Source organism: Cynocephalus volans, chromosome 9 (genome assembly GCF_027409185.1).
Source record: "Cynocephalus volans isolate mCynVol1 chromosome 9, mCynVol1.pri, whole genome shotgun sequence".
NCBI classification, from domain to species: domain Eukaryota; kingdom Metazoa; phylum Chordata; class Mammalia; order Dermoptera; family Cynocephalidae; genus Cynocephalus; species Cynocephalus volans.
In genome coordinates, this window is record NC_084468.1 from 136,901,574 (window position 1) to 136,973,662 (window position 72,089).

A 72,089-nucleotide genomic window follows, 5' to 3' on the forward strand; every position below is an offset into this window, starting at 1 on the left:
TTTCTTGTGTAGAAGGAGAGTGCAGTGAACATTTGATGAGCACAAGGATGGACTGTGGTAGAGCCTGACTAGTCATTCACTAAGCCTATTTCTTCTTCCTGGGAATACAGCTAGATTGTACCTCCTGGCCTCCTGCTGTGTACTGAATTATACCTTCTCCAAATTCCTATGTTGATGCTCTAACCTCCAGTGCGACTGGACCTGGAGATAGGGTCTTTAAGAGGAAATTAAGGTTAAATGAAGATGTAAGGGTAGAGCCCTAATCTGACAGGGATGTGGCCTAATAATAAGAAGAAAGAGAGACCCACGTCATCTTTTTCTCCTCCGTGTAAGGACACAGCAAGAAGGAGGTCATCTGCATGCTGAGCAGACAGCCCTCACCTGGAATCAACTCAACTGGTACCTTGATCTTGGACTTCCCAGCCTTCAGAGCTGTGAGATATAAACTCCTGTTGTTTACGCCACCCAGTGAATGCTATTTTGTTATGGTATCCCAAGAAGATCCACACACCTTTCTTAGGCGTGGTCATGTGAATGAGTAGTAGTTGATGGAATGCAAACAGAAGTGATATGTGTCATTTTCAGTACTGGCCAAAAAATCACTTTTGCCTAATTATATATGCTCTTTTTCCTTCTAATGGCTCAATGAAGACATGCTCAATGACCTTGAAAGCCAAGTGTTAACGACAGAAAGTAATAATATGACAGATGCTGAGTCTGAATCACTGCTGGCAGAGAGTGCGCCAATGATCAGAAACCATATTTTGGACTAAATACGTGCAAGCAATAACTTTCATTGTGCCAAGCGCTGAGATTTTTTTTTTTTTTTTTTTTTTTTTTTTTTTGCATTCATTCATATTTTATTGATATTTAATTTACATAAAATAAAATGCGTAGATCTTTAAGTGTTCAATTCAATGAATTTTGACAATTGCACACCCTTGTGTAATTGCCTCTAAAAACTCGAAACATTTTCATCATTCCAGAAACTTCTCTCATTCTCTCTTCCAGTCATGTCTTTTCTTTTTTTTTTTTTTTTTTTTTTTAAATTTTATTTTGTCGATATACATTGTAGCTGATTAATGCTCCCCATCACCAAAACCTCCCTCCCTTCTCCCTCCCCCCCTCCCCCCGAACCATGTCCTTTCTGTTTGTTTGTTGTATCAACTTCAAATAATTGTGGTTGTTATATCTTCTCCCCCCCCCCCGGTTTTGTGTGTGTGTGTGTGTGTGTGTGTCTGTGTGTGTGAATTTATATATTAATTTTTAGCTCCCACCAATAAGTGAGAACATGTGGTATTTCTCTTTCTGTGCCTGACTTGTTTCACTTAATATAATTCTCTCGAGGTCCATCCATGTTGTTGCAAATGGCAGTATTTCATTCGTTTTTATAGCTGAGTAGTATTCCATTGTGTAGATGTACCACATTTTCCGTATCCACTCATCTGATGATGGGCATTTGGGCTGGTTCCAACTCTTGGCTATTGTAAAGAGTGCTGCGATGAACATTGGGGAACAGGTATACCTTCGACTTGATGATTTCCATTCCTCTGGGTATATTCCCAACAGTGGGATGGCTGGGTCGTATGGTAGATCTATCTGCAATTGTTTGAGGAACCTCCATACCATTTTCCATAGAGGCTGCACCATTTTGCAGTCCCACCAACAATGTATGAGAGTTCCTTTTTCTCCGCAGCCTCGCCAGCATTTATCGTTCATAGTCTTTTGGATTTTAGCCATCCTAACTGGGGTTAGATGGTATCTCAATGTGGTTTTGATTTGCATTTCCCGGATGCTGAGTGATGTTGAGCATTTTTTCATATGTCTGTTGGCCATTTGGATATCTTCCTTAGAGAAATGCCTACTTAGCTCTTTTGCCCATTTTTTAATTGGGTTGCTTGTTTTCTTCTTGTAAAGTTGTTTGAGTTCCTTATATATTCTGGATATTAATCCTTTGTCAGATGTATATTTTGCAAATATTTTCTCCCACTCTGTTGGTTGTCTTTTAACTCTTTTAATTGTTTCTTTTGCTGTGCAGAAGCTTTTTAGTTTGATATAATCCCATTTGTTTATTTTTCCTTTGGTTGCCCGTGCTTTTGGGGTCGTATTCATGAAGTCTGTGCCCAGTCCTATTTCCTGAAGTGTTTCCCCTATATTTTCTTTAAGAAGTTTTATTGTCTCAGGGTGTATATTTAAATCCTTAATCCATTTTGAGTTGATTTTAGTATATGGCGAGAGGTATGGATCTAGTTTCATTCTCCTGCATATCGATATCCAGTTATCCCAGCACCACTTGCTGAAGAGGCAGTCCCTTCCCCAGTGAATAGGCTTGGTGCCTTTGTCAAAGATCAGATGGCAGTAAGTGTGAGGGTTGATTTCTGGATTCTCTATTCTATTCCATTGGTCAGTGTGTCTGTTTTTATGCCAGTACCATACTGTTTTGGTTATTATAGCTTTGTAGTATAGCTTAAAGTCAGGTAGTGTTATGCCTCCAGCTTTATTTTTTTTGCTGAGCATTGCTTTGGCTATTCGTGGTCTTTTATTGTTCCATATAAATGTCTGAATAGTTTTTTCCATTTCTGAGAAAAATGTCTTTGGAATTTTGATGGGGATTGCATTGAATTTGTATATCACTTTGGGTAGTATGGACATTTTCACTATGTTGATTCTTCCAATCCAAGAGCATGGAATATCTTTCCATCTTCTTGTATCCTCTCTAATTTCTCTCAGCAGTGGTTTGTAGTTCTCATTATAGAGATTTTTCACCTCCTTGGTTAACTCAATTCCTAAGTATTTTATTTTTTTGGTGGCTATTGTAAATGGGCAGGCTTTCTTGATTTCTCCTTCTGCATGTTCACTATTGGAGAAAAGAAATGCTACTGATTTCTGTGTGTTGATTTTGTATCCTGCTACTGTGCTGAAATCATTTATCAATTCCAACAGTTTTTTTGTAGAGGTTTTAGGCTGTTCGATGTATAGGATCATGTCATCTGCAAACAGGGACAGTTTGACTTCATCTTTTCCAATCTGGATGCCCTTTATTTCCTTCTCTTCTCTGATTGCTCTGGCTAGTACTTCCAACACTATGTTGAATAGGAGTGGTGAGAGTGGGCATCCTTGTCTAGTGCCTGTTCTTAAAGGAAAAGCTTTCAGCTTTTCCCCATTCAGGATGATATTGGCAGTGGGTTTGGCATATATGGCTTTAATTATGTTGAGATACTTTCCCTCTATACCTAACTTATAGAGGGTCTTTGTCATGAATGAGTGCTGAACTTTATCAAATGCTTTTTCAGCATCTATAGAGATGATCATATGGTCCTTGTGTTTGAGTTTATTAATATGGTGTATCACATTTATTGATTTGCGTATGTTGAACCAACCTTGCATCCCTGGGATGAATCCCACTTGATCGTGATGAATAATTTTTCGTATGTGTTGCTGTATTCTGTTTGCTAGTATTTTAGTGAGGATTTTTGCATCTATATTCATCAAGGATATCGGCCTGTAGTTTTCTTTTTTGGTTATATCTTTACCTGGTTTTGGTATCAGGATGATGTTTGCTTCATAGAATGAGTTTGGGAGATTTGCGTCCGTTTCAATCTTTTGGAATAGTTTGTAAAGAATCGGTGTCAATTCCTCTTTGAATGTTTGGTAAAATTCTGCTGTGAATCCATCTGGTCCTGGGCTTTTCTTTGTTGGGAGCCTTCTGATAACAGCTTCAATCTCCTTTATTGTTATTGGTCTGTTCAAATTTTCTACGTCTTCACGGTTCAGTTTTGGGAGCTTGTGTGTGTCCAGAAATTTATCCATTTCCTCCAGATTTTCAAATTTGTTGGCGTATAGTTGTTTATAGTAGTCTCGAACGATTCCTTGTATTTCAGATGAATCAGTTGTAATATCGCCTTTTTCATTTCTAATTTTGGTTATTTGAGTCTTCTCTCTTCTTTTTTTTGTTAGCCATGCTAATGGTTTGTCAATTTTATTTATCTTTTCAAAAAACCAACTTTTTGATTCGTTGATCTTTTGAATTGTTTTTTGGTTTTCAATTTCATTCAGTTCTGCTCTGATCTTAATGATTTCTTTCCGTCTGCTAACTTTAGGATTGGATTGTTCTTGTTTTTCTAGTTCTTTAAGGTGAAGTGTTAGGTTGTTCACTTGCCATCTTTCCATTCTTCTGAAGTGAGCGTTTAATGCAATAAATTTTCCCCTCAATACTGCTTTTGCAGTATCCCACAGGTTTTGGTATGATGTATCATTGTTTTCATTAGTTTCAATAAATTTTTTGATTTCCTGCTTGATTTCTTCTTGGACCCATATGTCATTAAGTAGAATGCTGTTTAATTTCCATGTGTTTGTATAGTTTCCAGAGTTTTGTTTGTTATTAATTTCTAGTTTTAATCCATTGTGGTCTGAGAAGATACATGGGATAATTCCAATTTTTTTGAATTTATTGAGACTTGATTTGTGACCTAATATGTGATCTATCTTGGAGAATGATCCATGTGCTGATGAGAAGAATGAATATTCTGAGGTTGTTGGGTGGAATGTTCTGTAGATATCTGCCAATTCCAATTGGTCTAGAGTCTTGTTTAGATCTTGTGTTTCTCTACTGATTCTTTGCCTAGATGATCTGTCTAATATTGACAGTGGAGTGTTCAGGTCCCCTGCTATTATGGTATTAGTGTCTATTTCCTTCTTTAGGTCTAATAGAGTTTGTTTTATAAATCTGGCTGCTCCAACATTGGGTGCGTACATATTTATGATTGTTATGTCTTCTTGATGGATCAGTCCTTTTATCATTAAGTAGTGTCCCTCATTGTCTCTTTTTATGGTTTTTAGTTTAAAGTCTATTTTGTCAGATATAAGAATAGCCACTCCAGCTCGTTTTTCTTTTCTGTTTGCATGGTAAATCTTTTTCCATCCTTTCACTCTTAGTCTGTGTGAATCTTTATGGGTGAGGTGGGTCTCTTGTAGGCAGCATATAGTTGGGTCCTGCTTTTTGATCCAGTCAGCCAGTCTGTGTCTTTTAATTGGGGAATTTAAGCCTTTAACATTAAGAGTTGTTATTGAAAGGTGTTGATTTATTCCTAGCATTTTATTGGTTGTTTGGTTGTCTTAGGTGTCTTTTGTTCCTTGCTTTCTGATTTACTGTTTGGTTTCTTTGTTTGTTGGTTCCTTAGGTTGTAGATAGTGTTTTTGTTAGCTTGTTTTCTCTTCATGAATGCCATTTTTATTGTACTAGCGGGTTTAGATTTTTCTTAGGTTTTTATGGCAGTGGTAGTTATTTTTCAGGAACCAAACCCAGTACTCCCTTGAGGATTTCTTGTAAGGGTGGTCTTGTGGTAGTGAACTCCCGCAGTTTTTGTTTGTCTGAGAAATATACTATTTGCCCCTCATTTCGGAAGGATAGCCTTGCAGGGTAGAGTATTCTTGGCTGGCAATCTTTGTCTTTTAGTATTTTGAAAATATCATCCCATTCCTTTCTAGCTTTTAGGGTTTGTGATGAAAAGTCTGATGTTAACCTGATTGGGGCTCCCTTATAGGTGATTTGACGCTTCTCTCTTGCAGCTTTTAAGATTCTCTCTTTGTCTCTGAGTTTTGCCAATTTGACTATGACATGTCTTGGAGAAGGCCTTTTTGGGTTGAATACGTTTGGAGATCGTTGAGCTTCCTGGATCTGAAGATCTGTGATTTTTCCTATACCTGGGAAGTTTTCTGCCACTATTTTGTTGAATATGTTTTCAATGGAATCTCCATTTTCCTCCCCTTCTGGAATACCCATGACTCGGATATTTGAGCGCTTGAGGTTGTCTGATATCTCTCTCAGATTTTCTTCCATGTCCTTGATTCTTTTTTCTTTCTTTTTGTCTGCTTGTGTTATTTCAAACAGCCCATCTTCAAGTTCAGAGGTTCTCTCTTCAACTTCGACAAGCCTGCTGGTTAAACTCTCCGTTGTGTTTTTTATTTCGCTGAATAACTTCTTCAGTTCAGCAAGTTCTGCTACATTTTTTTTCAGGACATTGATTTCCTTGTATATTTCCTCTTTCAGATCCTGTATACTTTTCCTCATTTCATCATGATGTCTAGCTGAGTTTTCTTGTATCTCATTCAGTTTCCTTAGAATTATCACTCGAAATTCCTTGTCAGTTATTTCAAGGGCTTCTTGTTCTATAGGATCTAGAGTATGAGATTTATTAACTTTTGGTGGTGTACTTTCTTGATTTTTTGTATTTCTGGTGTCTTTTTTTTGGTGTTTATTCATTGTGGCAGGGGGTTTCACAGTCCACCGGTTTAAGACTAATGACTAACTAGGATGTTGCTGTGGTTGCCAATTTGGTATGGCTCCCGCCGTGACAGCTCAGTTGGCCTCTAGTGTCTTGTGTGTGTGGTTGCCTCGGGTCTTGGGCTTCTCCGGGGATCCACCTTTCTGGTCAGCTTGTACTCTGCTGGGCTGGTGGATCACGTACCACAGGGTGTGTGATCTCTGTTGAGCTTTCACTTTCTGTACAGGACTTCTCCCCGTTCCGTGTGCTCTGGCCCAGGCTGTTAGATCGTGCAGTGGCGACCCCACCGGGTGTGTGGTTTCTGTCGAGTCTCCGCCTCCCTGGCCACACGTCTCCCCCCTCTGTGCACACTGTGCTGGGTTGGGGCGTGTCTTCTGCACCCCTCGTCTATCAGCTGGGCCTTCAAGACCCTGCTCAGCACCGCCTCGCCCAGGAAGTCTACCAGGTTTCTGCTAGGCACAGATGACCGGTCTCTCTGGGTGCCTTTGTAGCACTGTGTAGATCTTTCTCGGGTCTTGTTCACCTTTGTATTCCCCCGGTATAAACCGAGTCTAGTGCCCGCCTGCAGCCTGCTCTCCGGCAGGTTCAAGCGGACCTGGGAACTCTCCTACCACACTATTCCCAACCAGAAATTCGTTAGGCTTTTTTCCAAACTGGTGGTCGCAGAGATGGTATCTGCCTCCCAGTAACAGGAAGTTTACCGGGGCCGGAGTCCAGGGTGTGGTGGAGTGACAGTCGGCCCGCCCGTACTTCCTAGCCCTCCCAAAACTGGTCGGGACGCCCCACACCCCCAGCCCTGCCAGAGAACCGTGGAGGGAGTGGGAGAGGAGCTCGGCCCGCAGGGTCCGGAAAGCCCCGCGCCAGGCCAAGCAAATGGGCTCAGTGATGGCCGAGCAGGGCGGAGCTGCCCGCACCTGGGAAAATGGAGGCAGCACCAGGGCAGTGAGTGGCCTGGTGGTGCAGGCGGGGAGCCTCGTGGGCATCCACCCCCCGAACAGAGCTGTGCCAGGGATCACTCACAGTGCTGTGCCAGGTCGGGCGCTCGCTCTGTCTCTGGTTTGTTGCCTTCCGTGTTCTCGGCGCTGCCGCCTCGGGCTGTTCAGTCGCGGCGCCGCTCGGGCGCTCCCAGGAGTCTTCTTTAATGCCGGCCTGAAACCTCGAATCCTGGATAGGGCAGCTGGCCGCCTTCAGCGCGGCCCCGGCCTCCGGGATCCTGGCTGCATCCACAGCAGCCCTGGCGCCGTGTTCCCTGTTTCAAGACTCACTTTTGCAGCTAAGAATCAGTTCTTTTCCTGCTCCACACTTCAAAGCTGTTGCCTGTAAATGAGGCAGCCTCTCCTGCCGGGGGCAAAGTGGCGTTGAGCCCCCACGACCGGCCAGCAGCAGCAGTCCTCCCTTAAGAGATGGCCAGAGGAAGGTCCACAAGTTTCCCGGCTGCCTGAGGCCCAGTGGCCACCTTTTCCACCTCAGCTACTCCGCGCCAGCCGCCGCAGCCGCCGCAGCCGCCTCCATCTTGAAAACCCCCCAAGCGCTGAGATTTTGAGAGGTCATCTATTTTAGCAGTTGGCATCGTCCTAATACAATAGGAATGCTACTAGGTGACATGGGTTAAGAAAGGAACAGACTTTTGAGGGGAAATATACTGGTTCAGTGTTTTTGATGTCCAATAGGCATCAGAATCTCCAGAGAGAACAAAATGAGGTGATCAAGGACACAAACTTAAGGAATGTCTACATTTAAGGAGTTAGAAAATTAGGAAGACACAACCAAAAAGATTGAGAAGAAACAAAGAGATGAGAAAAAAATCCAATAAGGTAAAGCATTTTAGGACACAAGGAGGGAAAGAGATTCTGGTGGGAGGTGAAGAATATGTCAGTTCCCAGGGGATGAGATGACTTGCAGAGAAGAAATGAGTCTGTGGATGAGACGACCGCTCTGAGAAGCTTGGCTTGAAGGAAATGATGCTCGGGGAGCAGGACCTAGAGGGAGAAAGACAGCAGAGGACTCATCTGTGTTTGTTTGTTCTGGTAGCGGATACTCGGGCATATTTGTCAGAGAGAAGAAATTGGTGGTGGGGGCAGGGAATCGATATTATGAGAGAGAAAAGGAGTAAGAGAGAAAGCCATATTCTTGAAGAGACACAATTACCTGCACAATTTCTAGTAAATATTTTCTTAATGAACTTGGAGCTTCCTAGCTTTCACATTAGCAGAAAGGCAAATCTCATCATGTTACCATCCCTTCATTTTTTTCTAACTCATTCATATCAGAACAATGAATCTTTCCTTGCTTCTTTTTACAACCAAATAATCAAAGTTGCTATAAGTCAAAAATGTATTTTGTAGCTATATTTCCTGCTACCATTATTTCTTGTTTTATGATCTCATTTAATGCTTATAAATCTTTTTGGATAACTTTACATTTAAGGGACTGTGTATTTAGGTCTAGGGCTTTGCTTCATATCTTTCAAAATATGAGTAGTAGAAATTGTTCCTCTATTTCCAGATCTTTAGAACTTAATTTTCTATTTATTTGTCAAAGGTAAGAAAAAGAATGACTGTGGCACCGATTATCAGGAAAAGGACAGAGGGAAGGGGGGTGGGTGGGAGAGAGGAGAGAGAGAAAGAGAGAATTTCCAGAGATTTTACCTCTCTTATTCGAAAACTTACATAATGACTATTGTTGAGGAGAAAATTAGCATGTAGTTCGGTTGGAGTCAGTCATATCTACTTTGCATTTTCTGTCTCTGTACAAACAGGGGAAATGAGATGTAGGTGTCTGTGGAAATTAGGTATGAAAATTATGTGAGATAACATAAACACCGTATGTGAAACCTCTTAATATTGTAGGGGATCAGTAAATATTTGTTTCTTTTCCTCTTCTTTCATAATTGCTTTTAACTTTGTTTTTTCTAAGTTCATGATTAAAAAAAATTTTCCATGTTCTGCACATTAACTGTTGCCCTTTAGTAATAATGCCCAATGAAAAATCAATAATCATTAAAACAAATGTGCTGGTATCTCTGACTTCTAGTCCGAAGATACACTTAAAATTAATCCCATGTTATAAAGATGGTCTTAATATTTCACTGAATTAGCATCTTTAGAAATCATAGTATATGAACAAAGAACTATCAATAATTTACTTAACATTTAGTTGTCTTTTTTTAAACAAAAGTAGTCTAACTCTGATAGCTATCTCTTATGACAACCAAATTCAACCGTTGCAGCCTCACAATGCTAGAATTCAGTCTTACAGAATGATAGGATCCCTGCTGTCTGGGAACAACAGGTTATTTCCTGATTGAATATTAATGTGAGAACTATATATAAACTTTCAAAATGCTTTTCAATCTTTGCACTTAGAAACATATCTGTCTCCATCTTCCTCTGTATCTCTATCTCCAGGTCTTCTTATTACACATGTCTCACATATATACGTTGCATTAATCATACACACTGCTATTAATATATAAGAGATGTGACATAGCAACTTTCAGAAAATGGAAATGTTAGCAGAGAATTATATTAAGAACCAGAATGAGCTGAGATTAACCTTTTCAGGATGATATGTATTTCTCTGGTGAGAAATGAAACAAAACAAGAGAAATGACAACATTACTAAAATTTGATTTAATCAAAGACATACAGGAAAAGACCAAGGTCATGGTCAATTCAATAGTTCTTCTTTGCATTAGGAATATGGTCATTTGAAAAAGGAGATTTAAATGGACTACTTTAGTTTAATACAAAAGAAATATCTGGCATCAAATCTATACATTTCCAAGTAAAATATTTCCATTAAGTGGTACTCTAATCAGTATTCAAAAGATTTAGGATTCATTTAACATTAGGAAGTTGACTGACTCTTTCTTTTTAATATCTTAAAACATTACTATTTCAGTCTTGAAAGCAACAGTTGCATATTTTCTCTTTTGATATCCACCTTAATAACTCCCCAGACACCCACCCTAATGAATGACTAAGTCTTCCAAACATTCTTGTTTCTTCACTTTGACCTCATTCTGATGTTTAATGACTCATACATAACACATGACCTAGTTATGTGCCTAAATAGGCATATTATTAAGAGGTGATGTTTGAATGGCTTTTTCAAGGGCAGTAAAACCAAGATATATTAAAGTAAAGGCACCGCTTGGAACCTCAGGCCTTTAAATCTCTGTGAAGATTTTGAAAGGTTCCCTTTTCCATTTTAGGTTATAGCAATGTACTTTGGTGAAGTCATTCAACCCTATACTTTGATGGAACTAGCCTTACTGGGGAAATGGTTTAGGACAGCTGCTAACAATTTCTTTGAGGTCCTGTAGATAAGCTATGCCAAGTTCCCTAGATTTTCCTTCTGTCCTACCTCTGGTTCTGAATCCTGACACCATGATCAGAGTAACAGAGAAATGACAAATTGAGTAAAGTTATTTACAAAATCTAAAACCAATGATAAAATAATATTTAGAATAAACAAGAAATTCCTGCTAATCATTGAGGAGAAAACAGAAAGAGTGTTAATGGGCACTTAAGAGAACATGAAATCCGAAAGAGAAATTCTCACACAGATCCATAAGGAAACATGTTTTTTTATGGTTTTTTTTTTTTTTTTTTTTGTCTTTTTTTGTGAACGGCACTCAGCCAGTGAGTGCACTGGCAATTCCCATATAGGATCCGAACCCGCGGCGGGAGCGTCGCTGCACTCTCCCGAGTGCACCACGGGCCTGGCCCGGTAAGGAAACATGTTCACAGATGTTCATCATAGCAGCATTTATGATAGCGGGGAGCTGGAGGTAATCCAGTATCTGCTGGGCTGGGTGGGTGATGAAAACATGAGGGATTCCCACTAGGAACTATTATGCATCAGTTCCAAGCTGGATTTTCACATAGCAACGTGAATACACAGTAAGAACAGAATTGTTTGAAAAATTACATAAGAATCAGGACACAATCTATACTTTAAAATCATTTATAAAAACTTAAAATATATGATCATGGAACAACACTGCATGTTTTGTAAGAGGTGGGACAGGAAGGAGAATGGGAACAGTTAATCATTATATAGAGCATCTCTGAAGCCTTCCTAAAACAGGACCCACAGGGCTGTGTTCATAGTATTCTAGCTCTTGGGTGAAGAAATAAAATTTGGGGGCTGGAAATAAAAATAATTGTGTTTCCCTCCAATTATCTGAAATTTAAATGTGACAGTAAAGCTACCTCTAACAGGAAGCATAGAAACTGGAAGGCATTGCTGGGACAAATATGTATAGTGGCAGTGGTGGCCACAGCAGCTGTGTAAGCAGAGGATCCTCAGTCTACAGTCACTCCTGTCAGTCATGTAGAGAGCTGTCTGGTATATCATTAAGTCCTGGACAAATTGGAGAAGTACAACAGATGCTTTTGAAGAAACTCCTTTGGGTTATAACTCCGCATTGCATTCTCCAATAAGCATGGAATTCCCTCAGAGATTCAGAAGCATTGGATGGCATTATAGGCCAAGTTGTAATTCAGTGGGCCCAGTTGATCAACTGACAAAAATCTGCCAGTAGACCAGCTACACATGACTGTCTCCATACGCCACTTCGACAGGCATGTGATGCCTCTCATTACTGCTTTGGCTAACAATTAGAAATACCATGGCCTTTATCATATATCATAATTCTATCACCAATACCGTTGATACCACCCCACCATCCTATTGTACAAGTCTATCATCTCCAAAGAGGTAGGAAAGCAGGTAGGAAATCACTTATGAGGACTGTGATTGGCTGGTATCCAGTTTGCAGCAGGAATTCATTATCCCATTTCATACAGATTTCTTTATAATGCATTAAATTGGAGATATATCTATTTTCTCCAGTATTATCAGAATTTCAAAGAAGACATCATGTGAGACTGCTCCTTAGATGCCTCTGATAGGTAGCCAAATTTACCAATTTCTTGGGGGCATGAGTATTAAAACAAACTTCTTAAGAGCCTGCAATTTGTCCTTCTACATGTTCTTCAATCAGTTTTAATGCACAATGGTGTCATTAGTTCTTTGAAAAGATTGGTAAACTTAAAAACACAGCACTGGAAACTATATAAAAGAAAACACACAGAGAAGAAAGGATTAAAAAAAATGACTAAGCACTGAAAAAACCCTACTGGTCTAACATATATGTAATTGAAGTTACAAAAGAAAAAGAGAGGAATGCATAAAACTGTATTTGAAAAAATAATAGCTGAAAATTTTCAAAATTTGGTAGAAACCATAGCCCAAATATCCAAGAAACTCAACAAACCCTAAGCACAGAAACATGAGTCAAATGCTACACCAAGCAACACCATAACTAAATTATTCAAAACCAGTGATGAAGAGAAAATCTTATAAGCAGCCAGAAAAACAAAAACAAAAACAAAAACAAAACAAAACTATATAGCTAGGGCTGGGTCTTGTGCTCACAGACCCCTTGAGCCCATTCACAAACCCTTCACATGCAGGTCTATGAGCTAGGTAACTGGCAAAAAGGCCCTTGGAGCCTTGGTTGAAGAAGGAATAGTCTTTATTCAGCACACACAACACTGTGAGCTAAGCAGTCCACAGAGAAACTAAAAAACTCAACTGCTACCAGCAAAGTCCAAAGAAAAACTGAAACTGAGCAGCTATCAGCAGAGTAAACACGCTCTGTTTTTAGACAGGAACTCTCTGCCTGCCAGCCTGCTTCACAAACTTAAGAACACACAATTGCAGTAACTAAAAAGATATCTTGGCACACATGTGCACTAACTCCACCCACACACAACTTGTTTACAAGAAATGTTGAGGGAGCCTGACTAAATTATCTTATTTTGCCCACAAAAACAAAAACAAATTGCATTCTATGCAGAGGAGAAAAGATAGGGATGACAACAGATTTCTCATCAGAAATAATTCAATTAAGGTGATAGTGGGGCAAGATCTTTATAATAAAATATGTGTCAACCCAGAATTCTATACTCAGGAAATATATCTTTCAAAAATAAAACAAGATGAAGTTCAAAAAACCTTTCTCTGGCCTCTTCTCTACTCTCTCTCTTTCCCATGCCTCCCTGTTTCTCAGACCTTTGTCAATTAGCATATGCAAATATGTACCTGGATGTGTCACTTTCTACCTTCACCTACCAACAATGTTCAACCTGGAAGTGCTGTCATATCAATCATCTTCCAGAACAATGGGTGGTTACTTAATTTTTATTTGCATAACAAAAAGAGCCCACTACTGTGTTCTCCAAACTAAGGAAGAGTATGCTCCAAAGACAAATTCCAGTCTCCATTTAAGAAGCTAACAAGTTATTGTTAATTTTTAATTGGAAGTGCCTTTAGGATCAATGGCTTTTAGTTTCCTTCTTCCCTGGGCCATTGGTTTGCTTGCTACTCTTTTGTACTTTATCTGGCTCTCCAATGGCATCTCTTTCATCTATCACTGTGTGTGTCTCTCTCCACCTTTCTGCCCAGTTTCTATGACTGAACATCTGCGTATCTTGTTCTAGCATTTGGCTTCCTACTACCATGTGTTTGTCTCTGTTTAGATGATTGATTTACATGTACTTGCTGGCTTTGTGTAGGTCATAGTTTCAAGACTTGAGTAAATTATGAGGAGAGAGTAGGCTTGCTAGGCTGGGGAAGCAAGAGCACCCTAGGCATTTCTCCCTTCCTTTTAGGGTCAGTCAAACCACATTCCAACAGTCATTTGTCTGGTGGCCATGATCATTTGGCTACTTGTAATGAATGCATTTATTTAAAAATACCAAGGATTAACAATCATTCTGCAAAGAACTCAAGGTAGCCTTAGTCTTAGTCTAAATGCATAAATTTGTCCTCATTCTCTTTCTCTCCTCAATTTTATTTACTTCTGTTTACTTTTTCAATAATGTCACGTTTTTAAGGCAGGGAATTTCCAAGCTCATTGAAATTTGATTTCACATTTGCTTTTTCTGCTTTGGTGAGGACCATTAGCTTCTGAAAATGGAGCACTGTGACAGACCTGCTTTAAATACCTAGATTCATTTTTCTCTTCTCTCTTTGCTCCTCAGGGCTCAGATTAGCAGCATAATGGAGTATGCATTGTTCCTTTTATGCTGGAAGTAAGTGTCTAGAGGCAACTTGTAGCACTGTATTCAAATTAACCAATACCCTGTGAAGGCAGAAACCCTCAAGGTCCAAATTTCCCCTCTAAATTTCATATTAGACTACCTTAGATTAAGCATTAGCTGCTAGTTGGGAAATAAAATCTATACTTATGGACACTGATTGTAACTAAGCACTATTTAATTGAATACAATTTTGTAGTTTAGGTGATAGGGAGAAAGAACAGCTCATGCCCTTATTTGCATTATATTATATTTATGTCTCTGCCATCTCATTTGTCTGTGAGCTTTCTTATATGCTCAGAGCCTGACAAATAGTAAGTGCTAAATATTTGTTGAATGACAATGAACAGGCAAGACATAGGACAAAGAGGTTTTCAGTGAACTTGTGTGTGGTAATTTCCATCTAGCTTTGTCAGTTTTTTAAAGAGACATTTTAAAGTGAAATTCTGTGCCTCGTTTTCTCCAGCTTTGATGCTGGGTCATACATGAATTCTTATTCTTTATTCCTATACTGATGGCATTTTCCCCCTTGCCCTTGCTTTAAAGTAATACTCCATCAATTTTTAGCAATTTTAGGAACAGAAGGTTGTTCAATTCCAGTAACAATGTGTATCTGCTTGGCAGTACTATTTTCTTTGCTGCAGTGATTTGGATGAATAGTCAAAAAACTGAAGTACAGTGATTCATATGAGGCCTTTTCTATGGAATCTGTTAATGGTATCTGCACAGATAAAGACATTTCTATTCAAAACCAGGTTCAGATATTTGATGTATGCCACAGTCTAAATGGCAAAAACAACCCCCCCCCCCGCTGTCTCTTAATTCTACATTTTCTTAGAGTAATCCTCACATCATAATACAAATGTAGCTAGATTGTCAACGTAATCATTCATTCATTCATTTATGTATTCATTCAGGATTTGGAATAAAAGATGAATAGGACAGGGATTCTTGCTTTTGAAGCATTTTATAATTAATTCTCATATTTCAAAATTAATTTAATTTTTAACTGTTTTACTTTAAAAAAGGAGTCTCCTACAGTGGAATTAAAGGCTCAGGCCCACTGGTTTGTCACTGGGCAATTAAAGTTTCCCTCCATATGTGGGCCGCTTGATTTGGGTAAATCCAGAGTAGAATTATCCCAGTGAGGTATACAGTTGAATCCCACTGCAAAGCATAAGGAGCCTATAGACTATTTCCTTAACTTCCAGTTGCATCAGACAGGACATCCTGATTGTCTCACTGAAAACAGCAAAAAATACTGGGTGAAATATTTTAAAATCGTCTTTTCAAGTACAACAATGAAGTGGTTAGCAAGAAAGAAATTAGTAGAGATAAAGACTAAGTGAAGCAGGAGTGCAGAGAAGGGAGCATTAAAGCCACATGACCTTAAACTTTTGTTTTGTCTTGCAGGTCTCAACATTTGCCCAAAGTGGGCAATTAAATGAACATAGTCCCACCTCCTAGAAATAACCACTACTAGTATTGTTTTGCATATTCTTCACATTTTTCTCTATGCATACAGATACATATAATATATCTCCTTCTTTGTTTCAAAAATGTCATATCTTTTTGTAATCTTGTTTTTTTTCATCACATACTTTATGATCAGTATTCATATCAACTGTCTTTTACAAATTATTTTTAATAGCTGCAATCTATTTCATTAAAAGAATCATGCTGTCAGTGCCTGACTTCTACATCCCCTAAGCATCTACTGTTCCAATGCGTGCTGATGGCCTTTTTCCACAAAGAACCTGCTACTCCCTGCTTTCTCTAGTGGCAGGTGTGTCCTTCTGGCCAAAAGTAATGCCCTGGGAAAAAAACGTCAACAAATGACCCAATAAGATTTTATAGATAAGTACCTCAGCTTCTGTATCCCTCTGGTAGGACAACCCTGAAAGTAGTTTTACCCATTTTCCCAGAGGTCTCCCACAGCAATATTCTGCTCGTGAATGTTTCCTTAAAAACCATATTTTTCATTTGATTTCCCTGAAATCTGGACAGCCTTACAGGTTTTTAGTTGGGTGTCAGTAGGGAAGTTCTAAAATCAATGTACAAAGCAAAACTCCAGTCAAAATTACTCTTAAGAATCTCTTTAGGACTTCAGTTGAGTGTTTTAAGCTTAAAAAAAATTCTCTCTCTCCGATTTTGATGGTCTGTATTGAATGTGGCCATGTTCTATGCCATGATGGGATGTGATTAGGTGAGCAGGTGGGGTGTGTGTGTGTGTGTAATTTGACCAGTAGTCCACCTCTCTAGGCTCTGTTTACCTATCTGGACATCAGCGCACAATCTCTGAGTGAATCTAACATTCTCAGGTTCCTGTAGGACCAGATTGCTGCTTTGTTGCACAGATACTAGAGTAGTAATTGTGTTTGTGTGTAGTAAAAATGAGGTACAAAGATATATTTAAACATTAGCTTCACATACAGTGAGAAGAGTTGCTTATTCCATATTCCACGGCAGGCCTGGGCAGCCTGAGACTGAGTGAGAGCAGATTGATGTAGCCCATCTCTTGTCATTCTAGGGCACATGCTCATTGAGGGTATTGTCAGGCTAAGGGCCCACACTATTTCTCTCTTTCTCATTTGGCTAAATTGTATCTGTCAAACATTAGAATATTAAATATGTGTGAGCTGTAATTCCACTGTACTCAATTTATCTGAGTTTCATTTTCCTTGTCTGTGTAATGGGAATAATAGTCTCTATCTCATAGAGTTCTTGGGAGTCTCAGACAAGATAATATGTAAAAGTCCTTTGTGAAATGTAAAGTTCTATATAAAGGTAAGAGTTTATTTTTATTGATTTTTTTTTAAAAGACTGGATATATCACGATGGACTATGGCTAAAGTTCTTAACTGTCTGTTGGTGGTGATGAAATTCTCACACTACATTCACACACTTCCCTGCAGCCTGTGGAGGCTATATTGATCAAACATGGGTTCCTATTTCATTTGCACACCCTCGTATTCCAGGCCCTGGGTGGGAAGGAGCCCCACGTGGGAACTCTGGCCTTGGAATAGGAAGACACTTGCTAGTAATAACCTACCAAACTTTGACAAGCATCGAATCTCTCTGGTTTAATCATTTGTAAAACAAGCCAATTTTATGTTATAGGATAATCTCTAAGGTCCCTAAAACTTCAAGTTTATGAGTCAAAGGAAATATTTCTCAAAGTATGGCCCAAAGGAAAATCAGCTTCATTAGAATTATCCAGAGAGCTTGTTAAAAATGTAGATGAGATTCCTGAGCCTCATCCTGGATTTAATGGATCAGAGTCTCCTAGGGTGGGGTCCCAGTATCTGCAGTTTAATTAAGTACGAGAAAAGAACATTTTAAGTTCTATATCTTTTACTTGATCTTTGTCCGCGAAATATAGTTGGAGCCAGCCTTAATGAGCAACTTAATCAGAAAGCTTGAAAGAAATGTGAATATTCTTGACACTGGTTCTTTGGAAGGCAGAATCATGGCTAGCCATTAGCTTGTTGGATGAACATGGAAAACAATAGGCTTTTACATACTTATTACCATAAAGTATACTTATTCTATATGGTGTCATCATAAATTTTTTTTTTTTTTTTTTTTGTCTAAAATCTTTTACTAAAAAGGGCTAATAGTCTTTCTCTTTAATGGTGAAAGTTTTGTTTTGATAGGTTCAAGGGTTTTTTGACATAACCACCTTGGAACTAAAAGTTGGAAAAATACAACTCATCCAAACTGAAAATTTACCCTAAAAGCATGAAAACCCTCTGTTTGCTAAAAAAGAAAAAGCACACTGGCCTTGTCCTTACTATTCCCTGACTCTGTCTTAGAGAATCATTGCCTTTCTTCCTATCAATTGATCTCCAGAAGCAATCTCTGTTTTCTCCTCACAGATCAACTTCACAGATACTTTCATTTCTCTCTCACACTTTCTTCTGCTCATTGCAGCAGTGATCATGGAAATGGGAAGATGCATTTGCACCTGCTCCATCATCAGTTGGAACAAGTAGAAGCAAATTCTGTTGGTTATTAGTGTTCGAGTAACTAGCACCACTTTTTCCTGTGTGTGGTTGAGTGGGTAGATTCTGATCTTGTTAGTTGAAAACAACAAATAGGGCATCACAAAGTAAGTGCAATGCAAGCCTGTATCTGATGTTCCAGTCAATCTTCATTCATCCCCAGGTCTCTTTTTCTACCCCAGCCCTCTTTTAGGTTTACATTTTCTATTTTCAACTGCTTATTGAAAACTATATTTCCTCCATATTTGTGGTGGAAAACAATGTTTGTTTACTTAAGCTGTTGTATTAATCCGTTTTGTGTTGCTATAACAGAACACCTGAGACTGGGTAATTTATAAAGGAAAGAGGTTTATTTGGCTTACGATTCTGGGACAGCAACATCTGGCATGGGCCTCAGGCTCCTTCTACTCATGGCGGAAAGTGGCAGGCAGCCGGCGGGTACAAGCAGATCACATGGCGAGAGGAGGCAAGAGAGAGAGGAGGTGCCAGGGTCATTTAAACACCCAGCTCTCATGGGAACAAATAGAGCGAGAACTCACTCACTACCCTCATCCCCCAGGGAGAGCATGAATCCATCCAGGAGGGATCTGCCCCTGTGACTCAAACAGCTCCCGACACTGCCACACTGGGGGTCAGATTTACACATGAGTTCTGGGAGGACAATAATCCAAACGCCATCAGCTGTAGAATATGTATTTCATAGAAAGTATGATTTCCCCCAATGACCTTGGGTTAATTAACCCAGCACCTCTGGCCTTATTGACCGAATTATGTAACCTTATTTGTGGAGCTTGCATAGCTTGACTTCATATGTTATTTGGAAAGCCTCAAGATCCTTGATAAATTATTGAATTTGATGTTAATAAAAAATATGGATATTGTCATCGATTCATTAATTCAACCAGCATTTCTTTAATTTCAATATATTCTAAGTTCTGTGGTAAGCGCTGGTGATATGAGACTAACTCTACTTTGACCCTTAGTAGGTAAGTTATAAGATGACCCTCTTTTACACTTTTCTGGGAAAAGGACGAAGTGCTATCAATGCAGGAAGGAGTAAATTAAAGTAAATTAATAGACTCAGTAGGGTATCGATACTAACACATAAGTAAAAATTAAGAAACTTTTCCATTTCAGGTATGAAATGGAATTTGAATTCTTCTTCTCATATTAGCCTGGGACACCTATGTGAGAAGAGATCAGTATAATTATCTCTAAAGAAATTCTGGTAGTAGCTTTGTGGAGGAGATTAACAGAAAACAACGAAGGATTTTGCCAAGTGTCTGCAAGAAAGTAGTATAAATTATTGGAAATGAACTGCAAATCATCTCATCTCCAGGGTGCCATGCCCATTTATCTGACTGCTTACTCTGTATCTCCACTTGGCTATTTAATAGCTCACAAAAATTTAGCATTCTAAAGTGAAATTCTTAATTTTCCCCATTCCCAAATCTGCTCCTTTTGTAGTCTTTTCCTTGTGATCACCATTTGCCTGGTTGTCGGGCCAGAGCCCCCTCTATCTATCTCACACACGAGATTAGACACATACCAGCTCTGACCACTCTGCACCATGCCCGTTGCTTCTACTCGGACCCAAGCCACGGGCACATCGTGCCTGAATACAGCCCCCTCATTGCTTCTATTCCTGCTTCCTCCTCAATCTATTCTCTCTCCAGCATTAAAGTGCTCCTATAAAACAGCATATAGATTACATGCACTCTGTTTAAGTTTTTAGTGGCTTCTGGTTATAATTAAATAAAGCAGAAACATTATTACCACGGCCAACTAGGGGCGGTGCATAACCTTGTTCCTCCTCACCCCTCCCACTCCACCTCCTGTGCCTCTCCCGCTCACCCACTGTGCACCAGCTACACCGGCCTCCTTCTTGGTCCTGAACACTCCAAGCTTACTCCGGATTAAAAGCCCCTGCATCTGCTTTTCTCCCGGCCTAGAATGCTCTCCTCCCATGTTTGCTTGGCTGACTTTGTCATTTAGACTGACTTTCTCCTTGACTGCCCAACTGCAAAGCTATCAGCTGGTCACTCTCCCTCCCGTCGCCCTTCTTAACTTTCCCCATAGTGTTTGTCACTCTCTGAAATTGTTCTGCTCATTCATTTGCTTGATGAGTTTTTGTCTCTCCGTATAGAAGGTGGGCTTCATAAGAGTTGTGCTTTTTCTCTGTGCTCTTCTCTACCACACCCAAGCATCTAGAACAGAATAGGGCATATCATGGGTTCTAAATTCATATTTATTGAGTGAATCTCAGCATGTGAATAAGAGAAAAAAATGTACCGGTGTGAGGGTAATACATATAATCATGTAAATAAAGGGTTTCACCGTTATTGCAGTGTGTTCATAAAACAAATTATGCTGTTTAATTTTGTATTTACATAGCCTTAGCATATATGAGAAGCACTTTAAAAAGTATCATAAGAGAAAATGTGATAAAAGAATATTTTGAATGCTTATTTTCCCTTTCTGCATTTTTAATAATTAATATTGAAGCAACCATTATCTGAATCACTCATCTATAAAATAAGTGATAAATATGGAAAATATCTCGTAGACTTTTTTCTCCTGGCAAAGCAATAATTTACCGATCCACTGTTATTTACCTTTTTTCTCTTCAGAAGGCTATAAATCATCAAGTCAAAACTCCTACACAAATCTAATGATATTGGAAGCACTGAATGAAAATGTACTTTTAAGAATATTCTGTTTCTTTAACGGGACAGAAGAAGGCAATAGATTATAAATATGGAATCTAGAATCTAGAGTCTAGAACCTTTGCTAGTCAGTTGTTCGGTAGGTTGTGTAGACCAGTGTTGTTTACCAAATAGGCTACCTCAACATCAGTCAAAGGAAATGAAATTGAGTGGTTAGACATCTACCAGCGATTTAAAACATTGGCAAGTCCCTCCTAATTGCAGCAAGTGATGTTTTGGCCTATGTTTCATGATTTCAGAAATGTACAATATTATTAAATGGCCCTATATTTAGAATTTATGTGATGTTCTAAAGAAACTTACTCAAGGCTCCAATCATTCATATCTTCGTAATGTTGAGTTTCTTTATGATTTCCCCATAGAAAAGTTTAGAGGCAGAGGGGGAGAAAAGCAACCACAGCAGCATACCAGGCTTCATCTTGCACAGAGGACAAAATATATACAACAACTGCCATAGCGAAAGGCAATCAGTGGTGCGTACCATAAAATGAGTACGGAAAATGATTTCAGAGATGGGAAATTGGTTTCTAGCTGTGGGAAGAAGAAAGCATCTAAGGGACTAATGGCAGGGGTGGTTTGTTCCTACAGGGATGGAGGGGAGGGCAATTCCATGTGAGAAACCTATAGCCTTAGGTGCTGGGGGGACGGTGGGCTGTTTTGAGGGAGTGGACTGAGGACAGATAGTAGAGAGACTTGACCATCCCAGTAGGGAGTCTGAATTTTGGCAGTTTGCCAGGGACTGTTGAAGATGAGTGGCATGATGGAAATTATGCTTTGGGAGGAGGATTATGGCCGCAGGATGAGAGAAGAAAAGAACTTTGGTGGTGGGACGAGTTAGAAAACTACTGCAATAGACCAAGAGATGAATAGTGAAGGTAGAAATACCAGAGTATTGAGGGGCTGGAGAAGGGAGGAAAGACCTGAGATAAGTTGAAGTAAAGGTTGAAGTCAAGCACTGAACAACTAATTTGATGTGGAGAAGGAAAAAAAGTTCAGTTTTGAGATGTTGAATTTGAGGCCTCAGAAGGATCCCTAAGTAGAGCCATCCCATGGTCAGTTGGAACCATAGAATATGAACGTGGTTGAAAATTCTGATAGAAAGAGAAACTTGGGGGGTGATTGGAGAGTAATTGGGACCTCATATCTGGGTTGCTGGGGCTTCAGATTCACTGAAAACAATTCTTCAAGTTGCTCCATTAAAATTTCACCCACCTGCATAGAAGGAAACCCATGTCATATTCATCCTCCCTCCGTCTTTGCAAAGGCCAGCTCTGAGGCTTTCATTTCGGAGCACAGATAAGGATCTAAGCGGCTGAGTAATCAGTGGAAAAAAGCTTTTCAAATGAAGAGTCATGCAAAGCCTGTATATTTTGGTCTGCTACTTCTTGTGACTGACATTATCACTGTACTCTCTGAAAGGAATACAGCAAAGCAAAAACATGAGAAACTGGAACCAGCACAAAAGCACATTCCTCCTGCAGGGCACAGACCACATGGCTTGAACCAGTGTGTGCATCCAAAAAGACAAGATACAGAAATAAAATTATAGTATCATGATTGTCAAAAAGACCTAAAAGAACATCCAGTTAATGTCTATTATTTTATGGTGAAAGAAACTGAGACCTAGAGAGGGTAAATCACTTGTTCAAGGTCACAGAGCCTGTTAGTGGCATACACAGGACAGCAGCACTCAATAGGTTTCTTTCAGAACAGTGGTCCCACTGACACTGGGCTTTTTGTTATTTTGTAGTGAAAAAAAAGTGGGCTATGCCCCTAAGGCAGGAGATCACAAGCAATATGCTTACACTTATTTTTGAGGTATTAATTACATTATTAAAATGGAGACCAATGTGCAAATATGGTAGGGTTGGAAGTTTTATAAGCCATTTACATAATCCTTCCTATCAGGGAAAGAAAGAAAGGTTTTTAGTGTTTAGTGAAAACCTGTACATTTAGTTATTTCAGAATAAAGTGGGATTTTCAAAGCACTAAGAGTAAAAAGAGCCTTAAAAAGATATATATTCCTTTTGTCTCTAAAGATGGACTACTACCACGTGGACTTGACCAGGTATGGAGTGCTGTTTTGCAGTCTCCTTGTTCTGGCCAGAACTGAAAATAATGTATGTCAGTTTAAATGAAGAGTTGTTCAGCAGTTCAGTAGTTCTGCCTGAGAAATTGGATTGAAATTTTGGAAAGGACAAACTTTCTATTAAAGTGCCCATTGCTGCTTACTTCTGCCAGGTGGCATGAACCACAGTCGTAGCCCTTGTAGTGTGAGATAAATTTTCACCTCATTCCTGCCCTCTGTGAAAGTGGCCCAGGAGCCGTGGGGCTCTTCAACCCTGTAGACAATTTCTGTGGCAAACCTGCTCTTTTTTCCTCCAGTGACCCAAGATTGAGGTTTTTCTTCTTTTTTTAAATTGGATCCATGTCAGGATGACCCTGAAGTCTTTGAGTATTATTTAACTTTGAGTCTCCTTTAAGAACAAGAACACTAAACAAAACAGAAATCTTGACACCCCCATATCACTCCCTAGTGGTATTTATTAATCACCTAAGAAATATTGTGTTGCAGTTTAGGTGGAAGATTCATGTTCTGAAACTTTCTTTTCCGTTCCCAAATTATTTCTATATTTAAATATTTTCAAATGCATATCATTTCTAAAGAGGGAAAGTAATAGATAACAATGTTTTTTAAAATAATAGATTTGTTGAAATAAAAATCACCCTTTTTAAGTGTGCAGTTCAGGGCTTTTAGTATAATCCGAGTTGTGAGTCCATTGTCATTATCTAATGCCAGGACATTTTATCACTCCGTAAAGAAACCTCATATGCATCCCCAGTCGTTTCCCATTCCTTTCTCTCTCCAGCCTCTGGCAAGCTCTCAGCTACTTTCTGTCTTTATAGATTTACCTATTCTGAATATTTCATATAAATGGATTCAAAAAATAGTGGTTTTCTATTTCTGGCTTCTTTCGCTTAGCATGTTTTCAAGATTCATCCATGTTGTAGCATGCATCAGAACTTCACTCTTTTTTATGGCTAAATAGTATTCCATCGCATGGTTATACCACATTTTGTTTATCCATTCATCAGTTAATAAACATTTCAGTTGCTACTAACTTTGGCTTTTATAAATAATGCTGCTATGAATGTTCATGTATAAATTTTTGTGTTGATGTATATTTTCAATTCTCTTGTGTATATATCTAGAAGTGGATTGCTTTTTAATGATGCTAGTCATCTTTCACATGAATCGTTTGCAGAGTAACCAAAAGTTGGCTGAAGATAGTTTATTTTTTAAAATGGACATATGTTCTTTTATTTTCATTATCAGTGAAATCCATTTCTTTGAAATTTATTTCCATAGATTTTAGTTTGTCTGTATCAAATCAAGGTAAGTATTTTAAAATGGACACAAATATAGGTCTAAATATGTGAAAATTACTTAAGTGGGTTGTTTTCTATAAGTAAGGGGGCCAAGGCAAAAAATCTAATTAGGTCAATAAATCAGGAATGACTAAAATATTGATTGCTGACTATAGTTTCTTTTTCGCAACCTTTTCTGGGCTGGATACCTAACTACGTTTCTCACCATACTTCCTTCTCATTGCCAGGGCCAGAAAAGAATGTAAACAGATAGCGTTGTCAGCAATAGTGAACATGCTAGTGTCATTTTAAATTATTCTCAAGTGCCAGGCTCTTCACATAGTTGGGTAATATTACTCCCATTTTACAGATGAGGAAACTGAAGCCCAGAGAGGTTATTTAGCCCCGTGTTGCACAACTGATAAGCAGTAGGACTAGGGTTCACACCCAGAAGCAGAATAATGAAGTGGTTAGGAGCGAGGGCTTGGAATTGGACAGACCTGGGTTTTATTCCTGTCTGTACCGTGCACCAGCTGAGATTTTAGGTGGGTTTTTGAGACTCACTAAGCCTTAATTTCCCTATCTATAAAATGGGAAAGGTAATATTGAATGCAGAAAAGGGATTGATAGGTAATGTGTGAAGCACGTGCCTGTTATATTTGCCGAGAGAATAAATCCGGGAGTGTCTCACTCCAAACCCTGTGCTCTAACATTGTCACACCACTTTGGTTTAGTAACAGCATCATAAAGTCACGAGAAGCTCTGATTCAGGAAAACATGAGGTGGCTGCAACATAGATTCAGAAGCTCTGGTCATGATAAATAGTGCAGTGGGTGCAGTTCGGTTTGCTCTTCCTTCTGGAGGCCTCCAATGCTGCTAGAGAAGTGTGGTTGTGGGTAAGGATAGTTTTAGAAAACACCCTGGTTTTATCTCATTCACTGGTGTTGAAGTGGTTGTGTGGGTGGGGACTGGAAATGCCCCTCACTATTCTGTACCCACTGATTATGCTCAGGCTGTTCAGGTCACTGAGAAAGAAGCCCAGCGTCTGAGCTGCCCACCCAGCTCGTGTCCTTCATACCTAGCTGGAGGCTGGGTTCTGAACTCACATTTCCTTTATATCTGATGAGCTGGGATGTAGGGTTGCCAGACAAAATATTTTTATTTGTTAGTTCTTGTGACCCTAGCTAGGAGAAACAGTCTAGAATTAGTCCCGAGGGTCCCTTTTCCCTTTCTATCTTTCTACCGTAAAGAAAGTACTGAAGCTCCCTGCTTCATTTTCTCTTGGTCCTCCAAGGGCTTCTCAAACTCAACTCAAAATCAAAGTCCTTGTCTGCCAGAGACCAGCTCCAGTCGAGTTGTAGGTCCTTGAAAGAGGGATGAGGAAGCCGGCGAAAATAAAAAACACAGAGACCTCAATGCATCAGTATGCAAGTTCTCTCTCTGCGGGCTGCCAGCGTGTGGCAGCTGGAGCACAGGAGAGCATGAGACAATGCCTTTTATTTAGTTTTTTCTCTGTAGGGGGTTTTTGGGTCCTATTTTTATTACATCAGCAAGCTTGAATTAATAATTTAAAAGGGACAGGGGAAGCCAGTTTTTTTTTTTTTTTTTTCTCCTTCGTTAGCACATCTCAGGTGATTAGCTCGTGCTTCCTCCTTCTGGTATCAGATTATCAGATTGGGACCATCTTCTTATTGTCCTGAAGTTAACCTGTGACCTTTTCCGGTTGGCAAGCTGTGGTTAATATCTACCCTATTAACAGGGTGGGACTATTGCAGTTACAAAGTGATAGACAGTACTATCATATGACCTATGTCTGTTGCTAAATGTAAGTACAAATTTGTTAAAAGGAAAAATGCTAACATTTAAATTCTAATGGGGTGTAATGATTTTATGTTCTAATGGAATGAACCTACTGTTCATATGGAAAAAGAACGGGATATTTGAGCAGCGTTATCATGTACATCTTGAGGTTATGCATTCGCTGTGGCCCTATAGTCTTGATCTAAATGTTAGAGTGTCTTTGTGCACAGCACCGTCCCTCACAAAACCAGTTACATTTGCCTCTTAGGTCTAATTTTGCAGGTTTAATAATTTTACAGCATATATTTTTATCCCAACACCTGATTCTTAATGGTTTATTTAAAACTGGGCACCAACAAGTAAAGGGGGTTCTACAGTTTCATTCCCATATACTTAATTTGTCCCAATCATATAATTTCTCATTAATGCCAACCATTCTCTTGCCATTAATATAACCTCCAGTAAATGATGTTTGCCAACTTACATTAGGTTGCAGCTCATATTTAGTCATGAGCGGTGCTTTTGGAACATATGTTGGTGTGGTCAATTTATCACAAGGGGATAATTTTAAATTGTCCAATTTACTCGGATCCTCTGTGGGAATGTTTAGTTCAATGACTGCATAATTATTTGTGTTATTTTTATAATCTTTTGGGAATTCAGAGAACTGCCACGCTAACCAAAATATCGAAAGAGAGAAGGCAAAAGCCACGAAGCAGAGGCAGGAACCCTTATGGTTTTAGCAAGTGCTCGTAGCTGCGGCCTTGCCAGCAGCTCTCCCTCCGGCAGCGTTGCCAACTCGGAGAGGGCAGCCCAAGCTGACTCCTTTAGGATCCTGCCATGGCGTGGACCGCGCCTCTTGTCTAAGCAGAGGTGCTGTCTCTCACTCCCAACCTAAATAGATGTGACACCTGCTTGCTCTCTGTTGATGATCTTGCCTCGTATTTCATTGAGAAATTAGGGGCAATTAGAGGGAAATCTCATGATCTGCACCCACCAAGTCTCCCAGCTCTCTTGCACTTTCCTGTTAGCTCTGCCTTCCCTCCTGTTTTAATGGGTGAGAATGTCTCCGCTCCTATTTAAGGCCAGCCCCACCCCTGGTATTCTGGATCCCATCCCTTCTCACCTTCTCATCGATCTCACTTCACTCCTGAAAATTTCCCTTTTTCTTCCCTGCATCACCAACTTCTCTTTCTCTATTTGATCATATTCTTCCTCATTTGCACATACTTGGGTATCAGCTGTCTTTTAAAAACCTTTCCCTTCAACCAATGCCTTGTCCGGCTACCTCTTCAGTTCTCTGCTTTCCACTATACTTTTTTTATTGTTGAAAAAAAATAAATGAATAATACATGTTTTCAATTAGGCCAGTGATTCTCAAGCTCGGGATCTTTAAAAAAGATCCCAGTCCCATTACAAACCCTCCACTTACTATATCAGAATGTAAGTGTTTTAAAGCTCTCCCAGGTGATTTTAATGTGTAGCCAAGGCCAAGAATCGCCCATTAGAATGTAAGCTCTATGAACGAAGAAAGGTAAGGATTCTGTCAGTTTTTAAGACATTGTATCTTAAGAGTATAGACTAAAGCCTTGTACTTTATAGCTACTTTAGAAATATTTGTGAAAAAGAATTAATTTGAGCTGAATGTCTATAGTTGGAGAGAGATGCAGGGGTAAAGGGAAAAGTTTGATATCCATTTTAATCTAGAATGGGATGTCATTGTGCCTCTCTTTGGGCTCCTGCCATTTCTCCCTGCCTTGTGGATCTTTGATATTAATCATGAGGAGGCCGATGTGGTGTAGAGTCATATGTTGGCCAAAAGGTACTGGAGAGAAGGCTTTAGGAGATGTCTCTAGCTTGATGGCGCCTAGACGTCTATACAGAGAGTTGGTTACCAGATTCTTATCTTTGTATTTCATTTGTTAATTTCTTAGGCAGAGAGTTTTAACTTGTGCATTATATATAGTTGCTATAAGATGATTTCATTACTACTTTTTATGCTTTTTTAGTACCAAATGTTTAGATTATGGATAAAAATAAAAACCATCACTGTCCTCTGTCAGCCTTTAGAGTTTGTTTATTCTTAACACGTATTACCACATTTTTACTGGGAGTAAAATATTCCTGAGAGACCTCTGGGAAGAGGGCACCCAGCTTTGGTGCCTACTCCTTCCCATCTTCTTCCTCTCTCCCGAAGGTGACTCAGTGGCTCTGATCTGTCCTTGAGCTTCATCCTCTCAGTTCTGTTCAGTTAAATAAATATTTATTAGGCATCTAACTTTCATTAACCTTAGGACTAGCCTCTGAGGACAGAAAAATGATTCTTTTCCCTTACATGCTCACATCCTAGTTGGGGGGCAGTATTTTCAGCAATAAAATTTCAATAAATGTTGGTCAACACCAATAGATGTAAGCATGACAAGTCCACTCCTAACAGTTGCAGGGCCTCGGGCAAGAATGAAGCCCACATGCCATATGTCTAGTTATCTGACATTTACAAATCAGGCTAACAGACAATTGCTAAATAAAATTCTATCCTCCTATCTTGATAAATAGAGCTGTTTGGTTAGATTTGAATTTAGAATTATGGGATCCCTTGGAGTTCTACAAAGAAGCATGACAGAGGAAGGAAAACCAGTTGCTGACCTGTAGCCCAATCTCCTTTCTATTCCTGGCTGTCCCCACACTATGAGGGGCCTCACAAGTATGCATCTGGGTGCCCCAGCCTGAATGTCCAGGAGGCATCCACATGGACACAAATAGATGGCTTTGGCCACCCCTCACCCTAAGAGTGCATACTCCAAGACCTTGGAAGGCAGCTGTGCTCACCACTATACCACCAATGCCACTCCAAGGACTTGGAAGTGGCTCTAGGTCATTTGGACAGAGAATTCTGGGCCCAGGGTACCTGTAGCATAATCTGAAAGGGATGGGTAGGGTTCTGGGTGGGCATCTCTACTTGGCCCTGAGGATTCCTCTGTGGAGAGGAGGATCAGGGCCCTGAAAAGCTCAGGTCCCAGGGCAGGGGTTCCCTGCATGGGTCACAGGGCAGCAGGCAGCACTTACACTGAGCACAAGGAACAGTGGGAGTGTAGTCGAGGGCCATTTAGGGTAAGGCAGCCATCTGAGAGAAAATAGTATCTGAGCTAAAATTTTGCAGGGGATAAAAATAGGTGGGTAGACCATTATAAGCTGAGGGATCAGCAGAAGCCCATTTACTGAGGGGTACAGAGTGCCATGTATCCGAGGCACTGAGAGTGCGAATTCCTCATTATCTTAGTGAGAATGGAAAGGAACTGGGTGAGGCCCCGGGTAATGAGGCGATTTTCCAGCTTGTAAAAAGCCTACGTTTAATCTGTAGGTCATAGGGAACCCTGATATGCCTACACTTCTGTACCCATTTTTGGTTTATAGTGTGATTTCCTCAGCTTCTTTTGGTCTCAAAGCATCTTCTACTGCAGAGTTTCTGATAATAGGTTACCGTTCTGTCTCCAAAGCACTAAGGAGTTCTCTTGCTGACTGTCAGTCCTAGAAGCAACTCTCTGTTGCCCCCTCTTGGCGGCTGAAGTTTCACTCTTTGGTTCTACCTGAGCCTGTTTACAACATGCGCTTTTATTATATTTCCTCCTTTTCTCTTTCTTTCCGTGACAGTTTCTGGCATGATCCATCCATCCATCCATCACCAGATTTCAGATGTTTAGCAGTGCTTACGTGCTCATGCTCATGTCGTTCACTGAGCTGCCTTAAGACAATTATTTTGAGTTATTTTGAGTTATTGTCAAGTAGTTCATGGACCTCACTTTCTTTAGGGTTGGTTACTAGAGCTTTATTAGTTTCCTTTGGAGTGTCATGTTTGCCTGATTCTTCTTGATCCTTGTAGCCTTGCACTGGTGTCTAAGCATGGGAAGGACCAGTCACTTCTTTCAGTCTTTACAGACTGATTTTGGCAGGTAAAGACCTTCTCTTGCCAGGTCTGGACAAACTGCTGTTGGGATTGCCATAGAGCTAGGCTAAAGCTGGGTCTCAAGGCTGCTTTGGGTCGTCAGTTGGGTCTGTTATTGTTGGGCCTGCTAGGGGGTGTGAACGGGCATGGCTCCTGCTGGTTCCACAGATGCGCAGGGCTGGCAGCAGGACTGTGGACAAGCAGGTCTGCAGCCCAGTCCACAGGGGGATGGGGCTCCTTCCTGGTCTGCAGCTGGGTCTGTGGTTGGTGGGCCTGCTACCAGGGTACAGGCCTGCTTTCTCAAAGCGGCTTTCTTAGGTCTTAGGATCGACTCGGGTGTGGAAATCTACCTTGATCCTGAAGGTACTTTTGTTTGTGGATGGTTGCTAGATCAATGTTTCTGTTGTGAGACAAGGGCTGGGGATATTCTATCCCACCATCTTACTGATGTCACTCCTCTGTAATTATTTCCTTTAGCAGGTATAGAAAGTACTGTGGAGAACAGTTCTGGGCTCAGTTTAAGCTGTTGACCAAGTTGTTAATTACTGCCTGTGGGAGGCAGCATGATGTAGCTCTAGGTTTCTCAAATTTCAAACATTCTCACACTACCATTTAAAATTTTCTATGGCACCAAATGGTAATACATCTGCAGGCCAATTGTTTGTAAAATTTAATATTTTTCTTCAAATTGAGCAACTTTTAAAAATGTAAGCTTATTTTAAATGACATTTTGTATCATACCCTAAAATATAAAACTATTTTATCCCCCCAAGTTCACATTAAACTAACACATAGAAAATGTCCATTTGTGTACACCAAAAATGATCTCATGTATTGCCAGTGGGATCCACAGCAAACTTTGGAAAAAACTAATAACATAGAAAGAGCATGGATTTTGGAGTTTTTGACAGTTGATTTGGTATCTTTGATCTATGAGGGTAAGTTACCTCTTTAAGACTTAGATTCTTTACCTGTAAAATGTAGATCCTTGACTTACAGGAGAGAATGGGAAGTGAGAAGGTATACAGAATGTAACGAGCACAGGCTTGAGCAGGGAGAAGGAGCTTCCTAGATTAATGTCTTTTTCCATTTACTATTAACCTCGATAACAGGCTCAATCATCTCTTTCTGGCTATTACAAAAGCACATTTTTATTGAGGCACAATTTACATGCAGTGAATGCACAGATCTTAAGTGTACAGAGCAGCATTTTTTCATTTTTGGTGCTAGATTTGCTGTTAGAACTGTGTGTCTGAATGTCTGAACTCTGATATCAGATCTGTATGTATAATGCTTGATTTTAGGAGTATCACAACTTCTGTGAATCTCTATTCGTATGAAGGGTGCTGTGTGAATCTGAATTAAAAGTACTGAATGTTTGCAATTGTAAAGTACTGCCCAAATGCTCTTCTTAGTAATATACTTTCCATTATTTTTATTATCAATGGGAAGGCTGGGATTTTCTAGCTTAGACAAATCTGTAATTTGTTATCCATACCTTGCCCAGATATGCACAGCAGCATTGATCCGTGTGAACCACTTGGCAATCAGCAACCTGCAATTCACAATCAGCAGCTCACTGGGGGCAGACTCACAAGTGTGGAGCAGACATTTAAGGCTTGCTGATTCTGTTTCTGCCTCAAAGTGTAGGAAATTAGCAGCTGACCACATTTGGGGCATTTCCACAGCTAGGTCTTGAGCCATGATCAATCAGAAGCAGGAATCAGAATTCTAAGAAACGGAAACCATGTTTAGATAACAAGTTGCCTAGTGCCAGTTCAGTTCATCCTTCCTAAAAACAACAGTCCTCACCGACCTCTTTTCTCTGACTCCTGCACTCGTGGGCTTGCTGCGTCTTTGCCCCCATTACAATGACTCTTCTGCAGTGACGCACATCCTTGATGAGGGCAGTGTAGAAAACTAGGAAACACCGTGTCTTCATACTATTTTGTGTGGGCATATCTTGTTTCCGTAGTTCTACACCTTAATAGTCATATAGAACTATGATCAATTCAGTGGATGTTTCAAGAAAAAGAATCCTGTTTAACATAAAAACTTTCTGATAGTCAGAAATGTCTATCAACTAGATGGCTTCCCCAAGAGGGCAAGTATCTCCCAAATGGGTATAGTTCAAGCAAAAGCTACAAGGTCATAGGACAGTGATGGTGTAGACAGGGAATTGGAAAGTTCAGAAGGACAGTTAGTCTAGTTTAGCTCCACGTCCTTTAATTGAGATTCTGTAATTCCATGTATACCAACAAAGGAGTGCCCCAAATGCTTACCAGCTCAAGGGATAAATGGTAGAGCTGAGGAATCAAGACCTATAAGCCTAAATAATTAGTGAATAGGCTCTTGTAAAAACCAGCATTCTCCACTGACACATTTTTTTATTTTTTATTTTTTTGCAGCTGGCAGGTAAGGGGATCTGAACCCAGGACCTTGTTGGTATGAGGCTATCCTCTAACTGACTGAGCTAACTGGCCAGCCCCTCTGCTGACATATTAATAAAGTACAGAGTTAACTAGTGTTGTGTTATTTACTTTAAATACTTCAATATAGAGAATGGGGCATCATGGCTGTCATTATTAGTCAGGTTAAGCTACAATCCAAGTAGTCCTAGTATTCCAGTTGGATGAGCTAGCATTCTAACCAGGAAGCCCATATTCCAGAGTTAACTTCTACAAAAGCTTCCGTGCTCCACAGAGGCAGGGGATTTGTGAGGCCCACAAACCCTGGAACCAGACTTCCTCACTTTGAATCTTGACTCTGCTTTAGTCAAGCATGGCTTAACAATGGATGGCAATACATTCTGAAAAATGCATCTCATTAGGCGATTTCGTTGTTGTGTGACCATCATAGAGCGTACACAAGCCTAGATGTTATAGCCGCTGTGGACTGAATGTCCCCCACAAACTCAATGAAGTTTGATCCCCATTGAAACAGTGTGAAGAGGGTGGGAAATCAGACTATGGCACTGTGGAAAAGTGGAGCCTTTAAGAGGTGATTTGATCGTGAGGACTATGCCCTTGTGAATGGATTGATCTATTCACAGATTGATGGGTTAAGGGTTTAGTGGATTGTCATGGGAGTGGCACTCATGGCTTTACAAGGAGAGAAAATGACCACGTTAAAGAGCTCATACCATTCTCCCCATGTGATACCCTGCATAACGGCGAAGAGTTACCACCAAGAAGAAAGCCCTCACCAGATGTGTTCCCTGGACCTTGAATTTGCCAGCCTCCAAAACTGTAAGAAATAAATTTATTTTCTTATTTCAGGTATTCCATTATAAGCAACAGAAAAGGGACTAATACAATAGCCTACTACATACATAGGCTGTATGATATAGCCATTATACTCTTATGAGACCACCATCGTATATGCAGTCTATCCCTGACCAAAATGTCGTTATGTGGCTCATGACTGTATTTACTAGTTCTAACATCTCAGTAGCTTATCTGCACATCAGTTTTTGAATCTGAAAATAGGGGTAATATTAGTGCCTACCTTATAGACTTCTGTGAGGATGAAATGAGTTAATGTGTGCCTAGTGTTTATAGCAGTATGTACCACACAGTAAGTGCTATATAAGTGTATGTTAAACAAATAAAATCAATTTGACATCATATGCTTTGCTTAATAACACCGTAAAAGTCAGAAATTGGTTATTACTGGTGAAATTAAAGGTATTCAAATTGTGTGGGTTGGTTAACATAATTTAGAGACAGTCCCCACCCTTCTACTCTTGCACGAACAGCGTATGAGTTTAGCAGGGCCAGTAGGAATGGCGTCCAAGATCTAACCCTTAATTATCCTGAGTTTAGCAACTGGGTCAGAGGAGTCTGGTTCCTTGATGCCAACTGTAAGAAAACATAATTTTGCCTCTGAGATATTATCATTTTGTCTTGATTAAACATTTTTTTATGGTGGTAATTAGCACAGTAAAAGCACAGAGAACTGAAATTTATAGAGCTTGCAAACAAATTGTGTGAACCTTTGTATGCTTTCTTGCTAATAAGTATGTTTAATAAATATATTTATGTGACAGAATTTGGTCTCAGACTTGCTTTATAATAAAAGCTTTATTAAAGCCCAGGTAACTCTCACTCACATCAAATTTTTAAAGATTAGGATTACCTACAAAAATTATGTATTGTAAGAACTAGAACTGAGTATTACCAAATTAAATTAGGTTCACCTCACAACAAAGGGGGACTAGACTAGGATATATTAAGAAGGAATAGTTCAGTATGATCCACTGAATCTAGCAAATCAGAGGGATCTAAAGGGATACTGGTAGGAAGAATGAAACTTGGGCTGAGCTTCTGAGAGTGAATAAATCAGGTAACAGCAGTGTGAAAGATAAGAAGAAAAATATCAGATTGAGACTCATTAATGAGGAGTGGATATAAAAAATTTTGGATAAGAAGGATAATGTCAAAACATGGTGTATCAGTTAATTTCTGTTGCCTATAACATACATACATGAAACTGGGTGATTTATAAAAAAAACAAAATTAATTGCTTATAGTTTCAGAGACTGGGAAGTCCAAAGTCCAGGGAACACATCTGGTGAGTCTTCTTTGGTGGTGGCTTTACAGCAATGCAGGGGTCTCACGTGGCAGAAAATGGTGGAGCAGAGAGAGACTCTCACGTGCTTTCCTCTTAAAACCCTCAGAACCACACCCCTGACCACCATTATTAATCCATTCACTACGGCGTGGTCCTACAATGTAATCACCTCTTCAAGGCCCCACCTATCAATTACCATAATAGGATTTCCCACCCTCACCAGTTACAATGGGGATTAAGCTCCTAATATATGGACTTTGGGGGACACAATTCAATGAATCCACAGCACATAGAAAGATTAGAAGTTAGGCAAACTGTTTCTTTTTGGCTGGATGGAAGATACATAGCTTCTTACTAAAACTTCTCTCAACACTTCACAGATGCTCTCTTACACATCATTAAACCTAATAAGTCACAAAGCCAGTGGCTTTATCTCAGTTCTTCTCCTTGTCCCCCTTTCTGCAGCATTTGAGCTCTGATCTACCCTTTTGAAAGATGTTATGTCCCTTAAGAGAGGTACTGGAGATCCAAATTTGCAAAGGGAGAAGTGTTGATGCTGTGACAAGGCATAAGATCACTGGGTGGGATCGCTGGGTGCCTTGATGCAGAGAACTGTGATGAAACCTTGGGGGAGGATGGCATTTAGAGGGCAGGGAGAGAGGAGGTAGGGGAGCAGCGATCAGAGAGAGGAAGAGAATCAGCAGAGCTCAGAGAGAGAAGCTGAAGGACGCTGTGAGCACTTAACTGTATGTTGCATGGGGCAGATAGTGACACTGTTTGTGAGTGGCATTGGGAGTTGCCAGAGATGAAGGGAGTGTCTAGATGTGTTTGCAGAGAGAATAGGAAGCACAGTGAATAAACTGTGAAAGGCAACAGGAGAGTAGGAGATATATCACATCTGCCTACCAGTTTATTAACTCCGTGGTTGCATCCACCTAGAAAATATAGGAGATTCACCAAGATGATGACTTCCCTTGTCTCCCTCCGTTTTCTTTTTTATCTCTTCCTGTAGTTTCTCTTCCCTGCTTCATGGGTAAATCAAATCACAAAAATGATGAAACTTGCGTGTCTCTTCTTGACAAAGCATAGGCCCTGTTGCCATGGGACTCCCTGCAGTTTTCTATTACGAGAATTTTTATAAGGATATGTGCACGGGAAGAACACATAAAGGGTCCTATTAAAATGAATGTGTAGTTTCTTTCTATTTTTTCTTTTTTTACAATGCTATTATCTAATCTGTGGGAAACATTTGCATTTAAAGCATTTGGAATACAAAATAATTAGTTTAATTTATGCTGTGATTCTTTCTGCAGGCTCTGGAATCCCGTATTGATAATCGTTCTTCAGTTTTTGAATGGAATGTAGAGGAGAATACTCTAGTGGATGCCGTCATTCATCCACCCGACAGATTTTTACTGAGTGCCTGTCACGTGCTAGCAAGTGTTCTAGGCACTGGAGGTACAGGAGTGAACATAATAAAAAACCCCTGCCCTCATGGAACTTGCATTCTAGATATCCCACGAAGGTGACACAGACAACAAACTCTAATTTACCTAGCTGTTTTTCTTAGGTAAGTGTTTAGAACTGTCTGCCTCAGTTTCCTGTTCAGTAAAATAGGGTTGTTGTGATGATGAAATTCTTAAAACACAGTTAAATACTCAACAAGTGTTGAAGTCAGCAGATAATATATGCAAAATTTCTGTGAAAGCTGTAAAGCAGCATACATAATTTAATTTGTTAATTATCATGAGCTGGACTGCCTTGGAGGTCATTTAGCCCATGATTTTTACTCTGTTTGCACTTGGCCATGGAGGTACAGGAGGTACAATGGTGTCTGACAAACTTCTCCCCATTTTACTGCCACTGCTGGGAATTCATCAGTCATTATAAATCCCTGGAAAACCCACCTCCAGGACTCACTCCCATTTTGGGCCTATTGGATATAATGGGTCTGAGTCAACTTTTCAACTTTTGACTCTACCCCATATAATGTTTATGAAAAACTAAAATTCCTTTTTAACATATACAAAAAATTTTGTTATTATGTTTAACTTTCTTTGAATTTATTAACCACAGTGTAGGAAGATCACAAAATTTTTAATTTTTTTCCTCAGGTGTTTTTAGGGTTTAATGTGGTTTAGGAAAAGATGAGACCATTACCTGCACAAAACTTAAGAAAATGATCTGTTTTCAGTTAACCCTCAAGCACCCCTCAGAGAATTCTTAAGTCACAGATTGAGAGTTCTTAGGGGGTGCTATAGTTTGGATATGACTGGCCCTCTAAAACTCATGTTGAAATTTGATCTCCTGTATGTCATTGTTGGGAGTTGGAGCCTAGAGGGATGTGTTTGGGTCATGGGAGCAGATCACTTATGAATAGATTAATGCCCTCCTTGGAGGAGGGAGAGAGAGACTGAATTTTTGCTCTGTTAGTTCCCACCAGAGCACAGAGCTGGTTGTTGAAAGGAATCTGGAACCTTCCCTCCCTCTCGCCATAAGATTTCTATGCACACACCAGCTCACCTGCTGTTTTCCACCATGAGTGGAAGAAGCAGCCTGAGGCATGCACCAGATGCAGGCACCCCAGAATTGTGAGTCAAATAACTCTTTTCTTTGTAAATTACCCAGTCTCAAGTATTTTGTTATAGCAACATAAGTGCTAAGAGAAGGCACATGTAGAAAATAGGGTTTACTGAAGCCAGCCCAGCAGCGACCACTGAGTTGCTGCAGAAAGTGCTCCAGTCTCTCTTGACCCAATGAGGTGGGGAACCAAGGGCCTCAGCCATGCCCCCTGACACATGCAACCAGCCCAGCCATGACCACCAAGCCACAGCAAGAAGGGCCCCAGATTCCTGAGCTGGGATGGTGGGTTCAAGGGCTTTTGCCACACCCCCTGACATCTGCACCCAGCCCGGCAATGTCTAAGCCACCACTGGAAGCCCCCTGGTCTCCCCTGGGGTAATGAGGGGGGTGCCACAGGCCTCAATCCTGCTCCTCCTCCTTCTTCCATCCCATTTCCTTCCCCTTCCCCTCTCCCCCTCCCTCCCAACTGCTCCACAACAACATCCTAGAACGTAAAAAATAATATCAATAAAATTACATTTTCTGTAAAATAAATAAATAAATAAAACTATTCATTGTAAAAAGAAAATAGGGTTTAATTGGCAAAACAGGGGAGGCTTCTTTTTAACTACTAGAGTGCCAAGGACAGGATGAAAAAGAAAACAATTAGGGAGAGGAGAACAGAAACAGGAAGAACAAATAATATCTACTGAGTGCTTACCACTTGATAGCAATTTTTATACCTATATTATCTACCTGTATAATAACTTTGCCAGTTTGGTACGGCATGACAATTTTCATGAGGATACTGAGGCTCTGATACATAAAGTAAATCCCCCAGGTTACTCAGTTGGTAAATGACAGCCATGGACTAGAATCCAGGGCTCTCTGACCCCAAAGTCCATCGTAGCAGAGTCTCCCTCCGTGGAAGAAGACCTCATCAGGACCTTTCTCAGGGTGTTTTTCTGACTGATAATCTTTGGAAACCTTGGAGAGAAGTCAGTAAAAGTGATCTGTTTCTATGACCCATCACCTGCCCTTACCTCTTTCCCTCCTCATTTCAAGTATCAGGATACCTGGTTTGAACTGTCTGCTGGCTGGGGGCTCAACTGGCTCTGGATAATTCTATGCTGCTGCCAACCCTTGCTATGCATTTCCTGGTTTCAACTTTGTCCAACCAATGCCCCCTGCCTAGGAGTCATGGCCCTTGCCATACCCTCATTTCAAAGACTCATTTAACAAATAGGTTCCTGTATTAGTCCTTTTTAGTGTTGCTATAACAGAATACCTGAGACTGAAAATTTATAAACAACAGAAGTTTATTTTGCTTATGATTCTGGGACAGCTGCATCTGGCATGGGCCTCAGGTTCTTCTACCCATAGTGGAAAATGGCAGGCCACCTTGTGGGTACAAGCAGGTCACATGGCAAGAGGAAGCAAGAGAGAGGGAGGGGAGGTGCCAAAGTTCTTTAAAATTAGTTCATCTCTCATGGGAATTAATAGAGCAAGAACTCACTCACTACCATTCTCCCCAGGGCGTTCATGAGGGATCTGTCCCCATAACCCAAACTACTCCCAACATCATGAAATTGGGGATCAGATTTTGACACGAACTTTCGGGACAACACATCCAAACTATCATTCTGCTCTTGGCACCCCCAAATTCATGTCCCTCTCACATACAAAATACAATCATTCCATTCCAGCAGTCCCAAAAGTCTTAGTTCATTCTAGCACCAACTTAAAAGTCCAAAGTCCAAAGTCTCATCTAAGACCAAAGGCAAAACTCCTTTCAGTTGTGAACCTGTAAAAATCAAAAAAAAATTTATCTACTGCCAAGATACAATGGTGAAACAGACATTGGGTATACATTCCCATTGCAAAAGGGAGGAATAGTCCAGAAGAAAGGAGAAACAGGCCCCAAACAAGTCTGAAACCTAACAGGACAGACATTAAATCTTAAAGCTCCAAAATAATCTTCTTTCACTCCTGCATCCTGGGCACAATGGGGAGTTTGGGTCCCCAAAGCCTTGGGCAGCCCCACTCCCATGGCTCTGTCAGGAGCAGCCCACTGGGCTGCACTGGTGCCTGCATCTTTTCCAGGCTGGCATTGCATGTTGCCAGTGGCCCTACAGTTTTGGGATCCTGGTGGCAGCCCCACTCCCTTGGCTCTACTAGACATTTCCCTGGTGAGGGCTCTCTGTGGGAGATCTGACCCCACATTTCTGTTCAGCATTGTTCTAGTAGATGGTCTCCATGGTGGCTCCGCCCCTGCAGCAGGTCTCAGCCTGGGACCTCAGGCTTTTGCACACATCCTCTGAAATCTAGGTGGAGGCTGTCATGCCTCCACTGCTCTCATATTCTGCCAGCCTGGAGACTTAACATGATGTGGAGGCCACCAAGGTTTCTAGCTTGTGCTCTCCAGAGCTGCTGCATGAACCACACTTGGGGACGTTTGAGGCAGGGTTGCTCCAGCCAGAGCTGCTGGGATGCAGGGAGCAGGCTCCGGAGGGCAGCTGCACTCTGGTTCTGTCCTCTGGAACAACTCAGTCCTCCTAGGCCTCCAGGTCTGTGATGAGAGGGGCGCCCTTCCAGACTTCTGAAAGGCCTTCAGGACTTCCTCCTATGGTCTTGGCTATTAGCATCTGGCTGCCTCGTAGCCATGCTAATGTCTTTAGCAACCAGTCCCTCTGCTGTACCACTGGAGTTTTCTCCGGCTCTCTGCTTCTCTACCACATGGCCAGGCTGCAAATTTTCCAAATCTTCATGTTCTGCTTCCCTTTTCATTATAAATGATGGCTTTATGTCATGCCTTTGCCACCGTAACTGAGCATAGGCTGTTACAAGTAGCCATGCAGGTGTCTAAATACTTTGCTGTTTAGCAATTTATTCCGCCAAACATTATGGTTCACAACTCCTAAATCCCACCTTCCACAAAGTCCTAGGGCATGGACACAGTGTAACCAAATTCCTTGCGATGGTGTAGCAAGGGTGATCTTTTGTCCAGTTCCTAAGAAGTTCCTCATTTCTATCTGAGACCTCGTCCTCAGCATGGCCTTTCCTGTCCACATTTCCCTATCAGCATTCTGCTCCTAACCATTCAACCAATCTCTAAAATGTTCCAAACTTTCCCTCATCTTTATCTTTTTCCTTTCTTCTGATCCTCCAAAGTCCTCCAACTTTTGCCCATTACTCAGTTCCACAGCTGCTTCCACATTTTCATGTATCTGTATAGCAACACCCCACTCCGCAGTACCGATTTTCTGTAATAGTCCTTTTCTGTTGCTTATAACAAAATACCTGAAACTGGGTGATTTATAAAAAAAGCAATTTATTGCTTACAGTTTCTGAGGCTGGGAAGTCCAAAGTCCATCTGGTGGTGGTGACAGTGACCCAGAGATCTCACACAGCAAGTTAGTGGGAAGCAGTGAGAGCATTCACTGTCCTTTTAAAGCCCTCCAAAACCACACCCCTGGCCACCATTTTTAATCCATTCACTAGGCATAGTCCTAGAATATAGTCACCTCTTCAAGGCCCCACCTTTCAATTACCATAACAGGATTTCCTACCCTCAACAGTTACAATGGGGATTAAGCTTCAATGAGGTTGGGGGTCATGCAGTCTACAGCAGTTCCCTAAAGCTTATGTTGGCCCACATGTGGGATGGAGGAAGACTCAGGGGAGGACACAGGGTCAATGCAGGGGACACAACATAAGCAGTACCTGGCATGGCCCAGTACCTCCAGCAGCCTTGCTTCTTGCATGAGAAGGACTTATCACCCTCTGGGCATAAATGAAAACTACATGCATGGCCTCCCAGCTCTAGAACTGATGCGTATCTTCTCTGTTGGAAGAAATTCCTAATCTAAGTTACAAGTGTAACATAAATGCACAGCTTGGTGATTGCTGACTCATATTATCTGCAGTTTATTTTAAAGTACATTAGCATAAATAGTGTGAAGTACATATAGATATATGTTTATTCTACCTTTTACAGTTAACATTAGAAATAACCTAATCAGACTTCCACACATGGGGGGTTTTAGTTAGCATTTAAAGACCCAAATCATAAATCTACTTTCCAGAAATGGCTACAGCAAGTGCTTCAAATAAAGCTATTAGACCCACGCTGAAGGTCTCCTTAAATAGCACATGGATTGTGAGAAATAACTTTTCATCAGAAACGCATAAAATATGTAGTTGTGTAGAAAGACTATTCAGACACTCTTGGCCTTGCATGGTCTGAGTAAGGAATGCAGCAAACCCTGTATCATACCCCTTGGAATAGAGCTCCAGGTTTAAAATTCCCCTACTTACTTGAAGACTTTGTCACTTAATCTTACGAGAGAGTTAGATGAGCCCATTCTCAGAATATTGTTTTATCAGTCCTGGAAATGCTCTTGCAAATAACTTGTAAGATTGCTTCAGAATGGAGAACAGGGACTTTGCTGAACTTGTAGGTATGCCTGTGTTTTTACTTTTGTGACTGTATGCTTGTAAATGTGTGTTACGTTCATTAGAAGTGTGGCTTTTAGAAAGTTACCCAAACTTTCTGAATCTCAGTTTCTTCATTTAAAAAATGGGGATAATAATGTGTATCTAATAGGGTTTGATAAGGATTAAATAAGATAATATGAGAGTACTTGAAAAAGTTCATGGATTTATATTATCTTTTAATTCTACTTTTTCACCAACCTTTTGAAGTAACCTTGTATGTATCAGGTTTTTAGCTTGAGTAGATGCTCAATAAAGTTTTCCTTTGTTCTTCCTTTTAGAGTTTTCTGCAGAAATTGCAAAGGAATCAGAAGGCTAAGACATCCTCTTATCTGTTCTTACAGACACCAGCCCTGTTTAGCTTCCGTCTCATGAACCGTGAACCTGAACAATGTCGCAGTATGAAAGGAGCAGTGGAGTTGCATCATGTGTGGGGATTATATTCTAATATTAGAACATAAAGCAAAAATAACATATGGTCAAAATAGTCTTGAAAACCTATTAATTCACTCATAAAATACAGTACTCATGCTATTGTCTGTACAGCTCTGTACCATAAAATGTATCTAGAAATATATAAAGTATAACATAAAATGCAGCATACAATTCCATAAAAGTATCATACTAAGAAATTAAATCAGTGGAGAATTTTGCTTTATGTAGTTTCTAACTTGTTGGTTCTTTGTGTTTATCTTCATTGCCTGTGATTTTATCAGTTCCCAATTAATTTGTATTAATTCTTCAGTTTCTTCCTTGAATGAAATCAACCCCACCCACTCACCTGAAAACCTAGACAAAGACTTCCACTTCTTTGCCAGTGGTAAGAAAAACTCTTAAAATCGTTTATGCGTTGTTTCTGTAGTTTTAAAGAACATGTAGTTACTGTTTCAAACTTGACTGCATCTAGTACTCATAGGTATAGGTTCATTTTGTGGTGTCGGGTTAGGGCTCAGACCCTTCAAACCCATTGCACAGACTGGGTCACCAGACCCCTCACATATAGGTCATGAGCCAGATAATTGAAAATTCACACACACACATACACACATACACACACAAACCGGGGGGGGGGGGGAAGAAGATATAACAACCACAATTATTTGAAGTTGATACAACAAGCAAACAGAAAGGACATTGTTGGGGGGGAGGGGGGGAGGGAGAAGGGAGGGAGGTTTTGGTGATGGGGAGCATTAATCAGCTACAATGTATATCGACAAAATAAAATTTAAAAAAAAAAAAAAAAAAAAAAAAAAAAGAAAAGATCCTGGGAGCCCTGACAGAGTTAACATGCTTCATTCTGACGCGAGCTCAGTCCCAGCTTTTCAGGAGCAGCAGCAGCAGCTTACAGCAGCAGCAGCTTACAGCAGCCTTCAGCAGATCTACCAGCAGCAGTGGTGGCCTCAAGGGCTTTCTGGGGGCCCTGACAGCAGCAGCTTGTAGCAACAGCCTCCAGCAGCAGTAGTGGCCTCTCTGGTCCCCAGGGACATCCCAGGGTCAGTGGGCACTGTGGATCAGAGCCATTCATCATTTATACTCAAGTCCAATAACCCAGGAACACTTGGGTGTGACTCAGACAACACAGGAACACCTGGGTGCCCATGCACATCCACATCAGACAATAGCCAAGGAATACTTGGGTGTACATGCGCAGTTATCACATTTACATCAAGTGCTTGGCAAGATTCCAAAATGATCCTGACCATTTACTTTCACTTATATGTGGAATGGCAGTCAGAATGACTAGCCTATTTAGGTTGTCCTCTCTCACTTTTTCTGCTCAGTGTGCATACTTGAATTGCTTAGAAGTACAATGACTTTATTACTTATGAAAGTATGTTGAAAGTTATAACGTCCTGTATACAGGTAAGTATTGTTATTGTTGAAACTATTCTTAAAAGTCTTACTCTGGAAAAAGAAAAGTGCATGGAGACCCCAGAGAGGCATCCGTGGGGCCCAGACTTTCACCATGAGAAAGTGCTCCTAGTTGATGCATAGCTGACATGTAAATAGACAATGCTATAGCAAGGCTGTTTTCTCCCATCCTGAACATAAACACCAGCCCCTGCCCACAGAGAAGCAGTAACCAGGGCTACTAGCCAGAGGAAACAAAGGACAAATGGGTGGGTATGTCAGTTGGGCCTTCCAGACAGCTGGCATTAAGATGCAACCAGACAAGGCCAGATTCTGTCTGAGGAGCTGCCATCAATAACTAAGCACAATGGGCTCCTGGGCTGGCCACTTCTGCCAACCCAAGTTTCCTCTAGTGAGCAGTCTTTGCTCTGAAGTTCCCCACTGGATTATCTGATTTCTGCAGATCTGCATTGTGCTTTGAGGCTCTCCAGCTGGGGATGGCTTCTGAAGGCAGTGCAGCTGGAGGTTGACAGTTAACTGCACTCTGCGTTCCCTGAAAATGAACACCAAGTTTCAAGTTCTTTTTTGATGGGAGATGTGAGTGACCCACATCCATAACTGACACAGCAGGTCTCTGCCTAGGATTAGGGTCAATATCAGGGCTTCGGTCCCTGAGGATGATGTGATTTTGACTGTATGGCTACTTTAGATTGGGTGGCCTAAAGGGTTAATTAAGATGGGGATTCAGTTGCATGGGAATAGTGGCTGTTTGATAAGTCCTTGGGTTAAAAGGAGAAGCCCAGCCTTTAAAACTATGGCTCCAGTTTCAGTCTGCCCCAGAAATGATTTTTAAGGCAATAATAATTCTTGAGGCAAGTCACAGGAGTGTTGACCTGGAGTTTCTTTACTCTCTGCTGACAATGGGAAAAACTGACTGTGGAAACAGAGATGAGGCAGAGACTTTAAGAAGTGGCAGTTAAGTTACTTAACTTTAAGATGGAGGAAGATGTCAGGCAGGGAGAAGATATATTAACTGAAAGGATTTCTGCTCATTTGGAGTGCTTCTCTTGACAGAGGTAAGGAACTTACATCCTGTGCATGGACATCATGGGTTACATGGCCAAAAGCACTTTTGTAAACTCCAACTCCAATGTTACCTGTGGACCACATGACCTCCTGAGGTCAGCACTGACTTCTTGGGTCGGCAAGACATTTGAGGCTAGGCCATACTCTGGGCCTTCTCTGGTAGTAATAACTGCCTCTCGTTGAGAGCTTAAGGTGTTCAAACATTTTCAAATATTATCCATGATCTTCGTGATTGTCCTGATACATGGTCTTATCTTCATTTTACAGAAGAGAAAACTGAGTTTCAGAGAGATAAGATGACTTGCTCAAGACTACATAAAGTATACTCGTATATGTGGTGGAGTTGCAAATTTGGGCTTGTTCCACTACTGTTCTGGTTTTCCAGTGGTTTATGAGTCACAATTTATGATATATATTAATCAGGTCATTTAAAAAACAATGAAGATATTTGATGTCCCATTGAATTTGTCCTTGAATTTGATCACACATGGTAACATTATACTTATAGCGATGGAAATGGGGGAGGTGTATTAGGAGACTGTCACTTTAATATGGTCCATTTTACAACTGTTCTGTTCTGTGATATTGGCCCTTAAGTACCTCTTTATATAAGATTAGATTCCATTGTTATTTCTATACCATTGTATTTTCCTCCACGAGGTGCCCAAAGGCTTGTTTGGGAATCACCAAACCTAAAAATAAACATTACCTTTTTTGGAAGAACATGATCTATCGCACTTATTCCCCTCAATATTACACAAGTTTTCAAGTGCAGTTTTGCTCATGAGTGGCTTTCCTGTTAACCACTGTTTGCCCGGAACTGTGCATTTGAGCATCTGTGCCATGTTCCCATAGCACCTACTAGAGGCAAGTGCAGGGACTTCTAGTACTTATGTAAGATTTTGAAAATTACATCCTAGATTGTGCTTCTTTTTTCATTATTTAAATAATGAATTATATTGTTTTACTCTGTTTGAAGACACATAACATACCTTCTCAATTTGTTTTGGAATGGACTATCTCTTTAGCCAAACAAAGACATAGAATACAGCTTGTGTCTGTTATGTATATGCACACTTTCTAAGAAAGTTTTGCTAAGAAAAAGGTGTTTAATTGTACAACAGTTCCTTTCCCACAGAGGAAAGTCCAACTGCTACCATAAGAACAGCTGCAACTGCTACCATAAGAATCTAGCTGTGGGATAGATTGTTTTTTAAAAATCATATGAAAACAATATTGTGTGACTGAAAATAATAAATTTATTACGAAAATTGAAAAACATGAATAGGATATTTTTTAAATGTTTTTTTCAATATTTAATCTTTGAGAAATATTATTTTAAAGAGACTTGTCTGTCTTTTTCATGACCGGCACTCAGCCAGTGAGTGCACCAGCCATTCCCATATAGGATCTGAACCTGCGGCGGGAGCATCGCTGCGCTCCCAGCGCCGCACTTTCCCGAGTGCGCCACGAGCTCGGCCCTTTAAAGAGACTTGTCTGAAAACAGGACTATCCACCCACTATAATTTCTAAATTGAAATAATATTAAAATCTAGTGACCTTTTAATCTTCTTATTTTGCAATATTCTTTAAAATTGGGGGCCCTGTTAGTCCTTGCAGTTGCAGTACCTATCAATTAACCTTATTCTTAATGGCATAGGGGAAAAAAACACTTCAGCATTACAGAACTCAAAAGATATAAACTGGAGTTGGTTCAAAATATCTCTTCATTGTTCCAGCTCAACTGGAAACTCAGAGGGTGGGAAATCACAATCTGTGGACCTGAGTTGGTAGGGAATAATTTTCCTCATGGACCAAATATTTAATCTCTTGCTTTTCGGAGGGTAACTAATACACTATGGAAAATGGTGAGTTTCAATGTAAAATGGCTTACATCTGCTTTCATTCAGATAATTACTATTTCATTTGTCTCTTCTAAGTGAATAGCTTGCAGAGTCAGTTGTTTCAGAAGAACATTGGATAAAACCAAAGTGGTTTTCTGTTGTTGTTTCTGTTTTTACTTTGATGGAATTTAAAATATATTCTTTGTTGTTAACCATTTAGGTTGTCATATTTCTGTCAATTTTTGTAGATGTTTTTAAATATCATAGTAATAAGCCCATAGAGCTCAGCTAGCAGTGCCCATGTCACCTTCCCAGGAAAGGGAGTGAGGGCTGGTGTCCAAACAGTTCCCTGCATCTGGCTGCCATTCATCAAGGGCCTCAACTGATGAGCCGTCACTCTGCCCTAAACCAGCACTCAACATTTTTTCCTACAAAAATGAAGAGGCTGGCAGCCGAACACTGTCAACTGAGTCCCTCTCTATGAATTGCTCTTGGCTGAAGAGAGCAGCTTGGACCAAAGTCACACCCCATCCACCTTCCCAGTTAGTCTGAGTCTAATGGCTGGTCCAAGAGGCAATAAAAAAGCTTGGTTCCTTGCCTCAATTTGAGGTTAAGCTGAAGGGCTATCCCAGCAGCAGAGCTCCTAGTGGCATCACCTGAAGCCTTCGTGAGACTACAGTGCAATTTGTTGACCCCTTGGCCCAGTCCCAATTTTTTCACCCCCCACAGCTGTTAAGCCCAAGGGCCCTTTACAATAAACTTTCTCAGTGTATGTTTCCCAGAGAATATACAGGCAAATATAACAACAGGCAAATATACGGGGAAATAAATGGGCAAATATAACAGTAGCATGTAAAGATCTTAGTTGGACACAATAAGGGTTTAGAACTATGCAGAACAAATTTATTGATAATTCATATGAGATTATTTGTCACCCTGTTTCTGAAGGGGTTAGAGGGAAAGTGAAAGGGAAACTACACATCTAATAGATATGCAGCTACTTCCCCCCACCAGCTTTATTGAGGTATGATTGACAAAAAATTTTGTATATACTTAAAGTATACAATGTGATGTTTTGATATTTATATACATTGTGAAATGATTAGAAATATCAAGCTGATTGACCTATCTATCATCTCACATAGTTACCATGTTTTTGTGTATGTGGTGAAAACATTTAAGATCCACTCTCAGCACATTCCAAGTATATGATATAGTATTATTAACTGTAGTCATCATGCTGTACATTAGATCTCCAGAATGTATTCATCCTGTGTAACTAAAATTTTGTACCCTTTGTCCAATATTTCTCATTTCTCCCATCCTCCAGTCCCTGGCAACCACCATTCTACTCTCCACTTCCATGAGTTTCACTTTTTTAGATACACATATAAGTGAGACTATGCTTGCCTTTCTGTGCCTGGTTTATTTCACTTAGAATAATGTCCTTCGGGTTCATCCACATTGTCACAAATGATAGGATTTCCTTACTTTTAAAGGCTGAGTAGTAGTCCATTATGTATATACCATGTTGTCGTTATCCATCCATCCATGCTGATGGATACTTACCTTGGTTGAGTTCACATCTTGGCTATTGTGAATAATTCTGCAATGAATATGGAAGTGCAGATATCTCTTTGAAATACTGATTTCTTTTCCTTTGGAAAAATATCCAGAAGTGGAATTGCTGGATCATATGGTAGTTATATTTCTAATTTTTTGAAGGATCTCCATACTGTTTTTCATAATGGCTGTACCAATTTGCATTGGTAAATTAGATCCCTTTTCTCCAATCCTTGCTAACACTTATCTTTTGTCCTTTTGATAATAGCCTTTTTAACTGGTGTGAGGTGATATCTCATTGTGGTTTTGATTTGCCTTTCCCTGATGATTAGTGATGTTGAGCATTTTTTCATATACCTCATAATCATTTATGTATCTTCTTTTGAGAACAGTCTATTGACATCTTTTGCCCATTTTTAAATTGAGTTGTTTCTGCTTTTGAGCTTTTTGAGTTCCTTATGTATTTTGGATATTAACCCCTTATCATATGTATGCTTAGCATATGTTTTCTCTTGTTGTCTCTTCTCTATGTTGATTGTTTCCTTTGCTATGCAGATGTTTTTATTTTGATATAATTCCATTTCTCTCTTTTTGCTTTTGTTGCTTGTGCTTTTGGGGTCATATTCAGAAAATCATTGCCCAGACCAGTGTTGAGAAACTTTTACCCTATGTTTTTTTTCTGGTAGCTTTACAGTTTCAGGTATTATGTTTAAGTCTGTGATCCATTTTGAGTTGATTCTTATATATGGTGTGAGATAAGGGTTCAATTTTGCTCTTCTGCATGTGAATATCCAGTTTTCCTAATGCTATTTGTGAAGAGACTATCCCTTCACTATTGTGTGTTCTTGGCAACATTGTCAAAAATAAATTGACTATAAATATGTGGGTTTACTCCTGGGGTTCTATTCTGTTCCATCGGTGTATGTGTCTGTTTTTATGCCAGTACCATGTTGTTTTGATTACTATAGCTTTGTAGTATATTTTGAAATAAAATAGCATGATGCCTCCTGCTTTGTTCTTTCTGCTCAAGATTGCTTTGGCTATTTGGGATCTTTTCTGGTTCCATATGAATTTTAGAATTGTTTTTTCTATTTTTGCAAAAATGTCATTGAAATTTTGATAGGGATTGAATTGAATCTGTAGATTACTTTAAGTAGTATGGCCATTTTAACAATATTAATTCTTCCAATCCATGAACATGAAATATATTTCCATTTATTTGTGTTTTCATCCATTTCTTTTGTTGAAAATCTTATAGTTTTCAGTGTACAGATATTTCACTTCCCTAGTTAAATTTATTCCTAAGCATTTTTTGATGCTATTATAAATGGGATTATTTTCTTAATTTCATTTTCAGATAGTCTATTGCTAATATATAGAAATACAACTGATTTTTATATGTTAGGGTTATATTCTGCAGAAGTTTTTGAATTTGTTTAGTAGTTCTAACTATTTTTATGTGGAGTCTTTAGTTGTTTTATATACATAAGACAATGTCATTTGTAAACCGAGACAATTTCACCTTTTCTTTCAATTTGGATGTCATTTGTTTCTTTTTCTTTTCTTGCCTAATTTCTCTGGCTAGGATTTCCAGTACTATGTTGAATAGAAGTGCAAGAGTGGGCATCTTTATCTTATTCCTGATCTAAGAGGAAAAGCTTTCAACTTTTCACCATTGAGTATAATGTTGAGCTTATCATATATAGCCTCTATTATGGTGAGGTACACTCCTTCTATACATAAATTGTTGATAGGGTTTGTCATAAAAGAATGTTAAATTTTTTCAAATGCATTTTCTGCATCTATTGAGGTAATCACATGATTTTTGCCCTCCATCTTGTTAATGTGATGTATCACATTCTTTGTTTGTGTATTTTCAACCATCCTTGCATCTCGTGAGAAAGCCTACTTGATCATGGTATCTGCCCTTTTTAATGTGCTGTTGAATTTTCTTCCGTCTTATTTTGTTGAGGATTTTTGCATTCATATTCATCAGGAGTATTGGCTTGTAATTTTCTTTTCTTGTAGTGTACTAGTCCAGTTTGTTATCAGGGTAATGCTGGCCTCATAAGATGGGTTCTGAAGTGTTCCCTTCTCTTCAGTTTTCAGAAGAGTTTGAAAAGGATTGGCATTGATTCTTTAAATGTTTGGTAGAATTCACCAATGAAGCTATCTGATCCTGGGATTTTTTTGTTGGGAGGTTTTTGAATACTGATTCAATCTCCTTATTTATTATTAGTCTGTTCAGATTTTCTATTCCTTTATGATTCATTCTTGGTAGATAATATATTTCTAGGAATTTTTCCATTTTTACTCAGTTATCCAATTTATTGGCATATAATTGTTCATAGTAGTTTCTTATGATCCTTTATATTTCTGTGGTTTGTTTGTTGTATCTCCTCTTTCATTTATAATTTTATTTAGCTGAGTCTCCTCTTTTTTTGTTTTTAGTCTAGCTAAAGATTTATTAATTTCATTTGTCTTTTCAAAAACCAACTTGTAGTTTTATTGCTCTTTTTTATTATTTTTTCAGTTTCTATTTCATTTATTTCTGCTCTAATCTTTTTTTTTTTTTTTTGTGTGGCTGGCCAGTATGGGGATCTGAACCCATGACCTTGGTGTTATAAGGCTGTGCTTTAACTAACTGAGCTAACTGGCCAGCCCTCTGCTCTTATCTTTATTACTTCTTTCTTCCTGACAAATTTGGGCTTAGTTTATTCTTCTCTTTCTAGTTCTTTGAGATGTAATGTTAGGTTGTTTGAGACCTTTCATATTTTTCAGTGTAAGCTATAAACTTCCCTCTTAGTACTGCTTTGCTATATCCCATACACATTGATATGTTGTGTTTCCATTTTTATTTGTCTCAAGTTTTTTCATTTTCTTTTTTATTTCTTCTTTGGTCCATTGGTTGTTTAAGAGAATGTGATTTAATTTCCTTATATTTGTAAAATTTTCAAATTTACTTCTCTTATTGATTTTTAATTTTATGTCATTATGGTCAGAAAAGATACTCGATATGATTTTAATCTTCTTAAATTTGTTTTGACTTACTTTGTGGCCTAAGTATGATCCACCCTGGGGCATGTTCTATGTGCACTTGAGAAGAATGTGTATTCTGCTGCTGTTGGATGGAATGTTCTGTATATTACATTTATTCAGAACACTTGGTCTAAAGTGTAATTCAAATCTAATGTTTCCATATTGATTTTTTGTTTGGGTGATGTGTCCATTGTTGAAAGTTGGGTATTGAAGTCCCCACTATAACTGTATTTCTGTTTGTCTCTCCCTTCAGATCTACTATTTGCTTTATATATTTAGGTGTTCCTGTGTTGGGTGCATATATATTCATAATTGTTATATTCTTAGTGAATTGACCCCTTATCAAAACATAGTTATCTTCTTTGTGTCTTTTTACAGTGTTTGACTTAAAATCTATTTTGCCTCATGTAAATATAGCTACCCCTGCTCTCTTTTGGTTACCATTAGCATGGAATATCTTTTTTCATTCACTCACTTTTAGCCTATGTGAGTCTTTGAAGCTAAAGTGAATCTCTTCAAGGCAGCACACCCTTGGATCTTTTTCTTATTTAAAATTTTTATTTGTTCAACCACTCTGTATTTTGATTGGAGAATTTAATCCATTAAATTTAAAGTAATTATTGATAGGTAAGGACTTCATATTGCCATTTTGTTAATTGTTTTATGACTGTTTTGTAATTCTTTTGCTTTTGTCTTCCTGTGTGATTTGATTTTTTTTTTTTTTTTTTTTGGACTGGCATACTTTGATTCCTTTCTTTTTATTTTTTGTGTATCTACCACAAGTTTTTTCTTTATAATTATGATGGGGATTACATCAAAGAACTTATAGTTATAATAGCCTATTTTAAGCTGATAGCAACTTAACCTTCACTACATACACAAACTCTGCACTTTAACTTCTCCTACTCCCTCATTATATATTATTGATGTCACAATTTTTATTTTTTTATATTGTATATGTATCAACAAATTATTTAACTATAGTTATTTTTAATAGAAACCATAAAACTTCTATATGTTTATATAGTCTTTTAACTTTTATAATAGAGTTAGAAGTAATTTATGCACCACCATTATAATACTAGTGTATTCTGAATTTGACTATATTCTTACCTTTAAAATAAGTTTTACACTTTTTTATGTTTTCATGTTGTTGGTTAGCATCCTTTTATTTCAACTTGAAGAACTCCCTTTAGCATTTCTTGTGAGGCAGGTCTAGTGGTAATGAGCTGCCTTAGTTTTTGTTTATCTGTGAAAGTCTTTATCTCCTATTCATTTCTGAGGGACAGCTTTGCTGGGTATAGTATTCTTGGTTGGCCATTTTACTTATTTATTTTTCCAGCACTGAATATATTATCCGATTCTCTCCTGGCCCACTGTAAAATCTGCTGATAGTCTTATGGTGGTTCACTATATGTGATGAGTTGTTCTTCTCTTACTACTTTCAAATTTCTCTTTGTCTTTGACTTTTGAGAATTTGATTGTAATGTATTTTGGTGAAGAACTCTCTATGTTTTATGTATTCGGGGTCCTTTTGTGATTTATGCATCTGGATTTTCATTTTTCTGTCCACATTTTGGAAGTTTTCTGTAATTATTTCTTTAAATAAGCTGTCATCCCCTTTCTCTTTTTCAGCCCCTTCTTGAAATGCTATAATGTGTTTACTGGTTCACCTGATGGCATCTAAAATGTCCTGTAGGTTTTCTTCACTCTTTTCATTCTTTTTTTGGTATTATTCCTCTGACTGAGTAATTTAAAATGACTTGTCTTTGGACCACTGATTCTTTCTTCTGCTTCATTAAGTACGATGTTGAAGCTCTCTATGAAGATTTTTAGTCTAGTTATTGCATTCTTCAGCTCCAGAATTTTTTTTAGTTCTCTTTTATGGTTTCTATCCCTTTGTTGTACTTCTCATTTTGTTTATGTATTTTTTACTTGATTGTGTTTAGTTGTCTCTCAATGTTATCATGTAGTTCATTGACAATTGTTTAAGACAATTATTTTGAATTTTTTTCTAGGCATTTTGTATTTCTCCATTTTTTAGTGTCATTTACCAGTGCTTTATTTTGGTCTTTTGGTTGTGTCATGTTTCCCTGATTATTCATGATGCTGTGGGCTTTTATTGGTGTCTGAGCATTTGAAATAGTAGGCACATCTTCCAGTCATTATAGACTTGCTTCAGCAGGGATATCCCTTCACCAGTCAGCCTGTCCAGAGATTTTGAATAGGCAGGCTTGTTGCATCCATGGGCAGGCTTGCTGCTAGCATCCTTAAATAAGTTAGCCTGGTGCCTGGGTCAGTGGGCCAGTTTGGTGTCTGGGTCTGTGGTTGTGGGTTTGGTTCCTAGTTCCATGGGTGTGGTCCTGGATCCTGAGTCTGCAGGGGTTGGTGTGGCACCAGGATTATTGGGAGGGGCATTGTGACTGGATCCATAAAGGTGGTTCTGGAGCCTGGGTCTCTGAAGGGAATTCTGGATCCTGGGTCTACAGGAATTGGCCTGAAGCCTAGGTCCATGGGGGCCAAGCTGGTATTGGTGTGGGACTGGAGCCTGAATCCATGTGGGTGTGACTGGGTCCTTAGTCTGCGGGAACCAACCTGGAGCTGTGGTGGACCTGGTTCTGGGGTCCACAGTGAAGTCAGGTGCTCATTTCACTTCTCTTTCTGTGCTGTGCTGTGCAAGCTTGGGGGAGAGTTCACTTGGGTGATGTGAAATTCTCCTTTCTACCCTCTTCAATGCATTTTTTTCTTATTTCTGTGTTCCACCCAGGTGCCTATCTCTAATCTGGATTCCTTAGGTCTTGTGAAGAAATTCTCATGCATGGATGGCTGTCTAAATTGATGTTTGTGGGTGGATGAGTGTCAGAAACTCCTATTCTGCCATCTTGCTGATGTCATTATTGATACACAGGTACTTCTTGAAATGATGAACAATGATCTACTGGAAGGAGAATGTGAATATACTACATGATCTGACTTAACCAGGCCCTTCTTATTTAAAATATTTTTTGTTATTGTTACAAATATCTATGTGACATTTATCAGAACTGGCCAGGTGGACCATGACATGGGAGGGATTCTATAGCAGTGTGTGGCCACTCACCTTATAATTCTGTGTCCAGAGAAACCCATCGCTTCTCTTTCTAATGAGAAGAAAAATACTTGATTTATCATCTGTGAAACCAATACACTCTTAAATTGTGAAAAGAGAAGTAAAAATAGAAAACTTTTTTTCATTTCAATTTGTATTTCTAATGGGAGAAAAACAACTTAGCAGAGGTCTTTCAGCTCTTTTCACAAATGTCTCCATTTAATGTAAATTACATTTATGCATTGGGATTTGTTTATGTAATGGGATTTATTCTCTAACAGTCTGTACTTTGATTTATCTCATTTATAGACAGTACAGAAAAAAGTGAAAAGGAACATATCACTGTATGCAAGAGAAGGTCACTAATTTTTTTTCTGTTATTGGTTATAAAAACAGTTTAGATGTATATCAATAACATATGCAGAGCAGACAATAAATGTATGGGTTTAATGGAAAATTCGAAGTAAATGTGAAGTTTGAATTATATCTAGGTGAAGCTGCTTTTCTTTGTACTGTTTATTCTTTAAGCACTTTAAGCCACTAGGAATTTATTCCAAGCTAGCATCGTCAGGAGGCATTGTTTTTAGATATCTGTCTCTGTTTAAATCTTTCCGAAGGTTATAGTACTTCTGAAGAGTGTCCTTATTGTTATAATGCATGAAATAAGATTTATGCTAGAATAACACAGGGCTAAATTTTTCTGTTAACTAGTAATCACACTTTTTTGTTTATGTCACACTTCTTTCTCCTTTCATTAAGGCAGAGTGCTTTCATAAATATGTTCTTTATTCTAAGGGATAGATTGGGAATGTTTAACCTTTTTTTTCCACTGTGGAATAGAAAGTTAAGACACAAAGATGTTGCTGTCACAACATGTATTGTGTTGGGATGCAATAAGTTGTCATCGTACTTGGAGGCAACAAGAAGAGTAGAAGGGAAAACAACCACCACAACAAAATTGCATCTCCGTGAAGGTGAGAATACACAGCAGAAGCCCATTAGGCCAGTTTGATCAATTCTTTATTTGCAGTCATTTGACTCAGGATGATTTACAACTTGGATTTTTGCTCTTTGTGGATATTGTTGTATAAACTTATTTCTGGGAAACACACTTAAGTTGTCCAAGAAGAAACATTTAAAATGGATCTCAATAATTACCAGTGAATCTGATCTGTTCACTCAAGAAGACTCATCACAAACTCTACTCGAAACTATAATGTGATCAGGGAGTTCCAATAGCTGAAGGTTTAAAATACATTACAAATAAGGCTTTAAAAAACACACATAAAATTACTTCTGGGGCTATGAATATTTTTGGCTCCAGTTTTCTCTCCTGTTGAGTGGAAGAGTGGGAAGGGAAGCAGTAGATGTCCAGAGTAGTAAAGAATATCTTGAGAAGTACTGAGTCCTGGAAGTCTGAAAAGACTGTTGTGGAAATGAGGACCACAGACTCAAATTTTCAATGAAGGCTTCATCCTTTACTAATAATTGTATGTGGGAGGAATAAAATAAAGCTGACTAATTCATACTGGAGGTGAATCCCTCAGTTCTCTAGGTTCTTTAGTTTCTTGAATTCATAAATGTTCTTTTATGCTTTTATGTAAAACTAGCTTAGTATGTTGAGCAAGCAGACCTCAGAAAGGAAACTGCTTTACTCTGTTTTATTTTACACAATCTGTTCTCTTTCTTTCTCTGTGGATAGGCATTTCTTGTGACCCAGGACAGTTTTGTCTCAGAACATCCTGTGTCTGAGGGGTCTGGAGAGGCTTGTGACAGAGTAGCAGTGAGTGGAGTCAAAGCATGCGAATTATTTGTTAGTACAGTTACAGCATGGCTATTTAAAGAAGTGTTCTCCTAATTGAAATTAGTATTACAGTGAACGACACACATTAACCGTATTGTATCTGCATCCACTAAAGATCCTAAGAAGTTTTCTTACAACCTTATGCTTTGTGCATGTAATAAATACTGAGAGTTGTCAACAAAGCATTTCCAGTTATATATATTGATGCTTATGTAAAGAGAGAATTTAAATTTTCTTTGCTCTGATGTCCCCTTGCCCCCCCCCCCCCGCCACATAACTCTAGAGAGGAGTTAGAACAAGAAATTCCAGTTCTCAAAAGGAGAAGTGGTGTGCAAATACTAGAATATCAGGGCTTATTTTTTTTTTCTTGTAGTTTTTGTGTTTACTAGGTTGGGCACAAGGATATAGCCTCTCTTTTTCTGTGTTCCAGGACTTAAGAATCTGGGGCTCGAGTAGCCCTTGCCAGCTCTCACTTTCACTTTTTCCCATACAATCAGGTCCCTTGCTACTACATCAGCCTGAGCAATGTAAAGTAGGTAGCCTGGGTCAATTCTAATATAGATATTGAGTTACATGCTTTCTCTTTTCCCCCTGTCCACATCTCCAATATCCCTGGCCTTATAATATATGTTTTTTCTTCTCATTAGAGATTTAAGATTCAAGATTTGAGTCTGGGCTTGGAGAGAAGGAGGCCTCCTAAGCCTCTAACCTAGGCCAAAAAACAAATATTCCTGGTAGTCTGGCCCAGTTTCTTAGGTTTCTGTAATGAATTTTGGGTGCTAAATAGTAAAGTATTTTCATCTCTTTTCCTCCTTTATATATAAGTATATCTTCACAGGAAGAAGATGAAAATAGTCTGGGCTATATTCCACTATGACCCAGAGGAGAGATAGTCAGATAAAAGTGGTTCTGCAACTATGATAAGTATTGATTTATTTTTTATATTTGTTTAATGTTTAGATATAAAATTATTTTCTCAACATACAAATGAAGGAAAACATCACAAATTGAATTTAAAGTTGATTGATAAGGAACAGATTCAACACACAATGATTAACCTCCTTAATGCATAAAGAACTCTTAAAAATGAATTAGAGAAATCTTAACAGAAATTTGGTGAAGGGCATGAGCAGAAAAGTCACACCCAAAAGAAACACAGTGGCTAATAAATACATGCTAAGATGTTTGTATAAATGGAAATTAAAGCAGAAAAATGGCATTTTTCATTTCCCAAACTGAGAAATATGATACTGTATGATAGTGGTGCTATGAGAGAAATAATATCAAAATCTTCTAGTGTAATTATAAATTGGTAAAACTTTTTAAAAGAACAGATTGAATTACCAAATAGAAGTCTTTAAAATGTTCATACCCTTGCAACCAATTATCCTACTTTTTGAAACGTTAAGCAAACAATCAAAGAAAAAAAAAATTTTTTTAAATGTGGAAGGCTGTTATATAAAGGTAAAAAAAATTGGGAATAAACTGAATGTCCAATAATATGAGAATGGCTAAATAAATTATGGACCTCCATAAAACATAATATTATGCAGTTATTAAAATCATAATTTTGAAGAGTAAGATAAATTTTCAAAATATAATATTAAGTGAAAAAGCAGGATGAAAAACTGCACTAAAAATAAACTAGGTATGTTTCAACTCCAAATAAGCCTCCAAAAAAATGACTGAAAAAAATATTTTTTTATAATTTCTTTATTTTTTGCTGAGGGAAATTTATTTAATGTGCATGCATACATTAATAAAAAAGAAATATCCCAGATCAACAATCATCTTTGTACCTTAGGAAACTAGAAAATGAAGAGCAAACTAAGCCCAGGCTTAGTTTGTAAACAATAAAAATTAGAGCATAGATAAAAGAAATAGAAAAATATTAAAAAAATAGAGGAAATCAATGAAACCAAAAGTTGGTACTTTGACGAGATCCACAAAACTGATAAATCTTAACCTAGATGGACTAAGAAAAAAGAGAGAAGACTCACATAACTAAAATCAGAAATGAAAGAGGGGTCATTATAGCCAAATTTACAGGAATCAAAAGGATTATAAGAAAATACTATGAATAATTGTTGGCCAACAAATTAGATCATCTGGATGAAATAAATAAATTCTAAGAAACATGCCACCTACTAAGACTGAAAAAAACAGAAAGTTTGAACAGAAGTATAGCTGGTAAGATGAGTGATTATCATTTTTCAGTTTCCTGATGCAGGACTCCCTTGAGGATTTCTTGCAGGACTGGTCATGTGGTGGTGAGCTCCTGAGGTTTATTAGTCTGTTTCTGTTGCTTATAACGAAATACTTGAAACTGGGTGATTTATAAAGAAAATGAAATCTATTGCTTATAGTTTCTGAGGCTGGGAAGTCCAAAGTCCATCTGGTGATGGTGACAGTGACCCAGGGGTCTCACACTGCCAGATGGTGGAAGCAGAGAGAGCAGAGAAACCAACCTCTTCATTCACTCTCCTTTTAAAGTCCCCAGAATCACATCCCTGACTGCCATTATTAATCCGTTCACTGTGGCACAGTCCTACAATTCAAGGCTTCACCTTTCAATTACCATAATAGGAATTCCCACGCTCTTAACAGTCACAGTGGGGACCAAGTTTCTAATACATAAAACTTGGAGGACACAATTCATACTTCAGTGAGTTTTAGGGGGACATAATTCAATCCATTACATGCAATTTTCTGGAAAATACACTAGTTTTCTCTCACTTCTGAAGGGTAGCCTTGCTGGCTATAGAGTATTCTTAGCAGTTTTTTTCTTTTAGTATTTTGAGTATATCAGTCCATTTTTTTCTGGCCTGTAGAGTTTCTGTTGAGAAGTCTGCTGTTAGTCTGATAGAAGCTCCCTCACAGGTGAGTTGATGCTTTTCATCTTGCTTCTTTTAAGATTCTCCTTCATTTTTGAGCTTTGCTGATTTAACTATAATGTGTCTTGGAGAGGATCTTCTTGGGTTGAATCCATTTGGGGATCTTTGAGCCTCCTGGATCTGAATGTTCATGTCTCTCCCGATACCTGGGAAGTTTTTGGTTATTATTTTATTGAATAGGTTTTCCATGCCTTTTCCTTTCTCCTCCCCTTCTGGAATGCCCATGATTTGAATATTTGTGTATATAAGGTTGTCTGCTAGCTCTCTTAGATTTTTTTCATATTTTTAAAATTCTCTTTTTTTTGTTTGCCTGGGTTATTCTAAGCAGACTATCTTCAAGATCAGAAATTCTTTCTTCTGCTTGTTTTAGCCTGCTGCTCAAGCTGTCAGTTTTGTTTTTTATTTTGTTGAGTGAATCTTTCAGTTCTATGAATTCTATTACATCCTTTTTAAAGGCATTAATCTCTTTGTAAATTTCCTCCTCATACACTGGATTTTTTTTTTCTCATTTCATTATGTTTTCTAACTCAGTCTTTTCATATCTCAGTGAATTTCCTCAAGATTGTTGCTCGGAATTCCTTTTCAGTCATTTCAAGGGTTTCCTGCTCTATTGGGTTTGATATTTGAGAATTACTATATTCTTTGTTAGTGTCATATTTTCTTGGGTCTTTGTATTTCTAGTACCTCTACATTGATATCTGGTCATTTGGTAGAGCAGTTGCTTCTTCTGTTACTCTGAAAAGAGTACTGAGGAGAGATACATCTTCTTCTTTTTCCAGTCTCTGCTGGTGACACTTCATTTGTCAATGCAGTCGAGTGTCTGGCAGGCTTCCTGCATGGTAGCTGTGGCCACTGCTGTGGCGTGAAGCCACTTTTGCAGTAGTTGGCTGTGTGATGGCTTTGGTGGGCCACCTGCATGGAAGTGGCTTCTTTACTGTTCTCCTTGACTGCTTCCAGGCAGGGGATGCTACCCTCAGCTCCTGGCTAGGCCCCTCAGGAATATTCTGCTGCTTGCCTGCTTCTGGGCAGAGAGGGCTGCTGCCCTCACCTCATGCCTGGGCCCCCTATGTGTGCTGTGCTGTTTGCCTGATTCCAGGTGAAGGGGATAGCTGCCCTCAACTCCTGCCTAGGCCCCTGGGCATTCTCGGCTACTTGCCTGCTTCCCTGTGGTAAGTGACTTAAATACATTATTTCACTGGCTGTAAAACAATTTTGTTGTGATAATTTATTAATTAGTTGATTAGTTAATTTAGCTGCTACAGTGGACTGAGTAAGCCCCCAAATCATTGAAGCATAATCTCCACTATAACTGTTGAGGGTGAGAAATCCTATTATGGTAATTGAAAGGTGGGGCCTTTAAGAGGTGATTAGATTCTGAGGACAATGCCCTAATGAATGGATTAATAATGGTGGTCATGGGCATTGTTCTGAGGGCTTTAAAAGGAGAGCACATGAGAGTCTCTTTCTCTCTGCTCTACCATTCTCGCCATGTGACACCTTGCATTGCTGTAGGGTCACCTCATTGGATGTGTTCCATGGATTTTGGTCTTCCTCACCTTTGAAACAAGCAACAAATTTCATTTTCTTATAAATTACCCAGTTCTGGGTATTTTGTTAGAAGCAATAGAAAAGGACTAATACAGAAAATTAGTACCAGAGAAGTGGGGTGTTGCTTATAACGAATACTTGAAAATGTGGAAGTGGCTTTGGAACTGGGTGTTGAGGAGAGGCTGGAAGAATATAAAGGAGCAGGCTAGAAACAGCTTAACTGCTGGTGGGAGTTTAGAAGAGAAGAAAACCAGAGAAAGTTTAAATTCGTAGAGACTGGTTAAATGATGGTGAGCAGAATGCTGATAGAAATATAGAGTCAAGGCCATTCTGAGAAAATCTCAGATGTAAATGAGAAGAGGCTTATTGGAAACTGGAGAAAAGATCACCCTTGCTATGAACTGGCAAGGAACTTGACTGCATTCTGTTTATGCCCTAAAGTTTTATGGAATGTGGAACTTCAAGGTACTACCCAGGGTATTTGGTGGATGAAATTTCTAAGCAGCAGAACATTAAGGAAGCTGCATGGCTACTTGGAACAGCCTATGCTGAGTTATGGCAGAAAAGGCATGAGGTAAAGCCAGAATTTATAATTCAAAAGAAAGCAGAGGACAAAAAATTGGAAAGCTGTCAGCCTGGCCACAAAAGCAAGGGTATAGCCCAGGAACCCTTTGATAAGGAGATGAGTACAGAAGACAGGTATTATCAAGAGAAGAGAAAAAGGACCTTGAAGGCATTTCAGGGGCCGTCTCTTCCATTACAGGCCCAGAGGCCTAGGGAGACAGAACGGTATCAAGGAACAGGCATGAGGCACCCTCTTTGGGCTCACTGCCCAGGGACACCTCTGAAAGCTGCTTCCAGAACCAGAACCCCAGCCGCTTTGACTGCTCCAGCTGTGAATAAATTGGCCCTGGGTGTGGCTGGACTTGCAGCTTTGGAAAATACAAGCTGGCAGCCTTGGCAGCATCCACGTGGTGTTACATCTTTAACCTGATGGAATGCCGGAGCTGTGGAGGCTCAGGATCCTTCACCCTAATTTCAATGGATATGTAGAAAAGCCTGGAAATCCAGGAAGGGATCTGACACAGGGATGGAGTCACCACAGACAGGCTTCACTAGAGCAATGCTGAGCAGACACACGGGGTCAGAGTTGTGACAGAAAAACCCCAAAAGTGCCATGCCTAGTGGAGCTTTGAGAGCAGGACTACTATGGAAACCACAGAATTGTAAAACTATCAGAATGGAACACCAACCTGGGACAGCCGAAGTGTGGTTAAGCCCAGGAAAGCCATTGGAGCAGAGCTACCTGAGGACTTGGGGACCCAACCCCTGCACCAGCAGAGGACATTGAACATAAAGTCAAGGTACATGATTTACCACCTTTGAGATTTAATGCCTACTCTGCTGGCTTTTGCACTTATTTGGGACCTGTTACACCTTTCTTTTGGCCTATTTCTTCCTTTTTGAATGGCAATATGTATCCTATGCTTGACTCACCATTATATTTTGGAAGTAGATAACTTGTTTTGATTTCACAGATGAGACTTTGAACTTTGGGTTTTTGAGTTGAAACAAGTTAAGACTTTGGGGACAAAATGGATGTATTTGTATGTGAAGAGGACATGAGTTTTTTGGTGCCCAGGGGCAGAATGCAGTGGATCTAATGCCCTACCCCCTCAAAGTCATTGAAATTTAATCCCCATTGTAACTGTTGAGGGTGGGAAATCTTATTATGGTAATTTAAATGTGGGGCCTTGAAGAGATGATTAGATTCTGAGAACCATGCCCTAATGAATGAATTAATAATGATGTCATGGGTGTGGTTCTGAGGCCTTTAAAAGGACAGCTTTTGAGAGTCTCTCTCTCTCTTTCTCTGCTCCACCACTCTCACCATGTGACACCCTGGTATTAATTCCTTTTTAGCTGTTTGGTAGAATTCAGCAGTAAGGCCATCTGGACCTGGGCTTTTACTTGTTGGGAGTTTTCTGATTACCACTTCAATCTTATTGCTCATTATTGGTCTGTTCAGGTTTTCTATTTCTTCTTGATTCAGTCTTGGTAGTTTGGATGTGTCCAGAAATTTATCCATTTTCTCCTGGTTTTCAAATTTGTTGGTGTTTATGGCTCATAATAGTCTCTAATGATTCTTTATATTTTTATGGTATTAATTGTAATGTCTCCTTTCCATTTCTGATTTTTGTTATTTGTGTCTTCTTTCTTCTTTTCTTAGTTAGTCTAGTTAACAGTTTGTCTATTTTGTTTATCTTATCAAAAAAAACCCAACTTTGTGTTTCATTGATCTTTTGTATCATTTTTTTTTTTTTTTTTTTTTGTCGTTTTTTCGTGACCGGCACTCAGCCAGGGAGTGCACCGGTCATTCCTATATAGGATCCGAACCCGCGGCGGGAGCGTCGCTGCGCTCCCAGCGCAGCACTCTACCAAGTGCGCCACGGGCTCGGCCCTTTTGTATCATTTTTTGAGTCTCCATTTCAGTTAGCTCTGCTTTGATCTTAGTCATTTCTGTCTGTCTACTACTTTGTGGATTAGATTGTTCTTGTTTCTTTACTTCTTCAAGGAGTAACATTAGGTTGTTTCTTTGAAGTCTTTCTATTCTTTTTATGTGAGCACTTAGCACAATAAACTTCCCTCTTAGTACTGCTTTGGCAGCATCCCACAAGTTATGGTATGATGTTTCTCAATTTTCATTAGTTTCAAGAAATTTTTTGATTTCATGTTTAATTTCTTCTTAGATCCACAGGTCATTCAGGACCATGTTGTTTAATTTCCATGTATTTGTATAGTTTCCAGAGTTTTTCCTGTTATTGATTTCTAGCTTAAATTCATTGTGGTATGAAAAGATACTTGAAATGATTTCAATTTTTAAAAATTTGTTGAGGCTTGATTTGTGACCTAACATATGGTCTACCCTGGAGAATGTCTGATGTGCTGAAAGGAAGAAGGTATATTCTATAGTTGTTGGATGAAATGTTCTGTAGGTGTCTGCCAAATCCAGTCGGTCTGAGGTATACTTTAAATCCTGTGTTTCTCTGTTAATTTGTTGTCTAGATGATCTGTCCAACCTTGAGAGAGGAGTATTGAGGTTCCCCACTAGTGTTGTATTTGGGATCTTTCTCTCTCTGAAGATAGTAGTGTTTGCTTTATATATCTGGGTGCTCTGGTACTGGGTGTGTATATATTCATGATTGATATTTCTTCTTGCTGGATAGATCCTCTTATCATAATATAAAGACCTTCTTGGTCTCTTTTTTATGGTTTTTGGTTTAAAGTCTATTTTATCCAATAGAAGAATAGCTATTCCTGCTCCTTTTTGCTTTTCTTTGCTTTGTGTATCTTTTTCCATCCCTTCACTATTAGTCTGTATGAGTTGTTACAGGTGAGGTGATTTTCTTGAAGGCAGTATATAATTGGGTCTGGCTTTCAATCCAATGAGCCAGTCTATATCTTTTGAGTGGGGAATTCAATCTATTAACATTGACTTTTGTTTCATCTTTTTAAATGTCTTTCAGTCCTTTCTTTCTCATTTATTGTTTGTAACCAGTGTTCATTGTTTTTTGAAGTGGTATGATGTAGTTTCCTTCTCTTTCTCATTTGCATATATGTTCTACCACTGGGTTTTGTTATTTCTCATGTATTCATGGTGGTGATTATTGTTTTTTGGATTCCAGATGCAGGACTCCCTTTAGGATTTCTTGGAGGGCTCGTTGTATGGTGGTGAACTCCTGAAGTTTTTGTTCATTTGGGAAATACACTATTTCTTTTTCATTTCTGAAGGATTGCTTTGCTGGGTATGGTATTCTTGGTTAGATGTATTGTTTTGTTTTTTCTTTTATTACTTGGGATATATTGTCCCATTCTCTTCTGGCCTATAGGATTTCTATTGAGAGGTCTGCTGTTTGTCTGATTGAGACTCCCTTATATGTGACTCTTTTCTCTTGGTGTTTTTGGGATTCTCTCTTTGAGTTTTGCCAGTTTGACAATAATGTGTCTTAAAGAGGATCTTTTTGGATTGAATCTGTTTGGTGATCTTTGGGGATCTTAGATCTGAAAGTTTGTGTCTCTCCCAATTCCTGGGAAGTTTTACACTATTATTTTGTTGAATAGGTTTTCAATGCCTTTTCCTTTCTCCTTCCCTTCTGGAACACCCATGACTTGGATGTTTGTTTTTAAGGTTGTCTGCTAGCTCTCTTAGATTTTCTTCATTTTTTCATTTTTTGTTGTCATTGTTGTTGTTCACCTGAGTTATTTTGAAAAGAGCATCTTTGACATTAGAAATTCTTTGGTCTGCTTGCTCTAGCTCACTGCTTAAGCTCTCAGTTGTGCTTTTTATCTTGTTCAATGCATCCTTCAGTTCCAGAAGTTATGCTACATTCTTTTTAAAGGTATTTATCTCTTTGTAAATTTCCTCCTTCATATCCTGGATAGTTTTTCTCATTTCATTGTGTTGTCTAACTGAGTCTTTTTGTATCTCATTGTATTTATTTAAGATTGTTGCTTCAAATTTCTTTTCAGTAATTTCCTGCTCTATAGGGTCTGGTATTTGAGAATAATTGTATTCCTTTGGTTGTGTCATTTTTTGTTTGTTTGTTTTTCATATTTCTATTAGCCCTATGTTGATGTCTGGTCATCTGGTAGAGCAATTTGCTTCTTCAATTACTTTGGAGTGGCTTTTGAGGAGAGATACTCCCTCCTGTAGGTGTGTTTTGTACTGACTGTTGAGTAGGGTGTTTTACTATTGGTTCCAAGTAGTAACAATAGTGTAGTCTCTGTGTAGTCAATTTGGACATATTCAAAGTCAGAGTTGCATCTGTGGTTTAAGTGCTGGGGCACTTAGTGGTTCCTTACTGGGGTTAGTGACACTGTGTTGGATCACTGAAGATGCGGGTGAGTTCTTGAGTTCTTGGGAGAAGAGCCTGAGTGCCTTGTCACTCTTTGTCTGGGATGGGTGGCCCTAGGTGGGCTTATTGGCACCCCAGCAAGTGTCCTGTGACCCTTATAGGTGCACTGGGATATACTGGAGATCCTCAGGTTTAATGGGTGACCCTGGGCACGATTTCTTTTTCCTCATTCCTACTGCCAGAGGCTCCTCCTGGGTCCTTGCTTTTTCCCATTGGTGAATGCATTCGTGGTACCTGGGAATTTTCTTCTATATTCTATTTGCCTATCCTGGGTACCTGCACTCTCCATGGTATCTGTTTGTATCTCTCCCTGGGTCAAGGCAGTTGCATGGTTGAGCATGTAGCTCCCACTCCTGGCTGAATGACCATGTCGGCAGCATTAATCCCCCTGTGCGTTGGGCCACTGGGACACTTGTCTGCACACTCTCACCTCTTTCCAGCAGCTCTGCTAGTGATCCCCCTTATGTCAGTGCAGTCAAGTGGGCAGTGGCAAAAGTCCTGCATGTGGCTGGGGTGGCTGCTGCGGTGGCAGCAAGGGACCCTGTGTGTGGCTGGGGTGGCCGATGTGGCAGTGATCAGAGGTCCTGCATGCAGCCAGGGTGGCTAGTATGTTTGGTGCAGTGGTGGCACAGTGGGGCATGTTTGATGTGGGCAGCCAACAGTAGCCAAGTAGGTGGCAGTGGTAGGGGCCACACTTCAGGCAGCAGCTGCAAAGAGTGAGATGAACCACTTTGCAGGAAGGTGAGTGATGATCACGGGACTGAACAAGGGGCCAGAGGCTGATGCAGTGGCAGGAGCCAGGGGGCTGTGCTGCTGGTGGCAGTGGTGATGAGTGGGACAAAATCCTCAATAGGAAGGCGGGTGATGGTCCTGGGACTGGACGAGGTGCTGGCAAGCGTGGTAGTGATGGTGGTATGCCTGCTTTGGTCTTCTATTTCAGGAGGAGCACACCATGTGCACTTCTAATCCACCATCTTCTCACTGCCCATCTGTTGTGAGGATTTATTGGGATTAAAAACTTGTCTGGTACAGTACCAGACACAAAAATATATGCCAAGTCAGCTGTCGTATAGTTTATGGATACAGAAAATGAAGTGAGTTTATCTTACGATAAGAAAAAGTTTTGAATACAATTAGATTTATTATACAGAAATCTGCTTTCTGCATATTTGTTTCTAGCATCCTACTGGCAAAGCCCAAGGGAAAGTGCTTTTCAGGGTGTGGGAGCCTGGAGGGATGAGGAAAGAGGCAGAGTTGGAGAAGCATGGCACTGGGAAATTCTTTTAAGGCAGAAGTAGGCAACAAAATAGTTCATTTGCTGAGTTGGATGAACATGATTGCTTTGTTGAGTCACTGAGGTTTAAGTGAGGAATTAGGCTACATATTGAGTCCACATGGTGAGGCAAAGTAGAAATGAGAGAATGAACAGCTTATGGTGGAGTTATCATTTTATGGTAGGATGTTTACTACCTGCTGGGGGTAGATGTAAGTGGTTTAAACTGTATAGGACTTGACAGATTTATTGAAGCTTCTATGTTCCTCTGGTAAACAGTCCTCACAGAGCGTGATGTTGGGATGCTGGACCTGTAGGTGAGGACTCCTTCATGTAGTGGACAATATGAGGGTCTCCCTAACATTCATTAATGCCTCCCCACCATTGTGTAGTACCCATGTGGTTTGGATAGTATTTACCCCATTTCCAGCCTGTCTTGATATAAACCAAGCATTTTTCTTGCCATGGTTTTGGTAAATTATGTTTAATCCAGTTACTGCATACATGCTCTTAGCCATAGGGATTAATCTGGGATGGTTCAGTCACTGAAAATATGAATGATTTTGTTCACTAGTTGTAAAAATCAAGCCCTATCTCTTACTGGTGAGATGAGGAAACACCAGTAGGTTTCCTATAGCAGTGGAAAGCCAGCTGTGGGACAGAGCTGACTATGAAGGACACTACATCCTTTATGATGTCAGTGTATCAACCAGTTCTAAAGCTCACCTACCTCTAAACTTTCCAATGAGATGGGCTAATAAATTTTTTTGTGGTTGAATATGGTTTGATGTTTATTCTTAATTGCAATTACAAACATCTTAATGAATATAATAGATATGAGTCTATGTACACCAGATTTCATCCTCATTATGTATGAGAGTGCTAGTTTAGATTAATGTACCATTGGTAAGGCTGCCATAAGAGAAAGGAAGATGCACTAAATTTGTGCCACACAGGTTTAAAGAGGCTGTAGGGAAACAAAACCTCACACTTGCAAAGTTGGTAGGTAGGTTCAATCTCCTCCTGATATAATAGATGTATGTCTCTAACCTACTCGAATAACTTTTTTATTGATTGTCTTGCCTTTCATACACTCTGCAGTTAGGGATCTAGGAGACTGGTAAAGTGGCTTTTGTTTAAGGCAACAGGAATCCACCCCTTAAAGTCAGTGCTTTCTCTGTCCCTTGTGGATTGCTGATTTTCTTTACTGTCTCCTACACTAGGAATAACCCCTCTCTTCATGATAAGATCTTTTATCTCCTTCCCTTCTTCCTTTATTGCATGTATAGAGAGGTAATTGAATGATGTTGTTAAGAATGCCAGCTCTGGAACTGGCTGCCTGGGTTGACTGCTACTCCCATCACTACTAGCCATGGGCCTTAGAGCAGTTATTGAATCGCTCTATGCTTTGGTTTCTTTATCTGTAAAAACACTTGCTTCATAATGCTGTCAAGTGGATTCTGTGAGTTAATATGAGTACATATACGGCATGCAGAATAGTTCCTGGCATACTGTAATTGCTCATAAATATCAGTAAATAGTTATTAATATCTAGTAGTTATTCTTACTCTATCCAAGGCATTCCAAGGGCCATAGAGATGGGTCAGACATAATCCTTATTTCAGGGAGTCAACTGCCTGGCAAGGGAAAAGAGAGCCCTTCAAAAGTCCCAGAGGCCCCTGCACTCAGAGGGGACCTTCCTCCTCCACTCCTTTCTGCCCCATGTCTTCTGTTGTCACATCCCCACCTTCATCTGAGGAAGAGATTGTTGAAAGCACATGGCATTTTCTCCATGGTTCAGGACCTGCCTGGGGCTCCCAGCTGTCCTTGCTATGATTGACGTGTTCTGTGAGATATGTTCTTTACCAACATCTCCCTTCCCCAAAGCCACTGACCCTTGGATCTCTCTATATGGATGCAGAGGCCCCATTACTCTGGACAAGTCCTCTTTCCCTGCTCAGGGTGAATATGTCAGAGAGTTCATCCTGACTAGAGATGTTTACCAAACTCTAAGGTACCAAATTATTTTCAGATTGGATGCTTTCCTTCATACTTAATTTCAGTCTAAATTTAAACATGATCTCCCTCAATTTTCTTAAAACTGAGGAAATTGTTTCAAGAAATAGAAAATATCACATAATCGAAAAGAGAATATTTACGCCCATAGCATTTCAATTAACATATTCTATGTGAAGAAGAGTACTTCATAGCTGATACACAAAGTAGTTCATTTTCCCTTTCCCTTTCTTTACAAACAAACACGTTTCCTTTTTCTGATGAGAGAAGCTATACATGGACATTGAAGATAATTTAGAAAATAGAATAAAGTACAAATCACCCACAATCCGGTCATACATAGTAAGACACTTTTAATATTTTGCTTACCTCCGTTTGGGTCCCCCTCACCCCCAGGAAGAAAGCCTTGAATTAGAAATAAATCCTACAACTGCATTTCTTTTTGAATATCTGTTGTGATATAGTTTATTATGTTTATTTATTTTTTATTAGCATATGCATTGTTACAAATCCTACTTACTCTCTCTGCCCCTTATCCAATCTCTCCCTTTCCCCCTCCCTGTCACCCCTCCTCTCCCTCCTCTCTAATAACCATAGATTTGTTCTCTCCCTCTGGTAGATTAACTGGTTCGTTGCCTAGATGACCTGTGCAGTACTGAGACAGGTGTGGTCAAGTCCTCCCCTATTATCATAAACCAGATGCTTCTTCTATTACTCTGGAGTGTGCTTTGTGGAGAGAGAGGACCTCTTCTTCTTTTTTTTTTTTTTTGGTCTCCATTTGTGCCTCTCCTTGTGTCAATGAAGTTGAGAGTCTGGTGTGCCATCTGCATAGTGGCTGTGACTGCTGCTATAGAGACTAGCCGCTTTTTTAGCAGCCACGGCAACTGCAGTGGCTATGGAGGGCTACGTGTGTGGAAAATGGTGTTTTTGGTGTGCTCTTTACCTGGTTGTGGCTGGGTTTGTTTTCCCCCAGATCCATGCCTCATTCTAAGATGTTGTTGTGGAGCAGGGGAAGTTGTAGGGGAAAAGGAGAAGGGAAGGGAGAGGGGAAATAGGATGGGAAAAGGGGGAAGAAGGGGGAATGTGATTGAGGCCCCCTCATTCCAGCAGGGGAGACCAGGGGCTTCCCGCAGTGGCTGGGTCACCTCTGGGCTGGATGCAGTTGTGGGGGGGGTAGGGGGTGGTTGAAGCCCTTGGTCCCCCACTGTCCCTGCTTGGGAACCTGGGGGACTTCTGGTCCTTCTAGTTTTTATAGGTGTTCTTTGGTGGTGTTTTACCTTTACTAGTTAATATAAAATTTTGTCTCTGATCTGTGGGTCTTTTGTTTTTTCTTTCAGTTCTGTGTTGGATTATTTGCTGTTCCCACTAATTTATTGTCCTTTGCTTACTTCTAAAATGAAGGCAATTCCTGTGGGGAGCAGCACTTGAGCCCTGCAGTTGAGCTAAATTGCTTCATTGCTTCTGATTCCCTGGGAAGGCTTTTTGTGCAGCTCAGGTGTTAATGGTTGACCTTGTACATACTTACAGGTCTCATGAGGTCTGGCACACACAGGTTGTGTGGAAACTCTAGTCTGGGGCTGAGTCTTCTCAGCAAGCTGTACCCCCTGCAGTTCTATATTCCTGACCTGTCTCCACTAAGTGGTCCTGCACTGAATGGAGAGCAGATCGGCTGTCCATGCTGTGTCCCAGTGTTCCCTTGCGGGGCCTGTCTCCTTTACCACCCGCACTCCAAACATTTCCCATGGGACAGGCCATGGACCGGTCCCTTGCAATGACTACCGGCCTCTGAGTGGCTCCTTTTTTCAGTTGTTCTGGCTCCTTGCTCCTGTGTGGGTCCAAGAGAACCCTGCTAGTCGACTTTCTGGTCTGAGGGCCAAGGCCCTCTTCTCCCCTACCACCTCCAAGTGACTTCATATGAAGGGCACATCTGTGGCTTTTGCCAGTTTTTGTTCCGTGTGCTCAGCAGCTCCAGCCTTAGAGTGGCTGGGGCTGGAAATGGTGTGAGTGACCCTTTCTTTCTCTCATCCTGGTTTCTCCCACCTTCATGAACTCTGTAGGTCTCTCCCCCTCTTCTCCTGAGCTCTAGTGGCCCCAGCTTGGCTGTTGTTGCTTTTTAATAGTTGTAAATTGGTTGATTTGTGGGAGAGAGTGATGCTGGGGACTGTCTATTCTGCCATCCTGCCTGGAAGCCTAATGTTGTAATATATTTTAATTCCCATTTTTTTGGTTACAATTTTCTTTTCTTTTTTTTATTGAAACAATTGATTATACATATTTGTGGGGTACAGAGTTGAATATCAATGCCTATGTACAATATGTGGTGATTGAATCATGATAATTAGTATATTTATCATTACAAAGCATAATCATTCTTTGTGACCCTTAGCCAATTTCTCACTAACCCCCCTTTCCATCCCCCTTTTCCTGCCTCTAGTTACCATAGCTCTGTTCTCTCCTTTTGAAAATTCAGTGCATTATTGTGATTGTTGTATCTTTCTTTCTTCCTTTTTAACTTATTTGTTTATTTTTTAGCTCCTACATATGAGTGAGGACATGTAGTATTTCACCTTCTGTGCCTGGCTTATTTCACTTAACATAATTTTCTCCAAGTTCATCAATGTTGCTGTGAAATTCCCATTGTTTTTATTGCTTTAAAATGTATCTTCTCCACAGTGTGCCAAAAACTTAATCTTCAAGTATTTTGCATAGATGAGAATGACTATTAAATACAAACCAAGATACTTTTAAAGATTCTTAAAATCACTGTTCTGGAAGGAAAGAAACCAAGGAAGGGACAGTGGACAATCTTTCTTGGAATCCTTCTTGTCAAATGTAGAATTACAGTATGTGGGAGCAGAATGAGAATGTCAAATTCATTCACTTCAATCAGCTTATATTAATAATAAGAAAACAGAGGCCTAGGGAGTTTAGATGCCTCGCCCAAGGTCACACCCTATCTTATTTCACCATTTTGCTGAATTTCTTTGTCATAATCCCCATTGGCCTCTCCATTTTTTCTGGGTAAGGTACACAGGTTCCGATCTTTCTGAAAGTGCATGTGAGTAGGTTTTCCTGGAAATGCAACACGAGTCTTCTACCTTCTGTCTTGGTAATATGTATATTTAGATCAATTCTGTCAATATCCATTTTTTCTTGATGATTCCATTTTCTCAGAATTTGGCATTGTCTAGTATGATCCAAAGCTGCTAGTTGCATTTAGAACCATAATTTTCAGTCCCATCCTGGGGACATTCACAATCAAGCAATTTTCTCTGTGAACTGCTTTCCCAGCACTGCTG